A 72,089-nucleotide genomic window follows, 5' to 3' on the forward strand; every position below is an offset into this window, starting at 1 on the left:
CAGCTGGGACTTTTTTCCTTTGACTAGAGTCCACTCAGTGGTCTACTTGAACACAAAGGGTCTACTGGAAATATCACCCCTTCCTTACATGATCATCTCTATTTCTCTTCAAGTTGTTGATGTCTGTCCAGTGCTATTCTATTCTCCACAAACTCTGTCTGTCAGATACATCTTTCTTTTAGTTGTCCCTTAGGCACACAAATTAGGGATGAGTGTTAAATTTATCAAACCCAAATAAGAATTTGGTTTGACAACGACTCTACTTTATCTTTTTGGTCATTTCTGCCTTAATACTCTTACCACTTTTCCTTCCTTCCTTCCTTTCTTTTTCTTTTTTTGTATTTTTTTTTTCATTTTGTATTGTTTATTTTTTAAGTTTCTATATTTTTTACATCATTTTTCATTTTTGCACAATGTATGCATTTTCATCTTGGTTATAGTCCCCACCCTTGGTTATAGTCCCACCACCCTTATTTTAATGCTACTCCCTTCACCTCTCTCCCCCTGGCCCCCATAGTACGTCTCTGGTTTATAGTTGCTTGTTGATTTTGATTTTTACTTTATTATAATTAATCTTTTTCCTGGTCCCTTAAGGTTTTCTAAATTCCTGCTAGGAGTGAGAGAACTGCTGTCTTCATCACATGGGAAAATTCTATGGCTGTGTTCCCTTTATTTATTTCCCTTTATTAATGATGTGGACTAGGAAACAGGACATCTAACCTAAAGTATATTTGAAACCATCCCGTCTAGTATTTACTCAGTGTAGTCAAGTATTAAATCACTTATCCCAACATCAAAGCTCTCTAACTTAGACAAGCTAATGTAGACACTATTCTTGAACAAGAACACTCTATTTTTGCCAGGCTGGGGTCTTGTAAATGATACATTTGACTTTTTGTTCTCCTTAGCTTCTGTATCATTACATATACTCGTTCTTCACCCATATTACTTTTCTCTCTTCCTGTATTGTTTCCTGTTCTTCTCCAGATATTTTCCATCATTAAAGCTAGGACAAATTCCACCATCTTAATTTTCTAATCAGTAACATCTAGTTCCACTTCTCATTGAATGATGAGATTACTGTTATGATCCCTATAATAGGCCATGCCTCTTTGCACCATCACTTCCAGCGATATGTTACATGGTACATCAAGGTCATGTGTTATAAACTAGCTGATGTATTTGGCATCATTTGTAGTTCAAGTCTTTTTACTTCTTTGTAATTTATATTGATCCTAAGTTTTAAAACAGCACACTTTCTATTTCTCTTCCTCTTGTATGTTGCAGTGGTTCAAATATTTAGAAAGCACTGACTCTTCTCTCTTAGTCTTGTAATCTATGACATGTATTGAAGAATCTCTATCAGATTTTTCTTCTTGATAGGTGCCCTCCTTCTAATCTGCCTCTCATAATTGAACACAATATTTTAGATGTCATCTTACTGGTATGGAACCCAATGGGATTATGATTTGTAATGTTTTGGATATTTATTTCTCTTCATGTAGTCTACTTGTATGGAACTTTTAGTAATGATTTGACAATCTGGCTCACTCATTTAGCAATAAATTATATATATGTAATATATGCTTACTTATTATATTACATATTTTAAATATAATTACATTTAGATTCACTACTAGTTTATAGAAATGGAATCAAATATAGTCTATTACAGAGGTGTTTTTCCTTTGGAAAATATATGGTATTTTGTTCTTAACAGAAGCCAAATTATCCAAAATCTATGTTTGCACAATGGAATTTTTAAACCTAACTTCAAATATTTGTCCTTTTAAATTTCATCTTGTTGATTTCAGCCCAGTGTTCCCGTATGTCAAGGTGATTTTGAGTCCTGATTTGTCATCTGAGATATTAGCTAGCTATCCTTTCTACCTCTGAGCATTCCGTATTTTTGATAAATAAATTTCAATGCATTATTGCAGAACAGAGAATCATAAAATATTAGAACTGAAATAATCTAAGCCATGGATAAAATAGCTGATCAGAAAAAGGATAAAAGCCTGTCACAATGCACTCGAGATGTCTTGTCATTTGGTTCAGTGCACAGAGCCTTGGCATCTTCCTTTCCTTCCTAATGTACCTAAAAAATGCAGTTAATGTACCTATGACTCACTCTTACATGTTTCCAAAGGAAAAACATGTTCTCTTTCAGTTCCCTCACCATGTTCTTCATTCTTTCCCAGTACCGTCTCTCTCTGTATTTAAAATTAAAAAAAATTTTTTTTGAGGCATAATTCATATTCAGTAAAGTTCACCCACGTTAGATCTAAACTTTGATGAGTTTTTTTTAAGGATTTATTTATTTATACATACAAGAGCTGGGGTACAGGCAAGAGGTGTGGGGGGTGAGAGGATTCACCAGAGACAGAGTGGGGAACAGAACAGGCTGACTGACTGAAATACACTGCTGAGGGGAGCAGCGGGTGAGTCAGGAGAGGTCTGCTGCGCCGTGTGGGTAGCTCCCCGGCCAGCCTGGGATCGAACTCATGCCGCAGTGGCTGCGGATTGCTTCATAGCACTGTGCTTAACCCCTTGCGCCAGCAGGGAGACCCACTTTGATGAGTTTTGACAATGGTAAACATCCATGTAATGATTACTGCAGTAACTATGCAGGATATTTTCTTCCCTCCAAAGTTCCCTAATGTTCCTTTGCATTCAAGACCTCTCTGCCTCCTAATCTTTATGTTTCTACAGAGAACTCTTTGCTTTCTAGAATTTTATATAAGTGGAGTAATGCACTGTGTACTCCCGTGTGTCTGAATGATTTTGATATATGTGCATGGTGTTGCTGTATCAGTGATTCATTCTTTTTTTTTAAATTAATGAATTGTGTTCTATTGTATATACAAAAAAATTGCTTATTCATTCCTCTGTTCTATGGATGTCTTCACATAAATTACTTTCCTTTATTAATGATGTGAAGAAGGAAACAAAAGACTTCACTTAAAATGTATTTGAAACTATTGCCTTCTTGTTTTTAACCCATGACCATTGGTGTTTCCAATTCTATGCTATTATGAATAAAGCTGCTATGAAAATTGCTTCCCAGGTCTATCCATGGATGCATATTTCCATTTCTCCAGGTACATATCTTGGAGTAGAATCACTATGTCATATGTTTAATTTCATAAGAAACTGTCAGAGTGTTTTTCAAAGTGATTGTACCATTTTACATTCCTACAACAGTTGTTCCACATCCTGACCAATGTCTTATTTTCCTTTTAGTCATTCTGTAAAAGCAGGTAGTAACTTCTTGTGGTTTATATTAGCATTCTCCTGATGTCAAATGACAGTGAGTGTGTTTTGAATGTTTTTCTATTTGTATCTTTTGTGAATGTTGAAATCTCTTTTCAGGCACAGTATTTCAAACCCTCTCTTGATTCCATTTTTCTCTCTATTCTTACTTTTCTTTAGAATGGGGCCCATCTACTTGAAACCATCCTCACTGACCATGAGAATAGTCTCCCTTGTTTCCCTGGCAATTACTACAAGCCTCGGTGCCACTGGATGAATATGTTTACTTTGGAGGGAGAAGAAATGCTCAAATTATGTGCAAAATGTATATTCACTAATCTGTCTTTGTGGCTTAATCTCTCATATAAAACAAAATAAGTGATGTTGTAAGAAGTGATTGGAAATTTTTGTCTCCTAAATATTGGTGCTTTGAATTGAAGTCAATAAAGTGGCATTAAGAAAAAGGAATCTCTCCTGTGGTTCTAGGGTTGATTTTGTTGAACCTGTGAATAAATTGCAGTGCTCAGTGGAGATGGTTTGTGCACATCTCTTCATGAATTTTTCTTTTATTTCCTAACAACTGTAATTCATCTTGACAGTCAGTCATATTCAACATTTTCTTTGATCAGATTAGAAAGTTTCTTTCTTAGAGTTTTGTTTTGCCAACTATCTCAACTACTTGGAGTCACTTGAGAAATATTTTTCTTGGGATTTGCAACATTAAAACATAGAAGGAAGGAATAGGGAGAAGAATGGATACCCAACTAAGAGTTTTCACATGGCTTCCCATAGTTACAAGTTTGTTGGATCATGGAATAGGGAGCTGTGCCTTGTGTCAATATTGCAATCACCCCACAATATCTAGGAGTTGTTGAGAGTATGTCTTTAGAATGTTCTAATCAATGACCTTCCTTCCTCCTAGATGATCCTTTGTCTTCAGGACTCCCTGGGGATCTGGGGTTCACAACAGAACTCCTGGTCAAGGATGACAGTTTCTTATTTAGTGGCAAGGAAACAAATACCCTCTTTCACTAGGTTTCAAATTCAGTAAGATATATAAGCTTAGCATTTCTTAGATAGCTTTCTTTAGAATGGTAGAGATCTGCTTGTTTCTTATTTTAAATATACACAAATTATACTCATTTATATTCCCTTCATTATGTTCCATAGGGTCAACACAAAATTGTCTGTGTATCTGAAATACCGCAGATTAGGGAGCTTATGAACAACAGAAATTTATTTATTAATTTGTTCTGGGAGTTGAAAGTATAAGATCAAGTCACCAACTTGGTAATCTTCTATGGAAAGCCTGCTTCCTGGCCCAGAAGGTGCCTTCTTATGTCTTCACAGCATGGAAGGGACAAGGGATTTCTTTGGGGCCTCTTTTATAAAGGAACTCATTCTATTCACGAGGGTTTCATCCTCGAGACTAATCACTTCCCACAGGTCTCACCTACTAATACCATCACCTTAGAGAGTTAGGATTTCAGCATATGAGTTTTGGGGAGACAAAAACATTTAAACTATAGGAGTTTCTAGGGTAGGGCCTCCCCAGTGGTGTAGCGGGTTGAGTGCAACGCTGTGAAGCTGTCTGCAGCCTCTGCAGCACAGATTCGATTGCCAGCCGGCCAGGGAGCTACCGACATGGCGCAGCAGACCTCTCCTGCTTCGCCCGCTGCTCCCCTCAGCAGTGTATTTCGGTCAATCTGCCTGTTCTGCTCCCCGATCTGTCTCTGGTGAATCCTTTCACCCTCCCGTGCCTCTGGCCTGTACCCCAGCTCTTGAATAAAAATAAATAAATCTTAAAAAAAAGACTAAAAAAATAAACAAACAATAAACTATAGGAGCACCTTTCCTTCCTTTTATGAGTTATTCTCACTTTTTACATTGGATGCATAGTTCACTATTTTTATATTAAATTTCTTTTTAAGTATTAGTTTGAAGAAAATTTTCCATTTAAGGAAGTTATGCTAATACATTTTTAATAAGGAGTATTTTTATTATTCACTTTTAAGTGTTTTCTTGTTCCATTGTACTTTCTTCCTGGAAGGTTTTTTTTTTTTAATTTAATCGATCTAATTATTTTTCTATTTATTTATTTATTTATTTATTTATTTATGAAAGCACTGGGTACAGTCAGAAGCGTGGGAGGGTGAGAGAATTCACCAGAGAGAGAGAGCGGGAAGCAGAGCAGGCAGACTGACTGAAATATACTGCTGAGGGGAGCAGCTGGCGGCAGGGGAGATCTGTTGTGCTATGTGGGACCCTCACCAGCTGCCGGGGATCGAACCAGTGCTACAGAGGCTTTGGGCAGCTTCACAGCCCAGCGCTCAACCACTGCGCCACTGCAGAGGCCCTTATTTTTTTTTCTATTTTTAACTAACTGCATTGTATATAAAAATATAGTATATGTTTTCCCCAATTCTTTTGTTTGTTGTTGTTGTTGGTGTGTATGTGTGTGTGTGTGTGTGTGTGTGTGTGTGTGCGCGTGCGTGCATGAGCCACTTGTTTCATATTTTAGGCAATTTCCATAAATACCATTTATGTTGTGGAAGAATGCAATCTAGAATGCTGTGATTCTAGATCAATCCATTGATTAAACATGTTAATCAAGCTTCTGTGGTTTAACTTTATCTCAACTGTTTTTTGTTTTTTTTCTCTTATGCAGTTGATCTGCTACTCACTGAGATGCATGCATCATGGTGGTGGATTTATCCATTTCCTTCCATACCTTTTTCAACATTTGTTTGTGGATTTGGAAACTATACTTGGTGCAAGTAATCCTTTTGGTGAATTGAATTCTTTGTCTTTATTAATGCTTTTTGCCTTAAATTTTATTTATCTGAAAGCAATGATAGCTTCATTTCAGGTGGCATTTGCCTGTGTATAATTTCTCATTCTTTCATTCTCAACCTTTCTGTTTTTATGATTTGTGTATATCTCATAAGCAAGATATGGGCATTCAAAAAATCAAATCTTTTTCTTTCAATGAATAAATTTTAATTTATTAAATTACTTGGATAACTAATTTTATTTACCATCTTACTTTTGTTCTCTATTTGCAGTACATTTTGTTTCCTTTACCACTTCTTTAATTTGAGATTACATGTTGTATTTTCTTATTTTCTTTTTACTGACTTGGAAACTCTATGTTCTATTTTTAGGTTATTAATAGTTATTCTTGAAAATTTTCTTAAATCAATCAACATCTTGATCCTTTGTATAAAATAAATAGCTTAGAAGATTTTGACTCAACTAATCCATTCCCCAAATATCATTATATTATCTGGTAAGTTAATATGATTTTATTTTGACAAATCTTAAAAATTATAGTATATTCTTACCTTGTTCATATCCATATTGACATAGTTATCCATATGTTTACAGTTATTTTTTACTTATTGTCATTTTCATATTAGAACTTCTTCTGGGATCATTTTATTTCTTCCCAAAGTACATCTTTTGTAGATTTTCCTGTGAGGAAGCTACGTTGGTAAAATGCCTCAGGACCATATTTTTTAAACTTAAAAAATTTTCATTTTGCCTTCACTTTGGAAGGACAGCTTCTGGCTGTGCAACTTTCAGGTTAACAGTATTTTTCTGTCAGCTTGTTGAATATATCACTTAACTTTGTTTCTAGTTTCCATTAATGCTGTTGCAAAAGCAACTGTCAGAATAATTGTAGCTTTTTTTTTGTAGGTGATCTTTCTTTTCTTTCAGATCTTTCTTTTCTTAGATCTTCTTTGTCTTTGGTGTTTTCTATTTTGATAAAAATGTGTCTAGCAAGGACTTCTTTTAATTAACTATCTGGTATTTATTTACCACCCTGATGATTCATCTTTCATCCATTTTCAATATTCTCAACCACGAACTCTTCAAATATTGCTTTTCCCCCAGATTGTAATAGCCTACTGCAAGTTCCACCACAAATATAATTTTACCATTGATTCTGTTTTGTACCCTTGCTTTCATATTTTTCATTTCTTTGGCACTTCATTGCATTGCAGCTAATTTCACAGATTTATATCCTAATTCACCGATTCTGTCTTCAGAAATGTTTACCTGATTTATATCTCAGACATTGCTGAGATATAATTTTAACAGTTGGATTTTTTTTTATTTTTACAAGTTCTATTTTATTTATCAAGGCACCTTCATCAAAAAAATCTACAGAGATGCTTGCTGAAGCATTAATGCAATGGTAATATAATGGGAAGACAAGATGCCACCAACAGACAGCTGGTTGCAGACACCATATGTCCAAGCAATGGGCAACTCTGCATCTTTATAAAAGAATGTTTAAAAGCTCTCTGGGGCCTCCCCTGGTGGTGCAGGCAGTTGAGCACTGCCCTGTGAAGCTGTCCACAACCTCTGCAGCACCGGTTCGATCCCGGCCGGCTGGCTAGGGTCCCACATGGCCCGGCAGACCTCTCCTGTCACGTCCCTGCTTGCCTCAGCACTGTATTTCATCAGTCTGCCTGTTCTGTTCCCCGCTCTGTCTCTGGTGAATCCTCTCACCCTCCCACGCATCTGTCTATACCCCGGATCTTGTATGTATAAATAAATAAATAAATAAATAATAAATATTAAAAAAAAAAGCTCTCTGTATTGTCTATATAGTATAGTAATGCTCATCAAGTGAATGTTTATTTAAAATGATGGAGTTGAGTGAGTATAATATATTCAAGGTTTTATATTGCTTCATTTGAGAAAACCTCAAAACTTAATGTCTTATAAGCAGTTCTTTTTTTAAGATTTATTTATTCATACAAGAACAGGGGTACAGGCCAGATGTGCTGGGGCTGAGAGGATTCACCAGAGACAGAGTGGGGAACAGAACAGGCAGATTGACTGAATACACTGCTGAGGGGAGCAGTGGGTGAGTCAAGAGAGGTCTGCTGCGCCATGTGGGTAGCTCCCTGGATGGCTGGGGATCGAACTTGTGTTGCTGTGGCTGTGAATAGCTTCATAGGCTACGTCTTAACCCCTTGTGCCACCAGGGAGGCCCTAAACAATTATTTCTTATGTTTGTATGGGTTGACTAAGTGGATATTACTCCCTTGTCTGAAGCACCCATAGTCCCGCAACTTAGTCCACTGTGCTCCCTCTTCCCCTCCGATGTCTCAGATAGTGAAAGGTACCTTTAAGGAGGCATTTTAGCTAGTGAATGAAGAAAAAAAAATGGTAAAATTGAAGTACTACTATTTTTGCAACTACTAACATGAGTAAACTAGACAGCAATTATGACTTGTTAGCACAATAAAAGAGAGACAAACAGATGTTATTTGTCTCCATGGAAGCAAGCAATACCAATCATCAAACATTACAGACCCCAAAACAAAATGTGAATCCTATCAAGTCTTTAGATCTAGCTAGGAATTTACAGTATATGCAGGAGAAAGAGGAGCATGTCAAATGACACCACAGAGAGGCAATCAAAAAATTCAGTTTGTAATAAGCTCTGTATGGTAACTGACCCTGCAGTGGCTTTAACAAATAGATTACATAGGGAGGCATCAAGAGATGAAGGGACAATCTATTGATTAGAGATGACTTAAGGGACATAAACAATGCAGTGTATGGATCTCATTTGGGTTCTACTGCAGTCATTGTAAAATAGCATCATGAGACAATTAAAGGAAATGGGAATTAGCTTAAGTGTGATCATGTTATTGGGGTTATACATTATTTTTGAGAATGATTTCTTTATTTATGCATACAAGAACTGGGGTGCAGGCCAAAAATGCAGGGATTGAGAGGATTCACCAGAGACAGAGTCGGGAGCAGAACAGGTGGATCTACTGAAATATATTGCAGAAGGGAGCAGTGGCTAGAGTGGAGAGTTCTGCTATGCCATGTGGGTCAGCTACCTGGCTGGGGATCGAACTCATGTTGCAGTGGCTGGTGATAGCTTCATAGTGCTGAGACTTAACCCCTTCACCATGAGGGAGGCCCCTGGCTATATATTCTTAAAGAATACACAGAAACGTTTCCAGATTTTAAAAAATGCTATCTAGAATTTACTTAAAAATAATCCATTAGGGGTAGTGGAGATATGGGAGGGACTATGGAGGCTCTGAGCTGAGTACCACTGAATATTGCTGTGGAGAAATAAAGATTTATTAATTAGTCTCTACTTTTGCATATGTTTACAGATTTTGTTGTTTTTAAATAAGGATGCTGAGCAGGAAATAATAATTTCCCATGATGAGAGCAGGCTGTGAATAAAACCAATATAGACCAAAAAGAAAAAAAAGTAAAAACCTGATGAATTGTTATGTTTTATCTCTCTATTACTGACTCATAATATGGATAGGTATTTCCTTTCTGTATACACAGTAAATGTATTTTTTTGTATTTGTTTATATACTTTGCATTTGTATGTATGTATATTTTTTCTATGCTGAGGCAGACTAGAAAATCAGATAGTTCAGATAGATTCTTCTTGTTATTTATTTCATAATCATTCAATATGTACCGTTCAGCCATGCTGTGCTGTCCAGCCTAGAGCTGAATAGAGAAAATCCTAACAAAATGCAAGGTCTCCAGTGGTGTTCAAGTACATCCTTGGGAAAACACCAGAGGTCAAAAATAAAATGCAAAAGGCATTCCAGGCATATAGCATTTTTTTTCTTTCTCTCCCTCCAGTAATCCTGAAAGTCAGTTAAAATCATGACTGATTTTTTTTTTAATCTTTCATAGTCATAATAACTCTCAAGGATCCCTTTATATTGATGCTTATTGAATTTGACTTGTTTAGGGGACAGAAAAAAATTAGAAGATAATATTTGAGGACTCAAAGCTAATAGTGGCCACAGAAAGATTCATGGATACCTCTTTAAGAACAGACAGTTTCACCCTTTGGGGCTTTTAGGAAATTTGAAGCTAAAAAAGCAAATACAGTGGGGCCTCCCCTGGTGGGTTGAGCGCTGGGCTGTGAGGCTGCCTGCAGCCTCTGCAGTGCCAGTTCGATCCCCGGCCGCCAGCGAGGATCCCACAAAAAAAAAAAAAAAAAAAAAAGTAAATACAGTGTGTGTATGTGTGTGGGTGGGACTGTTGTGGGGAGAGGAAGTGATCCTTTCTCTATTCCTAACCAGCAAAAGGACTGAGGCAAAGTTGTCAGACTCTTCTGCTCTGCAGTACACATCACTTTGAATTGCTTCCTTTTTACAACATTTTCTCCCTTTCAAAGCTACCCTCAGTTTGAATAGAAAATGCACCTGTAACAGGTTGAGCGGGGAATTTTTCTTGCTGTGATTTTTCCTGGGTTCTATGTTCATTGAAGAATATGTGTGAAGATGGGCTCTGGAGGCCCTGTTAAAAGAAAGAGTTGAAGTCTGGGTGACATGCCTGCTGTCTTGAAATCACCTTTCAGCAGCACTGTGCATGCGAGGCCAGTCCCCCGAGATGTTGTTTTACTCCCGGACACTTTTGCCTCCTCCCAATTAGATGGAACCCCACTCTCTATCCCTATTTCCCCTTAGCTAGTCTTTCCTTTCCCCACCAACACAGAAGTCGCAGTTCGGTTATCGAGTTTGCTAGTTTATACTTATTTCGCTTTGTCATTTCATCCATTTTGTTCCTTTCTATTACTCATAATATAAAATCGTCCAATGTGTGTCTTTATCTTTCTGGTGAACTTGTCTTTATTTCCACTCTAATTTTATTATTTCCTTTTTCCCACTAATGTTTTTGATTTTGTTCTTCATTTTCAGGTTGCTTTAGGTATAATATTAGGTGGTTTAATTGGGATTTTTCTTGCTTCATAATGGAATCCTGTATTGCAATTAACTTTCTGTTTTATACCATTTTTTTTGTTCATCCCATAAATCCTTTTTTTAGTTTTTAATTTTTTTGCATCGTTGTTCATTTTTAAATAATATTTGCTTCTCCCCTTCAAGTGTAGCCCCCACACAGTTTCCTTCCCTAACGCACCTGTGCACCATCACCTCAGTCCCTTGTGCTCCTCCCTCCCTCCCTCTGATCCCTCTCCTGCCTCCTCCCCTGCAGGATGTCTCTGGTTTATAATTGTCTGTTTTTGCTTTGTTGTGTTTTGTACTGTTATTTTTTTTTTACACTGGTGTCTTATTTGGTTCCCCTATATTCCTGCTATAAGTGAAACCATCCGATATTTTTCGTTTTCCTTCTGGCTTATTTCACTGAGCATAACTCCTTCTAGCTTCATCCATGTTGCTGTGAACGGCATGAGTTTATCTTTTTTGATTGCTGAATACTATTCCATTGTGTATATAGGCCACATCTTCTTGAGCCAGTCATCTGTTTTGGGGCATTTGGGTTGTTTCCAGGTTTTACCTACTGTAAATAGTGCTACAATAAACATAGGGGTGCAAGTGTTCTTTTGAATAAATGTTTTTGTGTCCTTTGGGTAGATCTCTAGGAGTGGAATTGCTGGGTCATATGGTAACTCCATTTTTAGTAGACTGAGGAACCTCCAGATGGCTTTCCATAGTGGTTGGACCAATTTACACTCCCACCAGCAATGCAGAAGAGTTTCTTTTTCACCACATTCTCACCAACATTTGTTGTTGCTAGTTTTTTTGATATGTGCCAATCTTATTGGCGTAAGGTGGTATCTCAATGTGGTTTTGATTTGCATTTCCCTGATGATAAGGGACGTTGAGCATTTATTCATATGCCATTTGCATTTCCTCTTTGGAGAAATGTCTTTTAATTTCTTCTGCCCATTTCTTGACTGGATTGTTTACTTTGTTTTTGTTGAATCATGTGAGTGCTTTGTATATCTTTGTGATTAGTCCCTTATCAGTTGTATGGAGTGCAAAATTTTTTTTCCCAATCAGTGGGGTAGTCTCTCTGTTTTGGTTAATGTCTCTTTTGCTGCACAGAAGCTTTTCAGTTTGGTGTAATCCCAGGTGTTTATCTTTGCCTTGACTTCCTTTGCTTTGGGTGATGAGTCTTTAAAGATGTTACTGAGATGTATGCTTTGTAGTGTTCTACCTATATTTTCTTCTATATATTTTATGGTTTCAGGTCTTATGTCTAGGTCTTTTATACATTTTGAGTTGATTTTTGTGCATGGTGAGAGGCAGTGGTCTAATTTCATTTTTTTTTTTTTTTTGCATGTTGTGGTCCAGTTTTCCCAGTACCATTTATTGAACAAACTGCCCATGTTCCATTGCATATTCTTTGCTCCTTTGTCAAAGATTAGTTGTCCATATAAGTGTGGCTTTATTTCTGGGCTCTCATTCTGTTCCCTTGGTCTGTGTGTCTGTTTTTGTTCCAATACCAAACTATTTTAATTATTATGGCTTTATAGTATAGCTTGGAGTTTGGAAGTGTGATACCTCCTTTCTCCTTTGTTTTCATAAGTAGGGCTTTGGCTATTTGTGTTTTTTTTTGTGGTTCCATATAAATTTTATCAGTATTTGTTCTATTTCTTTGAAGAATGTTGTTGAGATTTTTATTGGAATAGCGTTGAATCTCTATATTGCTTTTGGTAGGATGGCCATTTTAATAATGTTAATTCTTCCAATCCATGAGCAAGGGATGTCTTTTCATTTCTTTGTGTCTTCTATTTCTTTTAACAGTTATATATATATATATATATTTTATAGTTTTCTTTGTGTAGGTTCTTCACCTCTTTTGTTAGGTTTATTCTCAAGTATTTGATTTTTTTTTGGTTTCAATTATAAAAGGTAATCCCATAAATTCTGAAAACTGTGTCCTCATTCATCTCCAGATATTTACCAAATTCTGCTTAAATTTCCTGGTTATTGAGTAGCACAAAGTTTAATCTCTATGTGTTTGAGATTTTCCCCAATTTTCTCTTTTAGCTGTTTATGTCTAGTTTTATATTGTTATGATCAGAAAGAATGTTTGGTGTGATATAAATCTTCCTAAGTATATTGGTAATGGACTTGTGTCTTGGCATACAGTCTATTCTTGAGAATGTCCAGGTGTCCTTGGAAAAATTTATATGTTGCTTTTTGGGGCTGAACTGTTCTAAGTCCATTAAGCCTATCTAATCTAGCTCATCATATTGGCTATTGTTTCCTTATTTATTCTCTCTGTTGTTCATCTGTACATATCAGTGAGTGGAGTGTTAAAATTCACTGCTATTATTGTGCTGTTGATAGCTCTTTAATTTTATTCATAATTGCTTTACATATCTTGATGCTTCATCATTTCTTTCCTATGTGTTTATTAAGTTTCATATCTTCTTGTTGTATTAGATCCTTAATCATCATATAATGTTCATTGTGTCTCTTACTACCTTTCTAGAACTAGAAATGTTTTACATGATATAATAGTTGTTCTTATCTTCTTTAAATTACCATTTGCTTATAGAACTGTCTCCTATCTTTAAGTCTAGTTATATGGATTTTTAAGACATTTGAGCAGATCATTTTTTATGGGATCAAGCTAGACTCTACATTAACAGATCATTTCTGGATGCTCAGAGATAATAATTCTCCATTCTCAGGACCTCACATTGGTTGCCTGCCCACATCAGGACAAAGGAGGCCAGAAGCCAGGCAACAGGACATATGACTGTCTATTTGAAATTTTCAGGCTGTGTGAGATTTAGATGAGAAAGCAAACTAGCCAGGACAGGATGGGCCACATCTAATTAAGGAAAAATTGGATAAAATATTTCATTCATTTGATTTTATATCACAACACTTTGCCTAGATTCAGTGCATTGGATTTCGCTCCTCTAAATACTTCCTTGCTCATTTTTTAGCCTCTTTTTCAAGCTTAAATATATTTGACATTTCTTCTTGGAGATATAATTTTGTATATTTAAGCAAATTCAACCCCAGGGAGTTGATCATTAATAAAAAGAAAATGTTTGAGCAATAAAATATAGTAAAATATGGGCTAATCAAGTTCCAGCACATATATTCATTGAATCATGAAAGGGAAGGCTTGAAAAAATTCAAACACACAGCTTCTCTAGGAAAATCATCCTTGTTGGTCCTAGAAAGAAGTGCATTTATAGTCCAACAACCTTGATAAACTTCAATCAACTAAATACATGTCATTAAATCAAATCTTAGATACTAGAAAGAATCCTGAATTATCACAGGTTTGTGGTCTTTGGAGAATCCCAGTCATACTATAATTTTAAAGTTGAGTCTAGTTCATATTAAAAAGACAATTATTTCAGGATAATGTGTGCTTAACCTACAAAACAAGCATAGTTGTGAAAATCATTCTATACATTTTATGTGCTTAGTTTTTGCTGAACATGGAGGAAGTCTGAGACTATGAAAATCAATGCATTTGCTGTCTCGCTCTCAAGCTATTATTCTCTTTGAGGAAAGCAAACTAAAATGCACCAAGAAATAAGTAACAGAAATCAAGTTATCACAAAGCTTTGTGGAGACCATCTGCTATTGCAGATCTTTCGTACAGACTGTCTATTCTTCAGTAAGATGCAAAATTGAGCTCCATCAATTATGCCTCTCAAATTCCTGGCTTTGCAAAGCACAGGTCACCTTGGCTTACCCGTTCATTATGGTAAAGATAATGGAGCTTGACAGAACAATTGTTTATAATAATGAAATTTTGAAGTTAACTGAAAAGTCCAAAAAATATGATATTAATAAAAATTATGGAACATCTATCCAGAAGAATATTATGTAGCTCTTAAGATGATTTTGTAGCTCTCCATTTATTGATATAAAAATGAAAGTTAAGATAGCAAGTAAAATAAGCAAGAGACAGGATTTTTGTGACATTATAGGAATAAGATTTTTCCCTCCACATTGTGGATGTAAGAAATGCCACATTTAATCATTGCACTGTGGTGTATATTGAGGTGGCTGGTAGTCTTGGTAGTCTGAGCTTACCCCTGGGTAGTTTGCACAGACTCTTTGCTGAGCCTGGCTGAGGATTTCTGTGAGGCCTTTGCAGCTCTGCTCCTTGCATGTCCTGCTTCCCCCTCCAGGAGGATCCCATCACAAGAAGCCTGAGTGACCTCCTCTTCCCAATGAAGGGAAATTTCTCTCCTTAGGAGATAGACAGTGAAGAACCATACCTGAGCCTATGAAGCTCAATTTCTAGTTTTTCTAGAAAAGTGAAAGGAAGGGAAAGGAAAGGAAAGAAATGAAAAAAAGGAACAAAAAAGTGAAACAATTCCCTTACTTTCTGATCTCTTTGTAGTGGTGAAATATATTTTAAAATATCCAAAATAAATTTTAAAATATCCTTCCACACTGTATCAGGGGTTATCAGACGTCTAGGAGGAAATCTGTTTCCAAACTCATTCAATTTGTTGGGAGAATTTAATTCTATTTGGATGGATGTTCGTAGGACTGGGGTCCCTTGATTGTGTGGTTCTGGGTTATTCTCAACCTTGAAAGGTCAGCTGGAGTTGCCCCTGAATATCTCTGACTTATCTTTTCTGCCTCCTCTCTCCTTTAACTCTAGCTAGAAAGTTTTCTCTGTTCTGAAGGGGTCAAGAAATTGAATGGGGCTCACCTGGACAATACAGGATACTTTCCCTAACTTAAGGTCCATAGGCTCTATCACATCTGCAAAATCCCTTCTGAGACCTGCCTAGACAGAGTATGATTGAATAACCAGGAGACAAACTCTTGGAGGAACATCTTAAGAATTCTGCCAGCCATAGTTGCTTTCTTGCTCAAGACTTGAGGGTAGGCGTATTCACACTCTTCTTTAAAGGTTAATATGGCATTGATAACCTTCAATGTTTATGCCTGAACATTGCACAAGTTTCAGACTGGGAGATCATTCCCCTGTGATCTACACCTTGAACATTTCATTTGCAGATATTTCAAAATGGATTTTTAAAAAGTCTCACAAGAATGTCTATTTTCATCCTTACTAGTAAAATGGAGCACAAATATACTCTTCCTAAATAGTATACTATTTCACTGAGGGTTAACCTGTAGAGGACTATAGAATTAATTCCAAGGTCACAGGTCCTTGATATTACACAAGTGACCTGGTTATTACACAAGTCTTATATTTACATAGTCTGCTTTCCAGTTCAAACTACAACTGAACTGTTATGTTTGCGTTCTATATGTTTGTCTTAATATAAACTGTGTTCATCACCACTAGTCTGGCTGGGAAATACAGATTTACTATGAGTTTGGATGTTATGAACATAGATTAAGTTCAAAGAGATAAACTCCCAGAACTAGATAAAGATTAAGTCCTCTGACTCTCCCCATGGATTTAAGAAAAAAGAAATCGCCACTTTCTTCTTCTCCTTCTTTCGATGAAGCAATTTAATTTGACTTCATATATTTTATCCTGACCTGCCATCGGCTCCTTCCAAAAGAGTATTAATATTTTTAAAGGATATATACATTCCCACAAATTAGCTAAAAAGTGGACCCAATTTTGCCATTAGAAATTATCAATGCATTTCTCAACAAGTTGCTTCCTTCTTTAGGAAAAAGAAAACACAGCAACTAAAAGGCAGCATTGGTAATAAACCAGAAGATAGATGGATTATAGGTAGGTAGGTAGGTAGATAGCAAGATAATGTGCAGGAAGAAAGCAGAATCTATGTCTCTGGGCAATATCTTTTGATAAGAAAACCTGAATGAATTATGAAATGGAGACAAAAGTCAATATTATTAAGGTAGGCATAGATTTTGGGGAAATTAATGAATAGGGCTTTCAACCTCTGTTATTGCATAGACTAAGTTGTCCTTCTATAGGGACTTTACGAGAGTTGTAGGATGTGACTCTGGTTCCCAAGGAATTTGCAGAGCTCACTTTTTACCTACTGGTCAGAGCCTTACTAGGTGGGGTCTTGATGCCAACATCAGAAATGCCACTGGCCCAACACATCACATTGTTTTTGGCCTGAGGAGGTGTATTAGTCAGGGCTCCCTACAGAAACAGAAGCAGTAGGAGTAGTATATATAGACAAGGTTTATTTTAAGTAACTTAGGTGACTTGGAGGCTGGTATGTTCAAAATCAGCCTAGTGGGATGTCATGCTGGATATCCAGGATAGCTGATGCTGCAGTTCCAGCCTAAAGGGGGTTGGCTGGCAGACTCCCCTCTTGCTCAGCCAGAGGTCAAGTCTTTTGCTATTCAGGCCTTCAACTGATTATATATGGCCCACCTACATTATGCAGAATAATTTGCTTTATTTAAAGTTCACAGATTTAAATAGTAATTTTATCTAAAAATGTCCTTGCAGAAACATCCAGAACAATGTTAGACTAGATATGTAGGCACTGTAACCTAGCCAAGCCGATACATGGAATGCATCACACAAGAAATTCTAAATTTGCTTTTTTAGACTGTGCTCTGAATTCTTGCCCATTTACAAAATTTAGACTTATATGACTATGAAAATAATGGGAGTGCTCCTTGAGTTTCTAGACCTAAATTACTTAACCTAATAGTAGCAAGTTTATGCAAGTTATTTCAGGTCCATTATAAATATTCCTACCTACCATCCCCAACCACCTACTGTGTGCCATGGATGGGACTGAGAGGTTTATACAACAAACCTACAACAAACCTATCATATTATCCCAATTCCATAGGTGAGTAGCTTTGAACATAATTGATTGACTTGCACGAGAAACAGTTATGTAGCAGACATATAACTTAAAAATCTTCTTTCTTGAAATCTTACACTTTCACACCACATCACTATGCCTTCCACATGCCATCAAGTTTACCTGGAAAGTCTCCTATTATCTATTGAGGCAATCTATAAGTTGGCTCTTAACATTCACAGCTACAAAGTGGGCAGCAACATCATCTATTTTTATTATAACTTAAATTTGATTAATATGGTTAATGGAAATTGAAATGTTTAAAGAAAATGTTTCAAGATCCTTATTATTATGCAACGGTCTTTAATTGTTAGCTGAAAATAGGATGTATTTTAGCATTCTCAGATGGTCCTTATCTAATTAATATGAATAACATCACTGCCAACATTTCTTGAATAATTGTGTATATTCTACATAAATGCTGCAGCAAAGAAGCTGTCAGAACAGCAAAATGATTTCCTCTTGTGTCGGCAGAAGCACATCTAATTCAAACCTTGGTATAGGCTGGTTGGGCTACTGTCTTGTTGAAATTCTATTAAAGCCAAAGCTCTATATCTGCCCCTCTGCATGCATTGTCAAGGACCATGTGACAGTTCCCAAGGAAAAGAATCTGAGTAGTTCTATAATTTATTTGTTCATTTCATCCATTTATGAAAGGAAACAAGAGCACCAGCCATTTGGGAAAGGATTTACATAATTTAATTAAATGTGATCACTGCCTTTCTTTCTCAATGTGCTGATGCAGCTGATAATATCCCAAATGATTTTTGAGTCACTGTCTCCTACCTATCTTGAAGCCCCAGGGACACATCAGGGGAGGGGTGGTGTTAGCTGGATGTGAAAAGTGAGCCTGTGCTCTACCTCGAATGTTCATTGATGTTACCAGTCAGTTTCAGTAAGTGCAATAGACACTATTGGTTACCCACCCTATTGATTTTTCTCCATCCTGACTCCTTCAGTCTTGATTGTCCATTGTAACTCAGAAATAAAACCTGGTTTACTAAAGTGAATCATATTAATCTCATTTCCTTTTTTCACTGATAGGTATAGGGAGGAGACCATGAGAAAGTCTGCCTTCTGAAATGTGAAAGCCCACTCAGGCATCTGGGATGAAGGATTTCTTGTTCTTTTTCTTTTTTTTTTTTAAGATTTATTTTACTGATTTATGCAAAGAAGAACTGGGGCATAGGCCAGAGATGTGGGGGTGGGTGATGAGAGGATTTGCTGGAAACAGAGCGGGGAGCAGAACAGGTGGATTTACTGAAATACACTGCTGAGGGGAGCAGCAGGTGAGACAGGAGAGGTCTGCTGCACCATGTGGGTAGCTCCCTGGCTGGGGATCGAACTCATTCTGCAGTGGCTGTGGGCTGCTTCATAGTGCTGAGACTTAACCCCTTGCACCACCAGGGAGGCCCTTAATTTCTTATTCTTGATAAGAATGTACAGGAATAAATGTGTTCTTCTTTTCCTTACTAAATCTTGTGTCTCAATGGGTATAATGCTTGAAGCAGTGCTGGTCACCGAGTGGCCGGGGTGGAAGTGACCCTGAGTAATTGACACACTATGGATGTTATGAGTGAAAAAAGATCTTGAGTTCTTGATATACAAATGAACCACTTGAATTAATCAGTCCAGGGTTATACCCTCTATCTCATTAGTTGAGATAAAAAATATTTCCTAATTCCTTACTTGTTGCATTAGGATTTGTTAGAGGGAAGGTTGTCATACTTTTGGCTGAACACTTGATTATTGACATACTTGTCCCTTTTGAATTCCTCTTAGTGACTGGGTCCTTTCTTTGAAGGATGTGTGGCTTACTTTCTTGTTTTTTCTACCAGTGACCTTACCCTTGAATATTGGTGAGTCACGCACAGCCTCTGATTTCGGAGGAAGCGTGTGTTGTGGAGGCTGTGCTGTGTGAAAGGCGGCTCGTGCCACACTGTGGAGCATTCCCCGTGAGAGCTGTGGTGTGTGGAGAATACTGCAGTGTAGTTGTGATGAACCACTACCAATTCCTCTCTAAACATGTGCACACATATGGGCGTGTGTGCACACACACACACACGCACACACAGAGACACGAGTGTATGAGCTGACAGGAAGGATAAAATATCCTGAAAGAAAACTAAATGCTTTGCTTACTTGGAGCATATGGCTGAAGATGCTCTCAGTCCTACATGTGCTGGAGGGAGGAGTGGTCAGGAGGAGTGTACAAAATCACCCCAGAATATCACTGCTGTTGTAGTTGAAGACTAGGAAGCAAGACATGGGTTCAGGTTTACGAGCCAAATGGAGCAATTAATACCCAACTCCAGAATCAGACATCTTGCTCCCTTTGCCCCAGGGATGAACAATTGTTGTTGATAGCTTCGCTCCCAAGATCAGAAAAAATATTGAGCTGAATATATTCTATAGACCAAATTGTGTCTCCCCAAATTCATATATTGAAGCCCTGACCTCAAATGTAATAGTGTTTGGAGAGGTGGCTCTTGGGAAGTAATTAGGTTTACATAAGTTATAAGTGGGAGACCCCAGCGAGAACAGATAGAAGAATTTGTTTCTCCTCTCTCTCTCCCTCCGTCCCTCCCCCCTACTCTCCCCCACCCATTTCCCTCTGCCAGACATACTGACATGACCCCATCTAGAGAAATAACTGTCTCTTGCTTACACCAGCCACTTCATGGTTCCCTTACAGTAGCTTGAGTAGAGTAATAGAAGTATCCAGTTAGTCTTCCTACACTTACCAACCATATGAGGACCTTCCTAATGAGTGCACAGGTGGGTGATGCCCAAGGGTTAAATTATTTTGACCTCCCTATATAAGAAGGAAGCTTCAGGAGTGGAAAGATGCACCATCAATTGAAACTACTTCTCTGGGTAGTTGTGAGTCTCTTAGGAAGCAAACACAGCAGTTAGTGGGTAGGAGAGGGGGGCAATGCTCTCTCCCCCTGTCCCCCCTAGGCCAGCAATTCTGCAGCAGGGTTTTCTCTTGGATGTTTGTTTTCTTTCTGACCTGGAGGAAATGGTGAGTTGGTAGACAAGGGGTGGGGCTTTTTGTCTGATGTGCTCCTGCAAGGAAAGCTTGGAGATTGAGGAAGGACCCAGTGCAGGTACAAGAGATGAGGTTTTAGGTGTAGATGGACTAATGTTGCCTTGTGGGGTGGCAGCATTGGGAGCAGCACAGGGCGGAGACTTTGGGTAAATCAAAGTCCAAGTAGAGAGAGAGAGACCCAGAGGGGTTTGTACCTCAGGAAGGTGCAGCGCCTATTCCCAGGGCAGTCTCACATGTAATGGGGATCAGGTTCAGGGAAGGTGGGCAAGTATATGGAGGAATGTGTGGAGGGATGTGCATGGTGGGGATGTGGACTGGAGATGCATAATGGTTGCATGTGGACTGGGGATGCATAATGGTTGCATGTGGACTGGGGATGCATAAATGTCTGGCACAAGTGAGGGGAGAATGAATAGGGGCTGTTGCATGGAGAGCTCCATTGTTGCTGCTGATCAAAACATCCTATCTCTAGTCCCTGTTTACACTTAACTTTCTGTCAAGAATATCTAGCTGGTTGTGCTAATCTGGTCATAATGTCTGTCTACTGTTTTCAGCAGATACTGTTTTTCCAGTATGTTCCTCATACCAAGACTTTTGTCCTGGTGAGAGGCTCCCTGCCTGACTCTATATTTTAGCTTGACCAGCATGAATTCTGGGTGCCTAGACAATATCCTGAGAACAAGGGGGCTGGGGAATCCACAGACTAATGCTTTGATTTTGTATTTGGAGAACTGAGACTCAAGATGTGAGTAATAGTGGGGGGACCTGGAAGATTTGTGGCTGAGGTGGGCTCTGTCAGGGGCCACTTTAACTTTCCCCCAACAGGCTCAGTCTTCTGTGATTATATTTTAGACTCTTTGAAACTGCCAAGCACAGGAATAAAATTTACTAAGCATAAAATATATTTGGTTCCTTCCACTCTCATGAGTTTATTGCTAAGTGTCTCTTAGTCCTTAATTAATGAATTAATGTGAACTTTTTTTTGGTCAACAGATTTACGTGTGAAAGTGTTTATATCTTTGGTGTAAAACTTGCCTGGATTTCTTTCTTTTTTTTTTCTTCAGACTGGGGCTCTTCCACTACAATTATTATTGGTACCCCATTTTCATTTGAATTGGATGTTCAATTACATGATCACCCTATTACCATGTTAAAGAGTTTAGACTTCATGCCAACACCTGTGGGAGAAGAGTCTGCACCAGAGCTAATAGGTTTTCTAAACTTTTCACCAACATGGGAATGTGAGATGAGTAGTTACATCTGCATGTGTCACGAGCAACGGATGGGGTAAGCCTAGAAAAAAGAGACTCCAGTGGGCTTAAGATGCACTGAAAGATTAATCTAGTGATGGAACGAGACAGGTCTGAAATGAGGCCTCTGGCTGCTTGTCTCTTGTCTCTTGTTGGTTTGTTTATTTTTTAAATTTCACTGCTGACAAGTGTAAAACTGTTTGGATATTCCCACGAATTGAGATTAAATTGGATTCACTAGCTAATACAGTGTTATTATTAGGGACTGAATCATTCACTCTGAAACCATTATCTGATATATTTCAGAAATAAACATTTAGTAGATGTGCCACTTTTCCTGTTGTGTTTTTTTTTTTTTTTCCTGGATGGAATACAAGCATTAAGAGGTTGTGTGGGATATGAGTTCGAGGGTAGGGTCATCCCTTGGCACCTAGCAGACAAGAGAGAACATCTGGAGGGACAGGCTTTGATGGAAAGAGTCTCAGGTACACACGTTATCAGTTTTCTGAAATAAGACTACTCGGTGTGCAAGTTGGACATGTGTCTATTTATGGAGGAGCAATTAACTAGATCAGATTTCATTTTCTGTCCTAGTTATTCTTAATCTGGGGATGTATCAGCATTAGTCAGGGAGTCTTTTAAAAAATATACACACTGGGGCCTCTCTGGTGGCGCAAGGGGTTAAGTTGCAGCACTATGAAGCTATCTGCAACCTCTGCAGCACAAGTTTGATTCCTGGCCAGAGAGCTACTCACATGGTGCAGCAGACCTCTCCTGACTCACCAGCTGCTCCCCTCAACAGTGTATTTCAGTAGATCTGCCTGTTCTGCTCCCCACTCTGTCTCTGGTGAATCCTCTCATACCTGCTCCTCTGGCCTACACCCCAGTTCTTCTATGCAAAAAAAAAAAATTAAAAAAACAAACAAAAAACCCTCCAAACTTTTACACTTTCACTTTTGACATATCGCCTTACGTAACTTTCTTTTACCTCCTTGTTTATTTCTTCATTTATAGTGTTTGATAATATAGTTCCAACCTTTTAGGATGATTCAAAAATTAAATAGGTTAATATACATAAAGCCCTGGAAACAGTGCCCAGCAAATGGTAGACATTTAAATGTTAGCTGCCGTGGGGTTATTTGCTTTGTTGGATCTCCTACTCATCTTGAATACCAGTTTGCATAACACTTCCTTTAAGTAGACCATCCTGTATTCATTACATAAATTGTGTCTTTCCTTGATCATTTATAGTGTTAATTCATGTTCCCATTTATAGCATTAGTGGTTCTTTTCTCTATCCATCTATGTGCCAGCAGTTTTTGTTGTTATTCTTTGATGAAATTAGGAGGGATTCTTTGAAGATGATAGACACTTACCCACAGTGCTGAAAACTGTGGGTTGAACGATAACTTTGTTGAATAAGCACTTGTAGACCTTAGCTAACTATTGGTCATGGAGTCTCAAAACATAAGAATGATGGTTATGAAATAAGAGAAAATATGATGCCTGAAACAAGGAAGCCAGTGCCACATACAAGAGAAGATTCTTGTCTTTGTTTTTCTCAGCCCACATGTTGGCCATTCACAAAGTTCATTATTTAGTCTCAAAAAAAAAAAAATTCTCACAAGGGAAAGTCTTACACAACCAAAGAGACAAAGAATCAGGAATAATTCATTTTTTGGTGTAGGAAATTAAGATAATTCAAAAAAATTTTGGGATAAGTTATCTTTTGAATCAAAGAATACACACAGCAAAATGAACAGGTCAAAGTGTTCAGCTTGATGAAATTTTACAACGTGAACACATCCATGAAACCAACACTTGGACCAAGATAGAAACATTTCTCTGACTTCAGAAGTACCTTGCCAGTCATTTTCCCCCAAAAGTAACTTCTGATTTTATTTTTTTAAAGATTTATTTATTTATGCATACAAGAACTGGGGTGTAGGCCAAAGGTGTAAAGGGTGAGAGCATTCATCAGAGACAGAGTGGGCAACAGAACAGGCAGATCGACTGAAATACATTGCTGAGAGGAGTAGAGGGTGAGCCAGGAGAGGTCTGCCGCGCCATGTGGGTATTTCCCTGGCCAGGGATTGAACTTGTGTTGCAGTGGCTGCAACTTGTGTTGCAGTGGCAGCCTCATAGGCTGCACCTCAACTTCCTTCACCACCAGGGAGGTCCTCTGATTTTATTCTTATGACCATTTTCCCTTCTTTTTGAATTGTATAAATGAACTTATACCACACATACTTTTATGTCTGGTGTCTTTGGCTCAGTATTTTGTGGGAAAGATTTGGTCATCTTTTTGAGTGAAGCAACAGCTCATATTTCCATTGTGGTAAGGTTTCCATTATTAGAAGATACATCATTTATTTATCCATTCTACTGTTTATGGGTATTTGGGTCATTTCCAGATTTTGACATTTAAAAATAATGGTCCTGTTGACATTATAACCAGTGCAGTGGTGAAATTGTTTGGGCTCAGTGTGGCAGGTGGACCCTGGGTTGCCCATGATCTCTGCCTCCTGGTATCCAGGCCTTTGTGTGATGGCCCCCATCTCCACAGTGAGGACAAGAGCTGTTACTTGCTTTTAACCAATGTAATATGGAAAAGGTTATGGGATGGCACAGTTTTGATTGGGGTATATTATGTGCAAACATGATGAGAGGCAACTGTTGTGATTATGTCACTCTACATAAGATTGGCATTAACAGATTGGAACAAGGGGGTCTACTTATTGGCTTGATGAAGTGAGCAGTGATTGGAAAAGTTGGCCTGGGAAGGCGCTGTGGATGGCCTTTACTACTTTTTGATGGGAAAAAAAGATGAAACAGAGACTTTTGCAGCACTACATAGTTTATGTGGTCATGCAGATCATTAGGCTATGAATTGAACTATGATTCAGGAGATCTGGTTCTGATTCTCACTTCCATTAACTCATTATGTGCTAAAAGCAAATAAAGGTCTCTGTTTTCTCATCTGTAATGTGAAATTGTACTGCATGCAAACACCTTTCCCTCTTTTGATTATGATTTTACGATTCCATGATTCTCATCCAAATTGCTCTTCTGAGCAAGAGAAGGAAAAATGTGAAGAAAAATTTAAATGCCATCATATATGTCTCACATTGTATATGTCTCACATCATAGATGTCCATGAAATTATCAAATCTCATGGTTGTGTGACTGTAACTAGAGTGTACAAAACCATTACCCATTAATAAAATATGCTACTGTGTGGCACGGTGAGACAATCGCAGTTAGTTTAATAGAGTTCATTAGACTTTTCTGCACTTTGGAAAATGTTTATCCTTAATAGCAGTGAGTGAACTTGGCAAAGAAAGTCCTGATTCATTATTCACTTGATGCCAGCCCTTGTTAGGTCTCTTCAGAATTCTGTAATTCAAAATATGAGTTTCAATTTCAATAGAATCTGCATTTACATTCCAACCAAGGAGACTAGGAACGATATTTAACCTCTCTTTACCTCAATTTTCTCAATTTTCCCTATGTCCCTAATAGTAACTCTTGGGTGAGTGTGAGGATTCATTGCAATGATCTATATAAAGCTCTTCATATAGAGTCAGTTACCTATAAAACCTTACTAACTGGGCCTCCCTAGTGGTGGTTGAGTGCTGGTGGTTGAGTGCTGTACTGTGAAGCTGTCCACAGCCTTTTGCAGCACGCATTCGATCCAGGCCGGCTGGGGAGAAACCCACATGGCGCAGCACACCTCTCCTGTCTCGCCCGCTGCTCCCCTCAGCAGTGTATTTCAGTCAATCTGCCTGTCCTGCTCCCCGCTCTGTCTCTGCTGACTCCTCTCACCCTCTTGCACATCTGGCCTGTACCCCGGTTCTTATATAAATAAATCTTAAAAAAAACACCTTAATAACTATTAAACTGTCATCATTTTGCTTCCTCAAAGACAGGGTAGTATGCAAGTGATGTTTGAAAAGATACCTAACTGATTTTGTCTGCCCATCTAACCTTTTCAATTTTAAATCCTCTTGATGTTTTTTTTCAAAGATTTATTTATGCATACAACAGCTGGGGGGCAGGCTAGAGACGTTGGGGTGAGAGGATTCACCAGAGACAGAACAGGGAGCAGAACAGGCAGAATGATGAAATACACTGCTGAGGGGAGCAGCGGGCGAGACAGGAGAGGTCTGCTGTGCCATGTGGGTTGCTCCCTGGCCAGCCGGGAAATGAACACGTGTGGCAGTGGCTGCGGATAGCTTCACAGTGCTGCACCTTAACCCCTTGTGCCACCAGGGAGGCCCCCTTCTTTGATGGTTTTTATGTAAAAAAAATTGTAGAATGAGTTTGAAATGGTTATCACTATCTGGAGAAACAGAAGTCTTCTTCATGATAGTCAATTATGCTCTATTTACATTTATTTTGGTTATGGACTGGTCTATAACTGAATACCCAAAATAATGACCTACAGCAAACAACAAATTTTACCCCATTGTTTCTGTTGAGCAGGATTCAGGGCACAGATTTTTCTAGATGACTTTGAACTTTATATTATTGAGGTTACATTGGCTTATAACACTGTATATGATTTAGGAGAATAGTCCACACCTCCTCAGGTGTATGTTACCACAACACACGTAAATTTTAGAAAGGGTGTAAATGCTAGACCCCTACTTCCCAAGATTGAGGGGAGTAGGGCAGCATCTTGCCTCACCTGGGCAATTCAAGATCACAACAGCTCCCTATTGATCCAGAAAACAGAATTGTCTCTGAAAACTAAAAGACCTGATTAAAATTCCTGTCTCTATGATTACTTACAACATCTGCTTTGTGCCCTGGGGTCTTCCTTTATCCTTAATCTGTCTAGAGTTTCAAAGATTTCTTTCTGCACCTGGTATCAGATGAATCTGTGACTCTCATCAGAGAAGATGTTTGAGTTAATTTATTCCTCAGAAAAGCAAAGACACCTATGCTCCTCAGAGGTAACTAACACTGAAAAAGCAGCACAGAAGTTCCTGTTCTTTTGTTCTGTTTGTATAAGGCAAATAGCATGGGGAGTTTAAAATGTAGGCACACTTAATTCACATTAGTCAAAGTGTGCTTAATTATAAAGAACTGACATGCAGACAAATCAGGCCATTTAGCAAAAGTTTAACAAAGCCTTGTGCTTTGTTATGCTTTGGGCACCCGAAAGAGAGGTTGAGAACAAACCGGTCTTTCTGGGAGGATATCATCATCTAGGTTTGCAATTACAAGAATAGTCTGGGTAGGAAAACACTGTGGGAATCTTGAAATCTATGGGCCCACTTTCCAGAAAAATGTGCATATTCTCAAGCATGCAAAATTGATTATATTTTAGAGGTCTCACAGAGCCATATTTGTCTATACACAGACTTCCTACTAAGAAACTGCAGGGATGGAAAATGAAAATCTACAAAATTAGGACACATTTGCTGGAAGAGGTGTGTATTGGAGGAGGGTTTTTGTAACTTTGCCAAGAGAGCTCAAGTGCTCTTAGGTGAGGACAATACTGTGGAGTAATGGGACTGTTTCTGTTGTAATGGTCTCAGGCCTTTCTGTATGAAGCAATAACCCAAGAGACTTGTTAAATTGGTATTGGGCCCCAGTACCAATGTTGATGTGGTAGATCTTAGGTGGGGCCCAAGAATTTAACTTCAAAAGAGTGCACAGGAGTTACCAAGCCAGGGGGCCCGGGGCCAAGCTTGGAAACACACCCTGGAGCAGCTGAGCTCAGAGTCAGGGTCTCCCTCCCATGTGAATGGGTAGGGGGTATGTACCCTCATACCTTCTCTCATGCAGACCTTCTGGAGTTTATCTATATTCCTCAGGGAATATGTCTCCAAAAAGTCCAGTGCAATTGGAAACCAACAAAGGAACAGATAACACCAGACATTTATTAGCTGCCTGCCTGTGCCAGGCAGAAACTCCTGAATCTACTACATGGTCCATGAGGTGGGGGGGCTGTCAGCCCATCTCTTTTTTTTTTTTAAGATTTATATTTATTTATTTATTTATACAAGCACTGGGTACAGTCAGAAGTGTGGGAGGGTGAGAGAATTCACCAGAGCGGGGATCAGAACAGGCAGACTGATGAAACACTCTGCTGAGGGGGGCAGCGGGTGCGGCAGGAGAGGTCTATGCGCCATGTGGGACCCTTGCCGGTGGCCGGGGATTGAACCGGCGCTGCAGAGGCTGCAAGCAGCTTCGCAGCCCAGCGCTCAACCTCTGCACCACTGGGGAGGCCCTGTCAGCCCATCTCTTGACAGTGAAAGTGAGCCTCACTCAATGTCAGGCATTTTTTTGGTTGTAAAGGTTGATATTGACTAAAGAAACTCAGATTCATATCAGGGTTGCTAGACTTCTCCAAAACCACTTTCGGGGGGGGGGCCTGTTTTTCCTGTTAGTGAAATGCACTACCCAGTTCATTGCCTTTCCTTCAGCCTACATACATCTCACCACTCGGTCTTCATTCTGTGTCTTTATCATCTCTGACCCTTTGTCAGTGTTGTTGAAGTTGCAAAAGCAAATGAACACGGTCAATTGAGGTCCAAACTTAGACGTTATTATGTTACTTAACTGAAGTAACCATGTTGGGTTATCTAATGACCAGTTGTGGTTTGAAACATGTTTATGAGCTCACTGAAGCAGTGTACAACTGCTAAGTGAAGATATAAATTATCCTTATAATCAGGAGCTCTTTTGCAATTCCCTAACTTAATGACTGCATTTACTAAAATTCCAGCATCACCAATCTAACAGCATTTAGTAAAACCTTACAAGTCTGGTGCCACTCAGTAAACACCAAATTCAGAACGTCCAGAATAGAGCACATTTTAATAACACTAGCTTGCAAAACCAGATTCCTGTTGGGGTAGTTCAAATTAAAAACCATTATGGCCATGATGAAACCCATCAGTGGAAGTGGAAGAATCTGGGGCAGGATCTCAATATGGAGGGTGCTGGGCTGCCTTATGCACTCTGGGGTCTGAGAGTGTTGCCAGCAATGCTTGCTGGACATATGCCGGTGAAAGAGTTCAGGCTTCCTTGTATTAACATAGAGCTTCCAGAATGAGAGAAGGGAGTTTCACAGAGAAGCCCACCCAAAAAATATACAGGCAGTGTTACAATAACATTTAACCATGTTAGGGTTCTTCAGAGAGAGAACCAATAGGATGTACACATGTGTGTATCTGAAGATCTCTCTATATCTATCTATCTATCTATCTATCTATCTATCTATCTATCTATCTATCTATCTATCTATCTGTCTGTCTGTCTATCTGTCTATCTATCTGTCTATCTATCTATCAATTGGTTGATAGATCAATCTATCATCTATCATATACATTTACATATATTATAAAGCTGTATTATTTATATATATACATATATCTCCTAAAAGAAGTATGTGTTTACAAGGAACTGGTGCTTGTGGTTACAGAAGTTGGCAAGTCCCCAGATCTGCAGGGTGAGTTGGCAAGCTGGAGACCCAGGAGAGCTCATGGTGTCATTCTTGTCTGAAAGCTGGAAGACTTGGGATCCAGGGAGAGTTGATGTTTTAGATCATGTCTAAAGCCAGGAAAAAGCTGATGTCCCAGCCTAAAAGCAGTCAGGTAGGGAAGCGTCTTTCTTTATGGGGAAGTATCGGTCTTTTTGTACCTTTGACGTCTTGAACTGATTGGGTAACACCAAGCCACATTAGGGAGGGTAATTTGCTTTACTCCACCAATCAGTATGAATATTAATCTCATCCAGGAACATCCTCCATAAAACATCCAGACTGATGTTTGAAGACGTATGTGGATGTCCTAGGTTTCAATCAAGTTGACACATAAAACTGACCATGACACCAGTGCTCCGAAAGTGAAAAGGGAACCCCTTAGAGATACAGGAACTAGACACGGGGTGAGGAGGGGCACAGCAGGGGGATGAGGAAGGAGGTGGAGGTCCGCTTCTTCTCTGGACAGTTCTCTGAATAAGTGACACATAAATGCACACACCAGGACCTGCTGAAATGCCCCCTTTGCTAGTGGACAGTGTCACGACCTTACCAAAGGGCTTACTAGCAACAGACTCTAGAATTAAACAGAATTACCTGCTCATACCCAGAAAGGCTTCCACCAAGTAGAAGCAGTGAAATAACTCAGGACACATTCTCCTAAGTGGGAGGTAGGAGGGACGGAATATGCTAAGATTTTCCAAGTTTCTCCTTAGGTTTGGAAATCTGAATGTCAGGTTTCATGTACCTTCCCAGGAGTGAGGAACAGGGCCAAGGGTGGGGTTAGGGAAAACTGCTCCTCATATATACGAAGAGTGGGGGGGGAAGTGTTCCATGCCAGGGCACCCCTGGCTCTGCCCATGATGTCACGTTTTACTGTAGTTGTTTTCATGTGTTTCAATAATTACGATATTAATCATTATATATATTTCCCTTTTAAGGAGATCTCAGTTTTAAAAACATATTCAAATCAAAACTTCTCTCTCTCTCTCTCTCTCTCTCTCTCTCTCTCTCTCTCTCTCTCACACACACACACACACACACACACACACACATACTCAACACAAAACCAACTGGATTTACATTTGGCATGATGCTTATGGCAGAATACATACTTCTTATAAGAAAATGGGCCTTTTAGGGGAGGGGGCTGGAGCTGGATGGACTGCTTTCAAACTATTCCTTGAAGAGCCAGGAGAACAGAACTCAAAGTGTGATCTCACAGCTAAAGCACACACCTTTGAACAGTACTTGTTGAGAATTATCAGTCTAGAAGCTCAGGGTTTGGTGAAGACATTGGGAAGGATGGAAAAGATACTGACGGGAATGAATAAATATGGTATCAAAACTAAGCAAGCAAAACCTGGAAGGGGTGTTCTCTATCTCTGCTTGTTTGGGGTAACTTTTGACACCCTCCAAGTCCCAGACTTTCTTCTGCAGAACTTCTCTACCTCCTCAACCCTCAAGGCCCTGTAGCAAACACCTAGTGACCAATTACAATGGTAACTGTTTCCCTTTACACATTGCTCAATACTGTTTCAAATCCTTCTCCCTGGTGAGTTTGTGAAAATCCTGGCAGGGAATAAAATCAGCACAGCTGCCTGTTAGCTTCAGTAGGACAAGAATAGTTCCTAATTAAACTCTCATGTGTGTGATTTAAAACTCCATTTAATCAAATTATTCACCAACTTAAGGTGGTTGTTGATTACAGGGAAAGTATACCCTGAATCTTTCTAAGTTATAACCCCTTTCACGGCCTCATCAACCTTCCCAAAAGGAATACAACACGTGCCTTCTTAAGGAAAGCTGAAAATCTTTCAACGTTTGACTCCTTCCTCCTTGAGGCACTTTGGCTGAGTTCCAGGGTAGACTGTCATTCTTGTTTGCTTTACTTCCAACCTGAGTTCAGGGCTGGCAATAGCTGCCAAGTCATTTGAGGACATATTTTAAGGCCACAGCCTCCAGGCTGCTAGGAAGCCAGTTGTAGTGAGAAGGTGGGTAGGTCAGTACCCGTGATGAGGCTTCTATTAGTCTGGTTGACAGTGGGGCCTTTGGGGTCCATGGTTTTTCCAGATTTTCCTATCTCAGGAAAAATTTTCCTGCTCCCACTAAGCCCCTGATCAGCAATAGAAAGACCACTTATGAGTCTTCTTCTATCCCTTCTCTTTCTTGGAATCTTCAGGAGACTCCTCTTCCTAGGGCTTCCCCATCCTGGTTACCATTGAAGTGTTGTCAGGAAGAAGAAATGGTGTTAGCTGTCCAGAGAGAGTTGTTTAGGAAGGGGCAGCTGTGAACCCGATCCACTCAGGTTCAGCTTGGCTGGCTACCAGGACATTCTTTATACTCAGAAAACAATGCAGTTTGTCTTTGAAGTTGGACTCCGTGAAAGTGGCAATACAACATAGGTAAGACTATTCATTGGTTATTTGCCAAGATGACATAATTTGACTAAGAAATTAATATAAGGAGGCAATGCAGCAAAAAGCAAAAAGTTACTGTAAGGAGGCAATGTGGCAAAAAGCATAAGTCTTAGAGTGTTTGAGTAACTTGAAGCCAGATAGCTAATAACTGACAGTGTTAGGGTTTAAACTGAGATTTGTCTTAATTTATACCCTTAACCTTTGATCTGTGCCACAGTTATTTTCCATGAGTCTCTGCAGAAACCAGTCTGGAATGTAAATTTCACATGGCTGTTTTAGTTTCAAGATACCAGTTGGCTATATGATAAGTTTCTTCAGCTGAAGAAGTGATGGAAAATGCTACAAAAAGTATTGCTCCAACGTGCTAGCTCTCCTCTTAAGACATGTGCTAAGGTGACAGAGGTCTGATTGCTTCTATATGATTCCTGGCTCACTGATGTAAGCCACAACTCTGCACTGCAATGCAGTGTCTGCTAACTATTATGGCATCCTGAGAACTAATCTAACTGTAATCCAACAAAATGCTCTTATCCCAGATGAGGTGTCTCCTAGCAGGAATGCCCTGCCATGACCCCACCCCTTAATTTAATCCAGTTAACCAGTAATGTCTCATTCAGGAGGCTCCGTGTGAGCAGCAAAGCCAACCAACCACTTGCATTCCATTTAGTTCTAATCTGATCCTCAGCAGAGGCTGAAGTTCATCAGGAGATCGAGGACTGGTAGCTAGAGGCTCCTATAGGTGGAAGCATGAGGAACCTATATATTCCTCATTCCCAGTTGCTATCTGAGTGATAGCTCAATAAAGATTCTTGGAGTGCTGAGGAGATTTCTACTAGCTTCCAACACAGACATGTTTCCATTCAAGCTGGTATTCATAGTGGGAATCACATTGCTCTAAGACTTTTTTTTTTTTTTTAAAGATTTATTTATTTATTCATACAAACACTGGGTACAGTCAGAAGCGCAGCGCGGGAGGGTGAGAGAATTCACCAGAGTCAGAGCAGGATGCAGAACAGGCAGAAGGACCGAAGTACACTGCTGAGGGGAGCAGCGGGCGGCAGGAGAGGTCTGCGCGCCATGTGGGACCATCCTCCGGTGGCCAGGGAGCAGCCGGGGATCGAACCGGCGCTGCAGAGGCTGCGGGCAGCTTCGCAACCCCGCGCTCAACCGCTGCGCCACCGGGGAAGCCCAAGACTTTTTTTTTTATGATTAATATACTCTAAGATTTTTTTTAAAAAAGATTCATCTATTTTTATGCATACAAGAACTGGGGTGCAGGCCAAAGGTATGGGGTGTGAAAGGATTCACCAGAGACAGAGTGGGGAGCAGAACAGGCAGATCTACTGAAATACACTGCTGAGAGGAGCAGTGGGTAAAACAGGAGAGGTCTGCTGTGGCATGTGGGTCAGCTCCCTGATGGGGATTGAACTCATGCTGCAGTGGCTGCTGATAGCTTGATAGCACTTTGCTTTCAACTCCTGAGCCACTTGGGAGGCCCTGCTCTAAGACTTTTCATGGATTATTGGGTAGCCAAGACTCAAAATCTACTCCTGAACACATGTCCTTACTGACTTCAGTGGGTAAGCTACATGAAGCTCCCTTGTCATTTCTCAACTGTTAAGTAATTTTCTAACCAGTGCTCTTTAAACATCTCCTTGCCTGGTGGATGGTTGAGCAGAAGATGTCACTTCTACCTTTATGTCACCAAGTCTCAAAAGATACCCTTCTGGTACATTCATACTCTGCTGAGAAAGATTTTGATCCTTCATGGTTATCTAGCATTAACATTCTAAATGTCCAAGCCCCATCTAAGTTTCAACTGTACATTATTTTTTTTAAGATTTATTTATTTATACAAGAACTGGGGTACAAGCCAGAGATGTGGGAGGGTGAGAGGATTCACCAGAGACAGAGTGGGGAACAGAACAGGCAGACGGACCAAAGATAATGCTGAGAGGAGCAGCGGGTGAGACAGGAGAGGTCTGCAGCACCATGTGGGTAGCTCCCTGGCTGGCCAGGAACCGAATCCCTGCTGCAGAGGCTGCAGACAACTTCAGCACTGCACTAAACCCACTGTGCCACCAGGGAGGTCATCAACTGTACATTATTCCCTGGATCTGAAGGCTACAGAAACATCAGCTGAGCCAAAGTCTTCAAACAAGCTTTGCTCTTTCAGTAGCTCAACCCATGTGTGAAGGTTGCAGTTGGCACATCTTTAGGTTTCGATCTGAATGACACTGGGCACTAGATGACTTTAAGTATAAATTACAATGACTAAATAGAGGCAAATTCAGTAAAAACACAAAGGTTTTAGAAAGACAGCAGCAGCCCTTTGCTACATAGAACAAAGTTTTCCCAAGTGCTAAGACAGTCAGGGAAAGAATAAAGCTATAACTTGTGGGCATACACTCAGCTGTTCATCTGCATCAAGGAACTAAGCACTTTACAATTTTAATATGAGGTAGGGCTCCCCTTTTTTTGGTAAGTGAGGTAATTAGAAACTACTACTACTAATAAAGACATCTGGCAAATTAGGTTTTCAACCAACGCCATGTGTCTTAGTCCATATTTATTCCTAATTAAAGAATCTAGGAGAGTCCTCAATCTTGGCTGCATGAAGTCACCTGGGAAGCTTTTAAAAATTTTTATACCCAAGAACAATTAAACATGAATGCCAGGATATAGAACTAAGAAATTAGTTGGAAGCGTCCCAGTTATTTCTACTATATATCTAAGACTGAGAAACCCTGGTCTAGAATAAACACTATTAGCAAGTAGTGTAAGGAAACTCTAAGGAAATATTTACTTCTGTCCATGAAGTCTCACCTTATTTACTAATACTAAGTTTTGAAACAACAATCAAAGCTACTTCGTATACCTTCTCAATACATAGATTTGTTGTTATAGTACAGGTGACATGATCAGAAGTTTGTTTCCTTAGTGTTCAAAGTTTGAGTTAGTAATCCCTCCTCAGATATTGTTACTTAGGTGTAAATAATAACTCATCAACTCAGTGAAAGATTAATGTTTGCTTCAATGATTGCAGAGCCATGAATAACTTTTCTTGGAAAGTTCTCTTTATCTGCTCTAGCTTATTTGGGGCTACAAACTTAAATTTCTAGTTTAAAATTAGATGCTCTCTTCCTCCTCTTTAGGTCCTGGGCTTGGCCACCTGTTGTATTATGTTGGCCATGAAGACAACACATCTGAAGTTTTAGCTAAGTTCAGAGGAACTCTGGGCTTTAAGTCACACACAGACCACAGCACTCCGTAACTCTGGCTATCATTAAATTTCAGCATAAGTACAACCACATTTATTCCAATATGGTGGTCTTTTTTTCTCTTAGGAAAGAGAGAAACTACTTTCCAACTAAATTTCTATTCTCTGCCCTTATCCCAGTTTTTCCTTTGCTTTTACCATGAGCCAATCCTTTGATATAAATCTAGTCTATTTTCTCCTGTAAGCGGTTATAACATGGATCTTGTCATCGATGCTATGTAAGACTTTTCTTAAAAGAAAAATTGTCAAATGACAAATATTTTCAGGTATCATTTTTGTTATTGTACTTTCCTGTCACTTTTGAACTTTCTTTTTTATTTAAATCAGGAAAAAAGACTTTTCATGCTAAACAAAATACAGAAAAGTTAGCTTTCAAGTTATACAGCATGTTAAAAAATACATATATGTACCACATCTTCTTGATCCAGTCATCTGCTTTTGGACATTTGGGTTGTTTCCATAGCTTAGCTATTGTAAATAGTGCTGCTATAAACATAGGGGTGCAGGTGCCCTTTTGAATTAATGTTTCTTTGTCCTTTGGGTAAATACCTATATGTGGAATTGCTGGATCATATGGAAGCTCCATCTTTAGCAGGTTGAGGAATCTCCACACAGCTCTCCATAGTGGTTGGACCAGTTTGCACTCCCACCAGCAGTGCAGGAGAGTTCCTTTTTCTCCACATCCTCACCAACATTTGCTGTAGCTAGTTCTTTTTTACTATGTGCCATTCTCACTGGTGTAAGATGGTATCTCATTGCCATTTTGATTTGCATTTCCCTGATTACAAGTGATGGTGAACATTTTTTCATATGCCTGTTGGCCATTTTCATTTCCTCTTTGGAGAAGTTTCTTTTTCGCTCTTCTGCCCATTTTTTGACTGCATTATTTTCTTTGTTCTTGTTGAGTATCATCAGCTCTTTGCAGATTTTTGTGATCAGTCCTTTATCATTAGTGTTGTGTGCAAAAATGTTCTCCCAGTCGGTGGGGTTTCTCTTTGTTTTTGTTATTGTCTCTTTTGCTGTGCAGAAGCTCTTTAATTTGATGTAGTCCCACAATGGAATATTACTCAGCAATCAAAAAAGATAAACACATGCAGTTTGCAGCAACATGGATGGAGCTAGAAGGGATCATGCTCAGCGAAATAAGCCAGAAAGAAAAAGAAAAATACCGGATGGTCTCACTCATAGCAGGAATTTAGAAAACCTAAATAAGGGACCAGGAAAAAGACTAATTAATACAAAGTAAAAATCAAGATCAACAAGCAACTATAAACCAGAGACACACTACAGGGGGTGGGGGGAAGGGAGGGGCAGGGAAAGGAAGGACTAGATTCAAAATAAGGGGGGGTACAATTGTAAGGGGAATATAACCAAAATGAAAATGAATACATTAAAGATGAAAAAGATATAAGAATTATATAAAATAAAATATTAAAAAATAAAAAAAATACATGTATTTTTCAAAAGGGGGTTAGATCCACCATGTTTCTCATTCTACAGATCTCTGAGTGGTTTTGCTGGTTGGTAATATTAGCAAGCTTGGAACTCTACGCGGCTTCCCTGAATGCCCTTACTCACACATTCTTCCATATTTTTGTTTGTGAATTCTAGTGACCAACAAAAGAGTTCTTAGAACAGGCTTTTTTTTTTCCCCCATTCCAAAGCTACATTTCTATTGGCATCCTACCTAATACTTCATTCTGAGGACTGACAGTAAAACTAGTCCCCAGAATAACAGGTCTTCCACAGAGAGGTCTGACTTGCTTGGGTGGGGAGCCAGCTCGGGTCTCAGGTTGCTGGCAGACGGGCAGTGGTTACCCATGGCTGCCTGTCTACCAGAGGTGGGCCATTTTGATGACTGTCTCTTGACCACCATTTACCCTGGCTGCTTCCTATGGATGGGTGAATTTTTGTCTGGGATTTGTCTTTGGATTCTAGTAGTATGGTTGGGTTCCAAGATGGTGTCTACCCATGTTGTTGACAGCTAGGTGGTGATAGGTTGCTGAGATGGTGCCTGCCTGGTGTTTTTGCCTCAGGGTTATCACTCATGTTCTTGGCCTCCCACGCCACACTGCAAGGATGGCATCTGGGGTTCCTTCTTCTACGGGTGTTATTCTGACCAGTATTACTGTTGTAGGTCCCAGGATAGCTAAATCCATTTGTGGGACTATTAAGGACTTGCTCTTAGTCTCTACTTTTGCCTTCGTTTTTCTGTTCTCACTTCCCTTGTCCCTGAATGGAGGGTTTCTAGGGACTGGTCTGTGTTCTGCTGGTCTGGATCATAGAACTGAAGTGGTATATGTTAAGCTCAGTCTTGCCCCATTGCTTCTTGGGGAAAAGGTTCATACCTTAGAGATCTCTTCCTCATTGTGCTTCTTGCCCCTACATTGCAATTTCTTCCCTGAAAAAGTAACTGTCTCTCTATCTATCTGGGTGTTGCCTTTTTATCCTTTGTTGTGGAAGCGCTACTTGTCTGGGTTTAAGGTCTGCTTCTGTGTAATTTAGTCCATATTTAGGTGTAGATTGTTGTGATTGTGGGAGGAGGTAAGCACAAGTTCTCCTTGTTCCGCCATTTTGGCACCACCTACCTCTTAAATTTTCTTCATTGTCTTTTAAAATCCTTGGTTTGATAAAGGAAAATTAAGCTCAGTAACATGTAAGTAGTTACTTAAGTGCTAACTTTAGCTAACTATCCTTTAGGCATTATTATTGGGAGGTAAGAAAATAGGTTTCCTTAACAATGGCTGTTTTGAATGTGATGGTGATGAATGTCTTGGTTTATGCTCTACTGGAGAATGAGGTAGCACAGTCTCTCCCTTCCTGTGGCACAGCCAAGAAATCACATTAGAATTCTCTGAAAAACAGGACAGCTGGACCTGGGCTGCTTGATAATGTTGTAAAGAAAATTCAGGAAAGACAAGTTCAAAAGCCACTTTTAGATGATAGGACTCTGGGTTATCTAACTTGCGTTTACCATTTCTAGATTTTGACAATTCAATGACTCTTAGAAAACAAAACTCATTAAAAATTAAAAAAATTGAAATATAAATATGTAATTTAATTTTAGTTTCAGGTGTACAACATGATGATTCAATATTTGTATACTTTATAATACGATCATCATAAGAAATTTATCATCTTTTTTATTAACTTTCTAATTTGCAATACTGTATTATTTATTATAGTCCTCATATTGTATGTTTCATTTGTCTTCTTCATTTCCATGCTCAGGAATTGGATTGGACGACCACTTCTTGGCCTATGAGATAGAAGAACCAAGTAACAAGTGGCTCCTTATCCCTTCCCTTTCTTTGGAAAATACATTCGTCCAATTAGTCCCATAGTGGGAACTGTTTCAAGGATGTAGCCTTGAAAATATAAGGTGTGGCTGAGATCATCTAGGCTGTAGACATGACTGAAACCCTATAAGGCCTCTATATAAATTTTTAAGATTCTGGCAGGCAGGTGCACAGATCTCCTTGTCTTGAAGCTATCTAAGACAAGCCTTGTGAGTAAGTCTCCTTGCTTTTTAATCCTGCCACCAACCAATCTGAAATGGCCTGCCTCTTTCTTGGTCCTCTCTTTCACCAAGATTCAGATTTCACCCAGCAAAGTCCTGAGTATGTGAGCCAACAATAAGCAGGTAGGAAATATAGCAATTCATCGACTCTGACAACTTTCAGTGTGACGCTGAGTTTTTAGCAGTAGGAAATAGTGTAGGGAAAGATTCAAGTAGTTGTAAGTACTTTGGGATGATTATTCAGCTCTTATCATCTCTTCAGAAGGGCAGTGAAACAGCTACTGTTCATTATGGTAGTCCAGGCCACCGGGGTTATGATGGCTGCTCTGAAGGTTGAACGCAAGGGATGCATGAATAAGTGCTAATTGAAAGAGAGTGACTGCTTTTAGCAGTAAGAGTGATGCATCAACAAAAATGAAATGACATAATTGCTAACCTTGCACTTTTGGGACAATTGAGGCCCATTAAGTGACTTAGAAAACCTATTTAAAAAGATAATGCGGGCCTCCCTGGTGGCGCAGCAGTTGAGCGCCGGGTTGCGAAGCTGCCCGAAGCCTCCACGGCGCCGGTTCAATCCTCGGCTGCTCCCCGGCCACCAGAGAGGGTCCCACATGGTGCACAGACCTCTCCTGCTGCCCGCTGCTCCCCTCAGCAGTGTGCTTCACTGGTCTGCCTGTTCTGTTCTCAGCTCTAGCTCTGGTGAATTCTCTCACCCTCCCGCGCTTCTGACTGTATCCAGTGCTTGTATAAATAAATAAATAAATCTTTAAAAAAAAAAGATAATGCCATTATCTAGGTGAACAAGACATGAGAGGTTGAGTAGAAGAAATTTCTGCATACAGTGCAGGTTTCGTTCTATATTTCCAACATTTTACTTTTGAATGACTGACAGGACTAGGAAAGGGAAGGTATGTGCTTTCAATGAGTTTAATTTGATGGTTTGACCTTTGGTACAAATGAAAACGTTTTTATTTTTCTAACCATCATATTTAAACATCCTCTGGATCTCATTTCGATATCCCTGATGATATCTTATTATATATTTCATGGTTTCTTAATTATTTTGGCTATTAGAATAGTTTCATTTTGCTCATTAAATCTCTCTTTTTTAGGTATTAAAATCCAATCCTATATGATTTAAAAGTGAATCTCATTTTCAGATAACACTTTCTACTTATCTCTTATGATGCACAGAGATGTATGGGCAGAGGCCATATAGTCTGTTTTATTATATTTTCTGATCTTTTACTTTTCCTCCCACTTCCCAGCCCCACAGTCTGTGAGATAATCAGGGTTTGAGAAAGAAGATGGATAACAGATAAAGGTGTTAGTATATGTTACCCGGCTGATGTTTCATGTAGTTTTCTGCATATTATGTACTGCATATTATGTGGTTGTCTTCTGAGTACATTTTTAGAGGTTTTGCTGCCAATTATTTTCAAATATACTTCCTCTGAGCAGTTTTATGACATGGAAAATTTGCTTTCTAATTGACTGCAATGTCCGCCTCACTCAAGTCCTGCCCAAGCAAAGCAAAGTTGGACCAAAGCAAGAGATGGTTTTGGCCTGTTGTGTCACCTTATACTCACCATTGCCTACAAACACCTTCACAAGGTGTGTTTAATTTGTCCTAAAACTGACAATGCATTTTGTTGCTCCAAATAGCTGAAAGGCATATTCAGTGTCCTCCCTTCTTGCCATTAGGCCGCTCCAGAATGTTCCTCCTTCCAGAACACTCCAGGCCAGAAATAGGAATAGTCTATATAGTATTTGTCCCCAAGTTTCAGTATCTGATCTCTCACTGTATGGACATAAGGCTATGAATTTCTGAAGCTCAGTAAGCAGCCAATTGGGGATTGAGGTCATAGTTCCTATATATATATATATATATATATATATATATATATATATATATATATATATATATATATGTAACAAGGATCACAAACAAGGTCTTTGTTTTCATTGAGGTTATATTCTTGGAGAGTGGGAAGAAACTGTAGGAAAGAAACAAACACATTCAAAAATAACAAATTCATAGCTATATAAACTGTGCAGAGTTAAAAAGGGGGTTCTTAGGAGGTTAGATGATTAATGTGTGGGGGTGGGAAAGCTACAAAAGAGAGAACAAAACTGTCTGTGCCCATAATCACATGATGTGTTGACACTTTGGGGACAGTTAGTCTTATACCAATTATGATTTGGGTCAGCAAAATACTGTGAGACAAATTGAACGTGCCACTTGTCAGTGTAAATAAAGTTTTATTGAGACACAGACTCATTTGTTAACATGTTGTATGTGTCTATTTTTATACAAAAGCTAGAGAGATGAGTAGATGAGATGGAGACTGTCTGGTCTGAAAGGTCCTTCAGAGAAAAAGTTTGTGGACTCCCTGTTTTAAGAATAAGATGTCCCCTGGTGTGAGGATGCAGTAAATATCTGAATCACCTTTTTAGCTGGAGATTATTTGTATTCTCTAGTTAATTACAGAGTCATAATTATTCCTGCTTTATGATCAGTCCATCACAGTCATTGGATTCCTATGTGCAGTTGCTTCATACTGATTAGCATCACTTATGAAACCTGTTTATTGAATACATGTCTAGCATCCATGGGGATTCTGATGGGTGTATGTGGTTTGGTTCACTTTAAGGTGGATTATTTATTTTGAGATGACCCAGACTCTATCATAAATATAAGGGTGCTCTCGCAGGAGGGTTTAGTTTCTCAACTATGGAATATGAGTACAATGTTGTTTGTGCCCCCAAAATGTCTTCAGAGATGCTTAAGAACATTTCCTTGCCTATTTTCTTCTTGGCTCCTATGAAATATTTTTAAATGTTTTGCCTTTCTAATTTGTGTCCTTTATAAAATGTTTGTCAAATATTGATTCCTTTCCACAATGGGGCTTGAATGCAGCTGATGGTTGCTTTGTCTCACAACTTTGATTCATGCAGCTCTTGTTGTTGCCAAAGTCCTTCTTTGTGTACGAGCTTCATCCACTGACCTTGCTCTGTGCGGGGAATAGGGTTTGTTTAATGGTTGCAGCTGGAGTTCACAATCCTCTTCCTGATTTTATAAGTTGTGCCACTCTAGAGCTTTTCATCTATGGTCTCAATGCCTTCTCCCAGTGTTCTAATTGAGGTAACACAACAGCCTTGCTGGAGAAGATATAATTATGCTCATTCTTTTGTGCAGAAGCAAACAAGGAGGTAAAGGAATTTGTCCAAGTTCATGTAGGGAATTTTCAGTTATCGCCAAACTGAAGCATATGGTGCTACTTTTTTCTTTTATCAAATATGCAAATATGATCAGTCTTTTTTGTGTGTGTGTTCAAAGTTGTCTATCTTGTTCTCTGATTCCTTCCAACCTCCTCTTATTTTAATGGTTTTCCTGTTTGTATTCATCAATTCACCCTGTGGCTTTCTAGATCTTTCTCTTGACATGATCCCGAGTTCTGTTGTCTATACCAATATGTTTTATGATTTCTGTACTTTATTAAACTCTTTCTCTAGGGGTCCCTAGATGCCTTCAAATAGATGTAGGTGTCCATTTCCCATCATGCTACAAACCTGAGCACTGAGGACCCTGTCTTTGCTGTGAGTCTTTAGAATGATCAGACTCATTCAATGTAGCATTTATTTCTCTGGTCTTTTTCTTTGTCATTGTTCTTTTTTGTCTTGTAAGAGCATTATTTTTGACTTTTGTGTTCTCTGAAAGCATAGTTTTTATGTGTTCTTACCTCATTCTCTTTCTTCTTGCTTCTGATTCATCCCACAATGTTCTTTTTTCTTGAGCTGAGTATCTCCAAATAGTCTAGAACACTCCGTGTCTCTAAGTTTTCTCTACATTGAATCCTCTATCTCAAGTACTCAGAGCAAAAAAGAAAGTTTGTACTTCACAATTGTGTTTATCACAACATATTATTCCACTTTCCTGTATGGTATAGTCATTTTGGGGGGCTTTATATGAACAGTAGATATTTTTTTCCGGTGAGTTTTGTTAGTCTTATACTTTGCTAACTTATGTTTACATTTGAGAAACACTGCCAGCATGGAATGATGGTGCCATTTGTATATATCCTGTAAGTGGGAAAAATACAAGATAATATTTCTATCTTCCAATTAATATGATCTTTCATTTAAAAAAATTATACCATAAGATATTTATACCATTAAATTGAGCCTTGGGTTTATTTTTTAATATTTCATTTTTTTCTAGTTTCCTTTCTCAAATCTCTTAATATTCTTTCTATCTTACTTGTAATAGTAATCTTTAAAAGATGTGAATCTGAATCTGTCATCTTGAAATGCTCATTCTTCTGTTTATTGCCTAAATGTAGTATTTCATACTCTATAGTGATCAATACAAACTTTTCATCATCTGATGTTTATTGTTCTATCTTTCTCTGTTTGAAATGCCCACCCATCTGCCCCTTGCCTATCCTCCCTACTTTTTAATGTCAGAAGGAGCACTTACTTATCTGCCAGTATTCAGTGCAAGCATCATAGCCTCTATTGCTTCTTTTATGCTCACCTTCTCTGCCATAAGAATTGACTATCTTTCACTTTTTGCTAAAGAAATGTGAATCCCAGATTTATGATCAGCCTCTTTACTCATGAATTGGGAATTGTGTATTATTTAATTTGGCAAATTTAGAACCAGATCTTGGACTTCAGATACAGGCATAGAAAAATTTCAGACTCCAATTGAGTATTTAAAATGAATGAAATCATCCAGAGTTAATCTCCATAATGAATTTTAGTGGTGTGTGGGATCTAGACAGATAAGTTGCAAGCCTGACCTGTTGGTTTATTGTTTTTGATCTAGCAAAATATCTTGAGCTAGAATGTTAAGTGATTATAGGTATGCCATAAAATAATATGATACCTAAACAATAAGTTTGCTCATTCTAGTCCCTGATTCTTATTTATTCAGAGCAAGAACATTGACACTACTCATAGCAATAACTTTATTCAACTGATGCTACATTGCTGCAGTGTTCTATTTGGGTCCTTATCCTGAAGAAACAACAAATGTGAGGCAAGTCTTGTTTTCTATCTTGACTATATTTAATGTTTCACAACATTATACAAAGTAGTGGCCCGATATAAATATTACTTTTTAAATGTTGAAAAGATTTCAGTTTTCCCCAATGATATGTTCATCATGTAGTGATTTTAACTCATTTAGAAAACATGAAAAAATAAATAGAAAATAAATTACCCATGAACTATTTCCTGTCCCCCAAAACACAGGGTATTACCTTTTACATGTGTGTATATATATATACATGTAAATATATATATACAAACATTTAATTGAGTTTTTATGAGTGTTTAAATTCTTTTTTAAAAAATTCATAACATATACATGTATTTTGACTAGTTTCTTAATTCAGACTCAAAGATATTGAAACTAGAAGGAAATAATATGATAATCTCATTCCAAATACCTCATTTCATTAATTAAACAGAGACTTTACAAAAGCCACATACCTAATAAAGTATGGAACCAGAGCATGGATTCTGATGTCCAGATATAAAACTACATTCTCAATGAAATTGGGACACATTCATAAAGCCCAGTCATTGTTTGCATTATTCATTTCCTGTTATATTAACTTTCATGGTAGTATAGCATGAGTAAAGAAATAACTGTGTTGTACATAAATAGAAGTTTAATATTTTGTCTCCCATATACTTTGTTTTATTAGACTCAGTTATAACATGCCTTCATAAAATCTAGCAAGATGTCTAGGATAATGTAAAAGCAGAATATATTATACTTGAGAGAAAAGTTCTATACATTTATCATTTCAGCAAATTGCTCAGCATATTGAGGATAAAGTGAGAAAAAGAATACTCAATTATAGTGGTATATATTTTCAAAGAAAATGCAAAAGACTTGCTAGGGTAAGAAATTGACCATCTCAGAATACTGTCAACATTAGTCAACATTATTCACTGTATTTCCTTGCTTTGAGAGTGCTGACAGTAGTCACATCTTATCTTTAGATCAAGGATTGACAAGGTTATAATGCAAGATGTGGAACAGACACAGACAAAGTCTGCCCACAACTCAGAGTTCCTGACATTCTTCTGCAAATTAGAAATCTAAATCTACACATTTGAGTCTCTACTTAGACATACTGCAATGTGAGCCTTTTATTTCCACTCAAAAACTTTAAAAGTAATGGCTACAATTTACTTGCCATGTTCTTTATCTTGATTCTTCCCTTCCCCATCATTTATGCTTAGGTGTGTATATATAGAAGCTTTTCTCTTCCCAGTCACCCATCTGCTTCTTGCTGAGCTCAAACTAGGTAACAACCGCCTATCTGTGATCAAATGCTATACCCCTAGTCACATATCATGACAAGAAGCACATCAGGCAGGAGGAGGAAGAGGTGGCTAATTTTAAAGAATGGAAGCTGTGATTTGGACACAAATAGGTTGGTAATAATCCCTGAAAGTACCTGCCATTTAGAATGAGGAAAGGAAAAAAGTCAAACAAGCAGAGTGGTTATGATAAAGTATAGTCTAATTTCAGACTCTCAGCATGACAAGGAGCTGAAAATATTTCCTTTTATGACTTCACAGCAAGAAGGTTGTCCAAGTATATATGCATGTCTCCAGGGAGGGACAACCTCTGTTGTTTTTAGCAACCAATTCTATAGTTGAAAGTTTGCTGTGGTCTCTGGCCTTATATGCCTGTAATCCTTTACCTTTAGGTCTAACAGGGCGAAGCTACTCAGTTTATGTGGCAGCTCTTTCCTTCTCTGTGTAGTATCATGTCCCTAGCCCTTCTCTAAGATAAACATATCTTTATTTCATACTTTCCTGATGGGGGAAGTGCTTAGACTCTCTAATAATTTAATTAATCCTAGAACCTTTCCAATATGGTAAGTTACCTTTATGGGATGACATCATAGGTGTGTCTTATCTTGATACACAGCTGTGAGTTTACTAAATAATTCACTTTTTAGTAGACATATTATATGATTGACTTTCATTGAGCTTCCTGATTACTAAAATATGTCACTCATGTTAGTTCCCAAATTTATTATTTTGACTTATATTGTAGAGAAGTAAATAATCTCATATAAATTTGAATTAATTTTCATTTTGATAGATTTTATCAATCATTTAATCTTATTAGAGATAGCTGATGATGACACTCAACAGTAGCCATATTGACCATCTGGTTTCTGGTGGCCATTTGGAGAGAGGAGATGATTTTCTCTGGTTTTCATCAGTGTTCCAAAAAAACAGAATGTTTAATAAAGGGCCATGATCGCTGAGGTTTTTAGGATCACCAAGTCTGTTGCTCACACATCTGAATGCAGAGCCCAAGAGATTTTTAAAAATCATATTTTGCTGTGGACATGTTAAAATGTTCATGAAAGCACAATTCAATATACTCTTTTTCAATTCATTAGAGTTAATGTATTATCAATACCTAGTCAATCTTATTAATGCTATATCCCTACTCTTTTTGCAAGATTATTTCATTGGTGTGCTGTATCATGTTCTTCCATTAGGAGGTATATGGTTGGTTACATCTTTCTGTAAGGAAAGTCATTAGCAGTCAGTCATAAATAGATTCATTAATCCATCATACAACCATCATATGGTTGTATGATGGTCAGATCCTGGTTTTGCCATTCATTTTCCATTTATTAGCTGGAACTTATATACACATTCCTTTTTCAACTGTTGGATTGCAATGATGAGCAGGTTGTATAAGGAAAATAGGGTAAACACTTTATGTGTCAGTTTTAAAATAGTGATTTAATTCTCTAGCCTCTCTCAAGGTGACTTGCAGGGTGTTTGTGTTGTGTTTAATATCATTATACCCCAATGTTTAAATATGTTTCAATCTATTGCAATTACTATCCTTACTGATGCTTAACTGTTACTAAGTTAACATTGGTTTACAACAGATCTGTGCAATTTTTTAACAATTAGGGTATCATTTATCTATGAATAATTTCCAGAAATGATTGTGAATTCCAGACCATAGATGAAATGTTAGATTCTCTGTGACTTAGCATTACTCAATTGGAAATGGTTGGCCAGCTGCCCTCTGCTTTTCTGTCACTCTTTCATTAAACAGGTGATATGGTAAACTCTGATTTTTAAACTTTCAGAAGGAATTGCTGATCAAAGAACTTTCAGTTAAATAGATGAGTTTATTGACCTGAACCAAAAGATCTAATGTTGACATGCTAGCTCTAAGCACCAACATTTTAAAGATTGTCTTGCCTACAAAGATTCTGATACCGCTTTCCTCTTCAATTGCACATGACTGTGAGGTTTAGAATCTGTTAAAATGTCCTAATTACCAGTAGATTAATTTATGACTACTTTTAGCACTATCTTTGGTACAGGATTATTTTATTTGGATACTGGTAATTTGGGAAATGCAATATAATAATTATAGTATACCTACATTTTTGGCTAGAAGCTGGTACTTATCATTGATTAATGCAGTTAATGAAACATTTCAAGGCTATAATATCCCTCAGGTTCATCAAGGAATTTTGAAATGGAAGTAAGATTTCAAATCTAGTGACAGTTTTTAAAAACTTTCAATTTCTTTGATGTATTTACATACGCATTTTCTAAGTCTCTTCTTTGCTGTTTTTTTCCCAGTTTTTCTTTCAGGTGAATAAATTTCTCTTTGCTCCCCTTCCTTGTACACAGTATCATAGATTTCATAGAGCTAGTTTCGCACTCCATGCCCTGTGTGAACAAAAATCAGGATTTACTTAGCTTAACAAAAGGCCTCAGCCCTTCTGAGATATGACAGAGTTAGATTTACAATCTCATTATTTTATCCTCTTCTAACTTTTTATTAAATTCATGACAAATAAAAGAGGATAGTCACTTAACTTGGAAACCATGGGTAATTGTCAACTCTTTTACTATAGGAAAACAAAATTTTGTATGTCACCTGGATAAATGTATAGGAAAAACTGCAATTAGTTGATTAGGTTAATCATTTATCAGCTTCAGCCAACAAGCTATTGTATATACTTAACTTGAAAACTAAACTTCAATTCCAAGGAGGTTCTTGGCAGAAATTAACTTTGTTCAGGTCATGCTTTTTCTTTATACTCTACACACCCTTTCTACGTCACTGGAAGTGCTATTTCTGCTCTTAGTTTGAAAATACAATTCCTGGTATAAAATAGGCCATGTGTAGGGGGAAATGAGTGGTTGGGAACCATACACAGTGACATAGTTTCTCCATAGAAACCTTATGTTGACTAGGGAGATATGAGAGAATGGTAGAGACTTGAATAAAGGGTATGCTGGAATAAAGGACCATACTATATATGGTCAAGAAGGACTACAATTATCTAAGTTTTTTTTTGAAATAAAAATTCTTAGTCTATTTAGATAACCATGTGACTTAAAGACAGATGAATGGTCTGGGGGTGGTGGTAAGGAGTTTTGCAGCTAATATAAGAAACAGTTACTTGAATATTTGGGGAAAATCATACCTTATGGAAAACAAGACTATGAAAATTAGAGTGCATCTTCTTTGTAATCCCATAAGTTATTGGAAGCTTAAATATACATTGGCAAGTTCTTAAGTTGGTAATTGATATTTTTGAATTTGATATTTTAAACAATAATATACAATTTACAAGTCCCTGAAGAACAAAAGTAAATCAAACCTAGACTGGAATGTTAGAGAGATAAAAAAGAAAAATCAAGGGAGTATAAAATATTTTAAGCATGAAATATAAGCAAGCATAAGTTATGACCATATATTTAAATGACTGAAGCTACTTTACTATAAAAGCGGTTTGGATTGCATTAAAATCAACAACACTATCTGATACTTTTAAGATATATAACATAATGAAAAAATGTAAAGGAAAGATCAAAGATTAAGTAGGAACAGCAGTGCCAATATTAATTAAATAATACAGCACTAAAAAATGAGACAGCATTATCATATATGTCAATAAAAATATAATGAGACATTAAATTTCTACTGTGTTAGTATCCAAAATATATGATACAAAGCTTATTAGTTATGTTTAGAGACAATATCAGGAATCTATTTGTGAAGGCTTTCTTTCCTGTTGTCTAGCAAGACCAACAAGATGTAACATTGATTTAGACACAATAAATAAACCCCAGAAAATACACATGTGTATCTTCTCACTGACTACAATTATGAAACTAATTGAGTTCCATGAGGATAGTTTTAATTGGATATGATCTTCAGTTTGGGAATGTATTCGAATTTAATTTAGAGGATTGGAAAATCTTGTAGATAAAAAATAAACTGGTGACATTCACATCTTTTAAAAAAATATAAACAAGTATTTTCTTGGTGCACCATTATTATAAAAGGTAAATTTGAGCATGGAGACATTAAATGCTATGTCCATGCAGCTGACATTAACATTTCTTTCAACTATCAGTGCTCTACTGAAGATATTTTTTTCTCCTGCTTATCTGATCCATGTTATAGAATATATTCTGCTTTTAACTGGCAAAAACTAAAGAGATGACTAAAAGTGACTGGGAAAGATTTATAATTTTGAGGAAAGATAATTTACTTTACAAAATGAGAATATTAGTAATCCTACCCTTTTTTTCTTCAGTTTACTTCTTCATTATGGCTAGTCATCTGTACTTTCATTTTAGTATACCCAAAATTCAACTTTGTTATATAACCGCAGTTAAGATTATTTTTTTTTTACTGTATTTGTCTACAGATTGATTCTAGAATTTCTTAAACATATATTGAGCAGTATTTACATTGCAGTGCCTGTGAAAATACTGTTTATGGTATCACCAAGAGTTGTACTAGTAGAACATTCAGTCTTTGTATTCACTATTCCTCCTATAATGTGATTTTTCATTCATGTTCAATTTTTCCATCACATTCTGATTCCCCCCCTTTCTATCCTGCATCTACTCCCATGTTTCATAGAGTCCACTTTACCCACAGACCCCCTCCCAGAGACCTTCAGCAATCCTGCCCCCCAGTGTAGATGTTGTTCTTAAAAACTTAAAGCAGTTCTCACCTTGACATTCTTTCTCTGCCTTTCTGGTTCCATTTCTTTATTTCACTTTTGTTAATTTTTAGATTACTCATTTATTTGGTAAACAATTTCTTAACTTCATAAGAAAGGGTGTGTGAATGAAAGAGTTAGGTGGAGTGTGGAATTGTTGGTGAAAGCCATTTTTTAGCTAAAGAATTTGGAAGGCATTCATTACTGCATCATTTTCTAGGATTCATTGTAATTGATGAAAATTGTGACATCAGTTTGATTGTTGTTCATTTTTGGATGTCTATTTTTATCCGCGAGGACATTTAAAAAATCTCTTGTGATGTTATGAAATATCACAATAATATTCCTAGAGTTAGATCTTCTTTTATTCATTTGGGGTGACCTTTGCAATCTGGAGACTCTGAGAAAATGTCATTTATCTTTTAATAATTTTCTTGGCATTATTTTTCTTTCTAGGCAGATATCCTCCAGGATTGTTTCTCCCCTCTTATCTTTTCCATTTGTGGTTTTGGTTTATATTATGGATGATTTCCTCAAAATTTGCTCCCAAAACTTCCACTTATTTTTCTTTACCAGTTTTGTTGTAAGTTTTCATGTATTTTCTCTTATTCTGATATATTTTTTTCATTGTTTCCTGATTGTAATGATCACCTTTTTAAAATTAGATCCCCCTTTCATCATCATTCTCTGACACTTTGATTTGCCTGTTTACCCTGGTCCCTTTTGACTTGCAGAGTTACCTTAAAAGAGTTTTATTCCTATTTAAGCCTGAGGGAAAGGAAGCCTATTTGGATGTCAGTGTGTTTGCCCCAGGTTTCTCAAGTCATTGACCATAGTTGGGGTGATGGGGATGAGACATAAATGCTTGCCACAGAGGGTTAAGTTCAAATTGCCAACTTGACATTAGCATCATTAACATCTTAACTCACTCTCACCATCACCGTGTTCTATTTGTTGTTTTCAATTTCAAGTTTCCCTGACGTTTTCTAAGAAGATCAACTTATTGTTCAGTCACGATGCCTCTGTACATTTCTTGGTTGATATTTTCTCTTCCTATGGTACCACTTATCACATTGCCATTATCATTTCATTCTCAACTGTTGCAATCTCTCCTTCAGAGAAAGCCCATGTACTGCTTGTTGAGGGACTATACATTTTTAAATGTTTACTCTAAATGTGGTATTCATTGTTAGGTTTGAGAGAAATTAACATGGGGAGAACTGAAGGCTGGTCATGATTCAGAAAATCACTTTGGTTTTACTTGACTTTATAGTGTTCATAGACATAAAATGTAACATAAGGGATGCTTTATTGAGTTGGCAGAGAAGAAAACACACATTTTAAAAATTTACACTTTGATAAATTTTAAAAATATTCATGCACTTGTAAAACCAATACTATAAAAGTAATGAACATAAGTCTCTTCGTGACCATTTGTTGTGCCTTCCTCCGATCTCCCTTCTTTATCTTACCATCTGCAGAAAACTACTGTTTGACTTTCTCTCCTTAGTTTGCATTATCCTTACTTTTATGCAAATGGAATCATACAGTACATAAACTTTTGTTTGACTTCCTCTCTTACTTTAGTTATTTTGAGATTCTTACATGCTGTTCAATGTATGGGAGGCTCATTGTTTTAATAATTAAGTAATATTGTGTTATACGAATAAACCATGATTATTTACTCATTCTCTTCTTGATGAACTTTGGGTTGTTTCAAGTTTTGGGATATTAAAATATTAAAAATAAAGCCTCTAGTGCTTGCTTTGGCAGCACATATACTAAAAAAAAAATAAAGCCTCTATACACATTAGTGACCATATCTTTGTATGGATATATGGGTTTATTTCTTTTGAGTAAATAGTGGAATGACAGGCTCACACAGTAGGTGTGAAATGTCCTCCCTTGACCTCTCACTCTAGTCTTATTTTGAGGGCCAACTACAATAGCTTGGAAATAGAGAGCTGGCACAATTCATTTCTTTATACTGTTAACAAAAAGTTAGAAAAAGTTATCATTTTAAGGCGCACCTCTTAAATTGCCATTTCTAATAGCAATAAAAAATACAGTAGTGTTAGGGACTGAATCTTTTTGGAAGGAATTAAGTTTAAATGGGGTTGTAGGATCAGAAGAGGCACCAGGGAGCTCTTTCTCTTTTCAGCATGAGGATTTATTGTTACTATTAAATAGGTAGATTTCTTTCAGAATTTATAAAGTAGCTATCTAGATTTCTTTCAGAATTTATAAAGTAGCTATCTATTTGTCCTCAGTAGGTATATGACACGTTCTTGAATAATGTAGTTTTGTTCAGTGTTATGTGGCTTTGTTATGTTGATGAGAAAAAAAATCCTCGCTGACTTGAACAAAATGATGTCATTCCAGGTCCTAGTTTGTTGATGTTGTTATATATCATTTTGCTTAGAGTTGCAGTTTCCAAGAGCCTATCAATGACTTTAAATGAGGACTTACTGTTTTGTCACTGGAATTCTTACACATTTATTCAGATTTTATGCTCTCTGTCAGCTCTTCCTCTTCATGATTTAGCCAATGACCAATTAGACTTTCTTTATTCTAATTCAGTTTTTGGTTCCCAGGATTTTCCATCTTCACGTGGGTGAGAAATGAAGAAAACATTGCTGTGAGATTTCTTGATTTTTTTGTTTTCTTAGGGAAATGTCTTCCAGTTTGTACAAATATCTTCCAACTGGAACACAAACTTAGATGTGTGTAGAGTTTTTGAATTACATCCCTTTGTTTCCAACACATTGAAGCTCAATATCCTGGTATCTAATGTTGCTTTGGATAGGAGTTAGAGGTCAGCTTTATTCATTCAATGTTCTTTCTGAAATAAATGCAGGCTTTGCAGGAAATTGTTTATTTTTGGATTCCCATGAATTTCTGTGAATGCTTTAGTGCTCATTGCTTGCAATCATTCTCCCTTTAAATCTGACTATTCAAATCTTGCATTTCGGGAAATTTCCCATATACTATATATTTGAAAAAAATATCTTCTATGTGTTCTAGTTTGGGTAGGAGAGGAAGAAGGAGAGCTTTATGCATAAATTGGATCCACTGCATTTTCTTTTTGGTGTTGTTTTTTGAAGACTGGTGGGTGAAAGTCTTATTTATTTCAGAAGCTGGATTTTGAATGCTTTACATTTAAAAAATATTTATTATTGGCTTTAGTGAGTCTTCATTTATGAGAAATAGTTGGCCAAAGGAAGAGGCAGCAACACATACCTATTAAGTTCCTTCTATATACCAGGCCAAACACGAGTTCAGGTATCAAAGAGATAAAGGACACAGTTATTGTCTTGAAGCAGTTTATGACACAGTAAAGTAATACAGTAGATATAAATCCAGTAAGAGTGATGATTAGGAACATAGAAGAGAGGCACGTGGCATGGTCAGGGGACCAAGGCTTAGATAAATCTTCTTGTGAAAGTTGATGTATCAGCTTGGTTCTAACACAGAGAAGGAGTCATCAAATTGAAGAATGACTTGGATGGCTCTTGCAAGCAAAAAACCTGAATCTTTAGATCCTTGAAACAAAGGAGAAACAGGCTGCTTTCAGTAAGAATATCAGAGCTTCTCGAAAGTACTCTGATCAATTCAGGGATCTCTAATGGGGGCTCTAATCTTTTATCTATTTCTAACACCATTTGGCTTTGGATCATCTCCGTCATGAGGGATATAGCTTTATATTTTGCACGTGCACATTTTATATAAAGAATTTTAATAAAAGCTGCAGTATTCTGAGATAATAACTACCTCATCACATGAGATAGTTCTGCACTGTTGCCTGTTAAAATGAATCATTGTGTGTAGCACTTATTTCATATCTGGGAGATTACTCTGTAGATCCACATTAAGTTAGGCTTATTGAGTTTGACTCTTATTATTAACATTATTATAGAACTAATAATGGATGTATGTTTCATTCACCAGGGGCAGGGAATTCTATTTTTAATACTCTAGCAATAACTCAAGAGATATTTTCAATAAAATATCCCATTTCTAGTCTCTAAAGAAAAAAGAAAATACTCATTCTGGCATAAAAATGTAAGTTTACTGAAGTGAATTTAAGTTGGTGGTAATGGGATATTTTATTGAGTCATGCCAAATAGATATTTGAAGAAAAGTCAGAGGAGAAAATAACTCAGGGGTGGGGCAGAAACTATTAATGAAGCACTCAGTTTAGAATAAAAAAATCTAATCTATCACCTAAGAAAACTCATTTCATACAGGAAATTTGTGTAGGTCTATTCTACACAATCTGGATATTGTGTAGAATCTATTTCTGGAATATAATTTAGAGAGAGGTAAGTGGAGCAGGCCTGGAAGACAACTGCCAATGGTCAGCAAACTGGAATGGATGATGATTCATTTTTTCCTATGTGGAAAATGTCCCTTTATTTTCAAGTTCAGCTGATCTGGCCTTTCGCTTTTAAAAATAGTGTGGTTTTTTGTTTTTTGTTTTTTTTTTACTGGAAGGTGTTACTTTCTTATAACTATAATTTTATAGTATTTGGATATTTTTGCACCCTTCTCTGCTTTGTCTTCCGAGTTATCCCATAATGTTCCTCTTCCTATTAAAAGAGAGTAAAAATAACAGGCATGAAAAAAATGTCACAAAGGTTAAAATGCTTTCCATTTCCATTTCATTTTTGTGTATTTTGCCAATCAATATAAACATGCCTTTGGCATATTATAAAATATTATATAATCTGGTTCTTGGGGATCGGAGTCAAGCCATCTTTGAATTATTGCTTTTTACTTTTACTTTCCTCTAACTTCTCAAGTCAATGAGTCAAAGTAGATTTTTTTATTTGTAAGTAACAATGATATTTCTTTACTATAGCCAAAGATTCAGAGTTTGGTGGGAGGGTGGGTAGTAGGAAATAGTAAAATGGAAAATTTAGCACTTTAGGCATATATTGATAAAATTAGGAGTTACCTCTTAGACTCCTTATTGGGAAGAAGTGTTTAATAAAATTATGGGGATAAAACTTCTCCATCCTTATCTCAGTTTAAGCATATCTCTAAGCACCTATGTTTTTTGTTTCTTCTTGTGTTAGCAAGATATGCTAATGCTTAGTGAAGAAAAAAATATGAAAAGATACTGATAGGTATTTAAGAGATAAAGAAGGGGACACTTATGAAAAAATTTGATAGGTTGTTCAATGAAATTGCAGGTCAAATAGAAACTCTATTAGACTTAAGTTATTGGGAAGATAGGCACTTGTAATGGTGTTGAATATTTTTCCTTTAACTTGTACCTTTTATATTTAAAAATGTGCCCATGAAAATTAAATATCTTTGCCTGATAAAGCACAATGAGACCAAAGGGGAAGGAAATAACTCTTTTTTTTATATGATATGGAAGAGAGCTGATGTTAGTTATCTGTATTCATTGGTGATATGAATCCATGTGGATGCATGGAGCTCTCTGTCTGAGAAGCAGGAGCATGTCCAGCTGGGGCATCATTCTGTCTGGGGATGCCCTGGTGTGCCTACTTCATTTCAGTGAGTGGAAATATGAACTGTGTATGTGAGAAGTGTGACTATCAAGTAATCAGACAGGTTGAATATGGAAAGGATGGTTGTAGAGTTCAGCTTTACTAATTTATATTGTATTGAAGAGATGCCCCTGAGTTACATTTTCTCTAAGTTTGAAACAGCACGGTCACCTAATGCATGTTTCATGTGTCAAAGAGCTTCTCCGGAAGTTTCTAAGAATATTGCAGAGAGGATTTTCTACCCTAGATAGTTGCTTGCTTTCTTCTTTTCTCTGAGACCCACCGAGAATATCACCAGTAGCAAGGCAGTGGGCCAGGCTGCTAAATTCCAGTAAGAAATTTTTCCTAGTTGGTGTTAGATTGACTCAAAAATTTCCCTCTCAAATTGCAAAGCAGCGTACAGCAGATAGACAAATTAGTGCCTTTAAGAAATGTAGTGGTAATGAAGCCTGTGCTGAAAGGAAAATAAGCTAATTCTAAAGAAATAATAAAAAGAGTGATGGGGCTAAGTTAGCCTCAGTTTACTATGGCAGAGCTTACCCTCTCTGATATCCATATTCAAAAAATGTAAAATGTCATTATTTTGCATACAGTGCCTATGTTGGCTTACATTTCAATTCTAAACATAGAGTTATAATGTAAATTAAAAAGCAATGGGAGTGCCATTTCACCTTAATTAAAACACATAAATAAAGTGGTATCTCTCATAAGCTCCTGCATAAAAACACAGGGTTATGTCTATTTCCTTTCATTCCTATTCTTGCTCAAGACTGACATTCACATTCTAAACTGCCTTTTGGGTTTCTAGCTAGTTCAAGTAAAAAAATTTTTTTAAATCCAGCTGAATGTTACTATTGACTATCCATAGCCATATTTTGGCAAGGAAATCAGAGTCTGGCAGCCTTTTTCACTAATTTCCTATAATGCAAGAGGGCTTAATGCCCCTATTATAGAACTGATTCTATTATCTTCTCCTTTCCAGACCTAATGGGGAACTCGACTTATTCATGTTAAAGAAAATGATTGAATATGAAAAGCTTCCGGACCCTGTTTCTTGCCAGGATTAAAACTGCTCTGTCCTTTATACTGACCAGAAAAGTCACCCCTTAATGAAGTTTATTGTTATTTTTCACCTGCCAGGGAGTTCAATATAAAGCACACAAAAGACCGTTTGTAGAAAAATATTTTAGATCTCCCTTTAAAAACCTTGTTTTTGTTTTATAATATGCAATGATAATAGTTAACATTTATTGCATGTATAAATATGAAACACTTGCCCAATTCTTGATAGAGATTGATTAAAGTAATTGTGACAAAATCCTAAGTGATAGGTACTGTTATTATCAACCTTTTATGGATGAAAAAAGTAAGACTCAAGTAGATAGCAGGGGAGGACTTTAAATACATGTTATCTGACCTCTTAACTATTATGCAAAACTATTTTTCTATTAAACTAAAACATAATAATGTGAATTAAACTAGTAAGCTGGTAATTAACTTGTTTATTAAAACTTTACTGTGAATATCATTTGCCACAAAATCATCATGGCAAAGTAGCCTGGATAGTAAACTGGGTAAAAATATAGTTGCTAAGCTACATTGCTTTTAAGCTAGTGAATAAGATAGGAAATTACGAAGATAGTTAAAATGTAGGTAGTGTAGGGCCTCCCTCGTGGCACAAGGGTTTAAGCATCGCATTATGAGTGATCTGCAGCCTCTGCAGCATGAGTTCAATCCCCACCCGGACAGGGAGAAACCCACATGGCACAGCAGACCTCTCCTGACTCGCCCACTGCTCCCCTCAGCAGTGTATTTCAGCAGATCTGCCTGTTCTGTTCCCCACTCTGTCTCTGGTGAATCCTCTCACCCCCAACATCTCTGGCCTGTACCCCAGCTCTAGGATGCATAAATAAGTAAATCTTAAAAAAATGTAGGTACGGTTTATTGTACAATAATACAAGTGTAGATTAAATAGCAGGTTGAAAGATTTACATTTTTTTTAATTTCTTTTTTTGAGTGTTTATGACTTCATTATTTTTGTAATTGTAGTAACACTGGTTTTCAAGACTGTATGAGATTCAGAGGTATAAGGTCACATTTTTTCAGATGTCTGCTATCATACCGCATTCACCTCCAAGGCCCCACAGTCTTCCCTTATAGTTAGTTGGGCCTCTTCCAGACCTAATCTTTACTCTCCCTGTCCTCCTATGATAACCTGAATTTTACAGTCAGATTTTAGGGTTTGTTAATGGTTTCGTTCTGTCTGACCATTTGCTTTGTTTCTCTATATTCCACATATAAGTGAAAGTTGTATTTGTCTCTTTCCTTTGGATTTATTTCACATAGCATAATTGCCTCCAGTTCCATCCATATCATTGCAAATTATAGGAATTTATCTTTTTTAATTGCTGCATAGTGTTCCATTGTGTATATAGATCACATCTACCAGATCTACTCATCTAATTTTGGGTGCTTAGGTTCTCCCCATAGCTAGACTATTGTAAATAGTGCTGCAATGAACACAGGAGTGCTTATTTCCCTTTGAATTAATTTCAGTTTACAGTCATACTTTGGAGAGATTGAGGTCTTGGTCCCAAACCAAAGTATTAAAGCAAATATTGCAATAAAATGAGTTATGTAATTTTTTTGGTTTTTAAGCATATGTGTAAGTTATGTTTACACTATACTATAGCCTATTAAGTTGTAATAGTATTATGTCTAAAAAATAAGGTTAATAACTTAATTAAAAATATTTTGCATTGAAAGTCTGTTGTTTAGTGTAGCTGTCTTCATTGATGAACTGAGCTAGATCTTCTAGATTACTTGCTATAGCATCTCTATCACCACTTGCTACCTTACCTTGTACTTTTGTTGTAGATATGACTATTTTCCTTAAAACTCATGATCTAATCTCTGCTACCTTCAAACTTTTCTAATGCAGGCTCCTCACCTCTCTGCCTTCCTAGAAGTGAAGAGAGTGAGGGCCTTGCTCTGGATTAGACTTTGACTTAAATGAATGTTATGATCTATGCAGAACACTTAAGGATTTCTCGACATCCATGATAAGGCTACTTTGCCTTCTTATCTGTGTGTTCACTGGAGTAGCACTTTTAATTTCCTACAAGAACTTTTACTTTGCATTCATGACATGACCAGTGGTTTAGGGTAAGAGGCCTAACTTTTTATCTATCTTTTCTTTCTCTATGTATAATTATTTCTAGCTTTTGATTTAAAGTGAGAAATCCAAGACTGTTCCTTTCACTTGAAAACTGAGATGATATTGTAGGCTTATAGATAGGCCCCAATTTCAGTATTATTGTCTCTCAGGGAACAGGGAGACCCAAGGAAAGGAAGAGGGATGGAGAACAGCTGGTGAGTGGAGAAGTCAGAACACACACATATAATGGTTGAATTCATTGTCTTCTGTGGCTGCAGATACTTAGGAGTGGAAAAGATACCTAGAAATGGAAATGCCAGGTCATATGATAGATCTTTTTTTAATATTTTGAGGAGTCTCTAGATTGTTTTCCATAGAGACTAGGCCAGTCTATATTCTCCTCAATTGTGTATGAGGATTCCTTTTTCTCCACACCCTTGCCAACATTTGTTTTATCTATTTTTTTGGTTTTTGGTGGGCTATTCTCACAGGAGTGAGGTGGTATCTCATTGTGGTTTTGATTTGCATTTTCCTGAAAGATAGTTGATGTTTAATAATTTTGATGTGCCTGTTGGCCATCTGTATGACTTTTTTGGAGAAGTGAGTATTTCATTCCTCTGCCTATGTCATTGATTGAATTCTTATTTTTTTTTTAAGATTTATTTATTTATGCATATAAGAGCAGGGGTTTAGGCCAGAGGTGCAGGGTGGGGTGTAAGAGGATTCACCAGAGACAGAGTAGGGAGCAGAACAGGCAGATCCACTGAAACGCACTGCTGAGGGGAGCAGCGGGCAAGTCAGAAGAGGTCTGTTGGGCCATGTGGGAAGCTTCCTGGCTGGGGATTGAACTGGCTCTGCTGTGGCTGCAGATAGCTTCATAGTGCTGAGACTTAGCCCCTTTTGCCCCCAGGGAGGCCCTCTTTGTGTTCTTTTTGTTGAGTTGTATGAGTTTTTTATAGATTTTGGATATTAGCCACTTGTTGGATATACAATTTATAAATCCTTTTCATTTTAACAATAGTTTCTAAGCTGTAGAGAAGCTTTCAGTTTGATATAGTCCCATTTGTTTATCTTTGCTTTTGTTTTCCTTGCTGTTGGAGCAAAGTTCCCAAAGACATCCCTGAAGCCAATATAGCAGAGTGTTTTGCCTATTTTCTTCTATGTGGTTTATGGTTTCTGCTCTTATATCAAAATCTTCAATCTATTATGAGTGAATTTTTGTATATGGTGTGACAGATTGTTCTAATTTCATTTTTCTGCCAGTTTTCCTAGCACCATTTGTGAAAGAGACTTCTCTTTCTCCACTGCATAGTCTTGGCTCCTTTGTTTTAGATTAACTGTCCATGAAAATGTGGGTATATTTCTGGGATCTCACTTCAGTTCCATTTTCTGTTTGTCTGTTTTTATCCCAATACCATACCATTTTGATTACTGTAAACTTGTAATATAGTTTGAAGTCTGAGAGCATGGTACCTCCATTCCTCTTTTTTTTTTTTCAAGATTGCTTTGCTATTCAGACAGATTACTTCAGATTACACCCCAGGTTCATCTTTCCTTCCATCTCCTGTTTGATGCACCATTAATCTCCTTAGTGTCAACCTTATTGAAGTCTGTACTGGTCTCTACTGTCCAAGGGATAATCAGTCCCACTCCTATCTGTAGAAGTGTCTTTTTGAAATTGTCCCTATAGCTCATTGCTCTGAAAGCCATAACCAGTGGGGACCAGGCTTTGCCATTACCTCTATAGCTAGACCTATTCCACTGCTCACTGGGCTCTCCCTCCTATGGACATTACTCCTAGTGTATTCTGTAATCATCTGTTTTTCCCCCCTCGTGAATGCTGCTTTGATCTGCTGCAATGTCACTGTGAGTATTTGGAGGAGGGCAAGCCTGATGTCTTCACTCTGCTTTCATCACCATATACTTTCCTTAAACATAATGTTTTTTTTAAATCCATGTCGTGACATGTATCACTATTCCATTACTTCCCAAGTGCTGATTAATATTTGATATTAATTAATAAATATTAATATTTAACTACATGTATATATTTCATTTACATATTTGTCATAAAATGGACATTGGGTTGATTATAATTTTTGGCTATTCTGAATAATGTTGGCATGAACATTTGTGTACACATATTTTGTGTGGAAGAAGGTTTTCAATTCTTTTAGGGATATACTTGGAAGTGATAACTCAATATTTAACATTTTGAAGAACTGCTAAAATATTTTTAAAAGCAACCGCACCATTTTAGACTCCTACAAGTGATATAAGAGGGTTTCATTTTCACCACATGGTGCCAACACTTGTTTTTGTATGTGTTTTTGATTATAGCCATCCTACCGGGTGTGAAGTGGCATCTCATTGAGTTGTTTTGTTTTTTATTAACAACTTTATTGAGATACAATTCACATATCTTATAATACTATTTAAATTGGACAATTTAACGACTTTAGTATATTCACAGATAAATGCGACCTTCCCTATAGTCATGGTTAAAACAATCACCTCAAAGAGAAACTCCACTCTTGTTGGCTATTACCTCTCCCTTAACCTCTTCATCCCTCCACAACCTAAGAAATGGGGAGTAGCAAAGGGGAAAGGTACATGGAGTGCAATATGGAAACAAAATAGTTTTTTCTTTGTTTTTTTTCTATCATGGGTCATATTTTAGCATACTCATATATATATATATATTTTTATTTATTGCATAGAAGAACTGGGGGATAGGCCATAGGTATGGACGTTGAGATAATTCACCAGAGACAGAGTGGGGGTAGAAATACACTGCTGAGGGGAGCTGTGGGTGAGACAGGTGAGGTCTGTAGCACCATAGGTGAGTCACCTCCCTGGTTGGGGATTGAACTCAGACTGTAGCAGTGATAGCACTGAGACTTAATTCCTAGGCCCCCAGAGAGGCCGAGCATACTCATAAGTTTTAGGAATGATGCAGAGGATATTAGGTGATGTAGGAGAGAAAGGCACACTTTCAGAAGCATGCCTATAGGTAGGAAGTGATGATAGAGCCCAGTGTAGAAGACTACGAATTTCTTGAATAAGATCATGAAGACTTTATTCACTGGGTTAAAGGGTGTGTAGTATCAGATGCAAGTTGGGAGATGTTGAAGGCATTATTTTCTGATTGTTTTTATAATTTCTGTGAAATAAAAAAGTAATTTCATTACTTCAAGGTTCATTTTAAGGAGTTAAGGGTTTGAGGACCAAAGGAGAAGTATAAAACAGTTACCCAGAATAGCAAAAAATTGAATGGTCTAGGGAAATATTGTGGAATTACTGGGAGGGCTCTTAGGCTCACTTGATATTGATGTTCTGAAATTTAAAGTGAGACAAGTCAAACTGGTTGTCTTTTCTGACTGACTTAGCAACTAGGAACAGGAAAAAATAGATGAAAAATTGTTTGAAACCAAGATTGGGGATTCTAGAGACATGCATAGTGAGGACTATGAGAGTTGCGAGTGAATGCAGGGTGTGATTATGGGCACAGAAAGGATTTGAATCTGGGAATGAAACGAGGATAATAGTTGATTGAAGGAGAGTGCCTTGAAGAGTGAACTGGAAATATGGGAAGAGCTGAGAGAAGCAAGTGATCTTGAAATTTGGATAATAGAAAGTATGTTGTAAATGGCCATGCCCAGATCTTACATACAGCCAAGGGAATTAGTGTGATGGGGCCTGGGGAAAACAAAGTTTTTCATGCACAGCTTCCATTTTCTCTCCCCTTCTGTCTTCCCTCATCCCCCACCTATCCATTTTGTGTAAACTAAAACAATGAGTTTGTACTCATTTGTTGCTCAGATCAGTTAGGAAAAGTTACTGTTTTTTCCTTCAGTTTTTAGCACAGTTTTTCCTCCCTCATAAGAACAAAGATCTGAGTCTGGGAAGGTAATTTACAGCATGGTAGACATCAAACCACATTCCAAAATGCTTCTATTATGCAACAGTGTGATTGTAAAATCAGAAACCAAAAATAGAGTTACAAATTCATCCTAAATTCTGGGTTAGAGGATGATAAATCAAAAGGCCTAGACTTTAAATAACTTCAAAGTTCTAGGTCTTGGGCCTCCCTGGTGGACAAGGGGTTAAGTCTCAGTGCTACAGTCTCACCCCTACAGCCTGAGTTCCATCCTCAGCCAGGGAGCTGACCCACATAGGGCACAGCAAACCTCTCCTCTCTCACTGGCAGCTCCCCTCAGCAATGCATTTCAGTAGATCCACCCGTCCTGCTCCCCACTCACCCACCACACCACTAGCCTACACCCCAGTTCTTTTACACAAAAATTTAAAAAAAAAAAGTCAAGTTCTAGACCTTGCTGTGGGTGCTTATGCTATAAGGGTGAATCAGACCTGGTCCTTAAGAAATTTGTAGCTGGCAGAGGGTACACACATTTTGTCAATTATTATAAAAATGCATTTATTTCTAAAGTTTTAATGAAAATTTTGGAGTGAAGTAATTTATAAAGATGCATTGTTACCCCTAGGGTTCAGAATAGGTTTTTTTTTTAAAGATTTATTTATTTATACAAGAACTGGGATACAGTCAGAAGCGTGGTAGGGTGAGATGATTCACCAGAGACAGAGTGGGGAACAGAACAGGCAGACTGATGGAAATACACTGCTGAGGGGAGCAGTGGGTGAGACAGGAGAGGTCTGTTGCACCATGCGGGTATCTCCTTGGCTGGCTGGATTGAACCCGCACTGCAGAGGCTGCGGACAACTTCACAGCGTTGCGCTCAACCACCTGCACCATCAGGGAGGCCCTAGAATAGGCTTCTGATTGAGCATTTTGCCCTAATATTTAATGTAGTTGGAGATATTTGTGACTTCACACAGAAGAGAAATACTATAGACATAGTTTATCTTAATTTGAGCAAGACTATTTACCACCTCTCTTGTGGATCCCTTTAGCTGTATGCCTATTAATAAAATGGTGATGTGTAATAAGCTATGTCAACATGGAGGGAAATTTCTAGTCAGGTTCACACAGTTGTCATTGTATGTTTCCTCATTTTTAGTAGCAACCTGGATAAAGACAGATGAGAAATGCTTATCTAATTTGCAGGTGATGAAAAACAGGAAGAGATAATGTGATATGTCAGAATCTGATTCAAAATGATAGACTGAAAAGATGGACTGAAACAAAATAAAATAAAATTATAAACAAAATAAAATAAAATTTGGCCAAAGTAAATGTAGCATCCTGAGTTTGTTTGGTGTACCTTCCCTCTGTCTGGCTTATAGAGGGGGTTCCCAGATATGGATATTTTAAAGGGTAACATTGAAGACTTTTCTGAAAGACATGGCACTGCTTCAAAATCCACCTCTTGCCAGATATTCTGACAAAGTAAGACCAGAGTTGGACCTAAAAATGGTTCAGAGAAGAAAAAAATGTACAACTTGATGAAATCCTTCAAACAGTGATTTAAAAACACCTCTTCAAACAGTAGAGATAATTTGGAAATTTGTGGGAGTACTTTTTTATTGTGTTCAGTGCTTTGGGGTTGGTGAGAGCATTACTGGTCCATGATGCTAAATGTTTTATAATGTAAAAACCAGGTCACACTGTCAAATAATTGTCCTATATTATTTATGAACTTCAAATGTCCTGTAGGATATTATTATAGGTAGCAATTGGTTATAATCATTTAATTTGAGTCCTCAATCTCAAAGTAGTTTTACAAGGTATTTATAATACGTTGAATTTTCCAGATATTTATTATGTATACAAGGGAACATATTAGTTTGTGTTCAGAATTTTACTAGGGGCTGTTTACAATTTCAGAAAATGACTATTCACTCCTGTATCAACCTGCATTTGAGATTGGTACATTAATAGAAATTTTATATTTAAGTCCAATTTTTTTCTTCATGTTATTTGCCATTTTAGTCTAGTGCATATATTTCCATAGATTGAATTACATATTTTATTATGTTACTTTAAAAATGGTTCATTTATACTGCACTTAGGATATCACATGAGTTTTTGAAACTTTTTGTAGGTAATTCATTTTCTATTCATGTGTTTTGAGGATAGTGAAGAGAGCAATACAACATATATTAAGAGGTATTGAGTCACATAGGGTTGAAATCATTGCTATTAATGTCTACTTCTGATATATAAAAAGATATGGTGTCCTCAAGAACTACTGATGTGTGATATGATAATAAGGAATATAGAATGCACATCATTTAAGGAAAGTATCAGATATCCGGTGTTGATGAGGATGTGAGAGGAAATTTATTGGCATACATTATGCACCAAGTAGTATGGTTGTACTGTCCTTAACTTAAATCATTATTTAAAATGTTCACAGTCCACTTAGGCAGATATCGTCTCCCCATTTAAAACCAAGGAAACAGAGCATTTAAGTTACTTGTTCCCCCCAAAAAGCTTTTGTGTTGTGGTTACAGGATTCTAACTCAATTCTGTTTGACTCTAAAGCCTCAGCTCTTATCCACTGGAGATTCAGAGCTGCCTCCAGTTTCTGAAAGAGCTGATTTTTCAAAAGGAACAGGTTTTACCTGGGTCATTCTAGACTCAACTCAGAACAGTGAAGAAAAGTCAAATGGGACATTGTAGCTCAACTTAAAGAACTTTCTCACTATTGGTTATCCTCAGAATAGACTGAAACTGAAGGGTCTGACTGAAAGGGTAACATCAAAGAATAAAATTCAATATTGATTAGCATGTGTCAGAATTATTGAAGAAAGATTTTCTGTCTATGAGTAAGGTATTTTGTCTAGAGGTTAATTACTTTTATTGCAAAGATTCAGTGACTCTTCTGCATTAGATATTAGTCCCTCTACATGGACATTCCTCCTACAAGTCCTGACCTGTTACCTCCTCTGTATTTTTGTCTCCACCTAATTCATATAACTCTCCAATATTTCTCTTATCCTTGACCACTACCTTCAGTTTTTCTGAGAACAAGGAGATAGGAAATATGTTTCACCAAATATGCCATCATGAGTTAGAATAAAGGATCAGAAGAATTTTTCTTACGTTGAGCTTTTGGTTTTTGGTTTTTTTTTTTTTTTAAAGATTTATTTATTTATGCATACAAGCACTGGGGTACAGGCCAGAGGTGTGTGTGGGGGGTGAGAGGATTCACCAGAGATAGAGTGGGGGAACAGAACAGGCAGATCGACTGAAATACACTGCTGAGGGGAGTAGTGGGTGAGACAGGGAAGGTCTGCTGTGCCATGTGGGAAGCTCCCTGGCCAGGGATTGAACTCATGCTGTGGTGGCTGCAGACAGCTTCATAGGTTGCTTCTTAACTCCTTGTGCCACCAGGGAGGCCCCACATTGAACTTTTTGTTTCTCTTCCCTGGGTCTTGAAATGTTTGAAGGTGATAGTCTTTTCTAATAAGACATTGTTCATTGGCCTGGTTCCTTTCTGGAAGAAATTTTAGTTGTTTTATATTTTTTATCGAGATAACATTGGATCATTGGAGTGTATATGATTCAGAGATAAAGGATCGCATCTCTTTGGATGTATGTTTCCACACCACACCCACCACCAGGATACCTGTAATTCTTTGCCACAAGCCCATTGGGTTCCCCTCCATACCCTGCTTTCCATCCTTCCTCTCTGGTAATCTCAATTCTGCAATCAGACTTCTAGGGTTTGTTAATGGTTTGGTTTTGTCCAACCCTTTGTTTTGTTTCTCTATTTTCCACACATAAGTGAAATAATCTGGTATTTGGTTTTCTCCTTATGAGTAATTTTGCTTAGCATTATCCCCTCCAGTTCCATCCATGTTGTCACAAATGACAAAAGTTTATCTTTTTATAACTGTGTAGTAGTCCACCCACATCTTCCAGAACCACTCAGATACTTTAGTTTTTAAAGCATTCATTTGTAGCATGGACACCAGAATAAAATTCAAGGAACTTACTTCCTCTGGCCAGCATCTTATTTCCTCTTTCAGGAAATCTAGTGAATTCAAGGGGTTAAAATGCTTGAGAAGAGATCAATTATATCAAATCAAGTATACTACATACTGAGGTATAATTAAAACTCTACTAATGATCATTCTAATGATAGATTATTAACTAATACAGCCAGAAAAATCTTGGGCAATTAAGACGATGTCACCCCCCCCACACAAGTGGATCAGAATATGAACTTAAAATGGTTAAAGCCTTTTCAATTCTAGGAGGGTGACCTAGAGCCATGCCCTGCAGCTAGTGATAAAAGCAAATAATAGAAAAAAAAATAGAAAGATATTTTGAACTAAAGAGTCAGTGATAGATTGCCACTGAGTTGTTGGACACTGGTCTAGAGATTTGACCTCAATGTTCTCAGACTTTCTATTTCACTGCCTTGACCCTTCTTGCCATTTCCTTGTTTGCCTATGCTTCCTGCCTGTTTCTACATAATAAAGTGGAAAGGGACATAAACTTCTTTTTAGTTAAACATAGATATAGGCCATGTAAGAGACTTTTTTGGGGCAAGTAAGGCATTCATGAGTAACCTAAAGGGTATCTCAGGTTCTTGGCAATATGGAAATTTGGAAAAACTATTTTGTAATTGTAGACCAAATTTTTAGGTTAAAAATCACCAGTGCCTTGAGTTTTTAACTTGTTACTTCCTCTAGAAATCAGTGGAACATGTTATAATATTCAGAGACAATGGCGGTTCTCTGACAGCAATAGCAAAGCAATTATATTTATATAACAATAGTAATTTTTTTAGGATTTAGGAGAATTATTTCAATATACGTGTTATAGTTGGAGAAAAGGAGCTACTTTTAGAGCCTGTTTAAATCTGTGAAAATCTATTATATTTCCATTTTTCATTTAATGGTCAGAAAAGCTTAAACGTTTGACAAATATATATTAATATAAGGTGACCTAAAAATGACATCCCTTAACAGCCTGCTGGCTTCTCTTTCCATGATTCCACATAATTATGAGATGTTGGAGAATAGGATTCACCATATTAGTCTGACTGTGCTTCGGATACCTAGCAAGATGTCTTTGGCTTGAAAGGACTCTGTTCTACATGTGTTGAATTGAATGGCCACTGTGGATTTTCCCCTGACCTAAACTTTTGTTCTCAGTAGGCCTCCCTTAACATTAATCTGCTCCTTGTCTTTTTATGCCCATAAACTTACTCCTATGGAAAGACTATTAAAATGCCAACTGAGAAATATGAGGACCTGGGAGGGATTCTTATGATTATCATAACATGGATTTATTAGTAATTTACCTAATTGAACAGAGTAAATACTGCATGATATGCAAGTCTCATTTGAAGAGGGAAGAAAGTGATTGTTTTTGACAGACTTCTGAGGCCACGGTGCAGACAACATGGGGGTGAACCATGTATGGAAACGGTTGGGATCCAGGTGGAGGAGTTATGTAATTTCGGCACAAAATAATGGGATGATGTTGAGAATTACTGACATATGTAAATGGTCCGAAGTGGATCTCAGCCCTGGGGAACTAAGTTGTAGGTTTGAAGCCTTGAGATGGGATAAAAACTGACTTGGACGATGGAAAAATTATTTCATCCACAGTGTTGCCCAGAGAGGACATTGGATTTTCAAAGCCAAATCTATAAAGCAAATGAAGAAAGCAACACAGAACAGGTATATGAAATGACACAAACCCCATTTGCTTCCATCCATAAATAACAGAGCAAGCTCTATCTGAGCTTCAACCTTCAGCCTTCTTGCAAATGATGTCATTATGCAGACCAAGCTTTGGCATGAAGACATAATTAGTATTCAGTCTGACAGAAAACCATTTCATTTAATTCCACTGGCTGAGACCCAACCCGCAGTGTATATATATGACAGCATACGAAACAGGCACTTTGGGTAAAAGCAGGCTTGGCATTAGTATGCTGAACAGTGACCTGGAGTGGGAGCAGGGACAGAGCAAGGTTGGAAGGAGCAAAGGAATAAAGGGAGTTGTCATTCCAGGTCAGAAACTCACTAAGTTTGTGTTTTAGATGCAAAGAATCGGGTTTATTTAATAAAGATTTTTATGTCCTGTTGGCCATGTCTGACAGACTTAAGAACATAGTCATGATTAACTTAACCTGAAAAAAAAATGATAGCAGTTCTCCCAGGAATTTACCTGGAATGAGTATCTGATTCCACATACTAAATATCTTTTGCAATATGAAGTGCAAGCTGTATGCTGTTTCTTTAGCAAGCTAATTATTTCTCTCTTATTCTGAGTATCTAAGAACTGACTATGAAAAGTACTTAATTGAATAACAGATTATAGTAATCAATGCTGACATTTAATGCTCCAGATCCATTCTATATCCTTCTGTTTGCTCTTTCACATCCTGGGAGAATGGCCTGTGGAGATTCCATCAGTCATCTTCCTTGTTCTGTGGCTTCTGGTTGAACAATAGGAGACACGAAGAAGACACCATCTAAAATCAGGGAGAGAGTTCCTGCAGGTCCCCACTGGGTAACCATGTCCTCTACTGAAAGTTACAACTCATCGGAGGTGATCTCCAGAGGAATTATGGTCTCCAATTCCTTGTCTTTTTCAAATTTAGGAGCAGTGCCCCAATCTCAGTAATCTTAGGGAACTGCATCATTGCATTCACTCCCCAAACCTTGCCCCTATCTATGAAGATGAACTTTTATTAAACTCATCTCAAATTATCTAATTTTGGTTTGCATCTTCCTGACAAATTACTGAAATGACAGCTTCTGACATTACATGGACTGAAGTAAGAATCATTTAGAGGGACAGAAAGAAAATATAAGCACAGAAGACCAGGAGAATTTTGCTTCACAGGAAAGGAAAGGAGTGGAATTAATTGGTGGGGTTGTGAAAGAAAGAAGTCTTAGATGTCTGAGATTGGTTGATAATTTATTGTCTGGAAATTTGTGTCCAAGAATATTTCTATTAATTCATCATCAGTAGAGTAGATGCTTTGATGATCATTACGTATGTGAGGACAAATTTAGGTGATTTATACTTAACTTTTTATTTATATCTATAGTTATGGATTTGATACTCATGATTGAAAAAATTTTTACTTGGTTGATATGAGCATTAAGTTTTCTATGATAACCTTATTATCATCAACTTTAAGCCCCATATTCCAGCATTACATCCTCGCCAACAGCTTGATGCAGGGTGATATGACCATGGTCATTCTGCTCTTAAATGGGATGGACTCCTGGTTCACTTATGTGACATCCTACTGACTCTTTCATTAATTTGCTTTTTATTTCCTTATATACAAACCTGAGCCTTTAATTCTGAAATCAAGTTGCTTATCATGTTTTCCTGCTTTGTTTGTTCATATTTATTCTCTCTTCTCTTTTCTTCTCTTATCATCTTTCTTCCTTCCCACACACCCAACCACAGACACACACATGTACACTCATGCACTCATATAAATAGTCTTGAAATGAGGAAGCATAGAGGGGAGAGAAGAGCCAAGATATGTGGATAGAAGACAGATTATTGTTGCAATATTAGGCTAAATGAAGCAGTTGCTGAAAGGCATTATAAAACATTCTACTCTTGTCTGCCCTGCTGAGAATGTCTGCCTCTTGTACTAGGTTCAACCTAGGTAAATACTAGAATGAGTCTTTTGATGATACCAGTGAACAGTACCAAAATATGTTGCAAATCAAGATGAATCTTTGGCACTTTCACTTAATATTAGCCACAGGGCTGCAAAGACTATGCATATTTACCTGACCTAACAGATTTCATAATATATTATTTCTCTCTCTCCTCTCTCTCTCTCTCTCTCTCTCTCTCTCTCTCTCTCTCTCTCTCTCTCTCTGTGTGTGTGTGTGTGTGTGTTTAGGAATTGTTGGGGAGAAGCACTGCAATTTTAAAAGGAACAGTCAACAGAGGCGTCATTTAGAAAGTGCGATTTGAACAAAGACCAGAGTTAGCTGGAAGGTCCCAGGAAGATAAGGGTATCTGGGCAAGGCATGGGTTTGGGACTAGCTAGGGAAAAAGGCCTGAGACAGTACATGTTCAGACAAGCAACAGCAACAATTGATAGAGTTAAAGTAAAGGATATTAGAGCATTAGAGAGAGACAACTTGTGTAGGTCATGGGATGACAAATCAAGAACCAAATAACAAGTGTTCTAACATGCTGGGTACATGCATTCTCTGCTGTATGTTCTCTTCTGCACCTCAGCCCCAACTTCTGCTCTTCTTTCTTTTTGTTGCTATTATTTGTCTTTCTCCTTCTCCATCTTCCTCTTCATTCTTCTTTTCCTCTTCTTCCTCGTCTTCTTCTTTCATTTCCATGTCTGCTTCCAAATGATCTTGGTGTCTGTGCTATCAAGAGTCTACTGTCTGGATTTGGCCTGTGGGCAATAGTTTGCCAACTCCTGGTATAGATTTCTTTGAGGGAGCCAGAAATCAATGATATCTTATATGATAGCTCTGCTATCATGAGAACAGAGTATAGAGGGCCAAGACAAAAGTAGGGAGACAGTTACTAAGTGATGCCAGTTATTGAGCCACTGAGGACTTTGGCATGGACCTGGGTGGTTGCCATAGTGGTGGTGAGTTAGATTCCAGATATCTTTTGAAATAACTGCTGACAGGGTTTTCAGTGGATTGAACATGGGGTAAGAAGGATACAGAGAAGACATGGATAACTCTATTTTTTTTTTTTTTTTTTGGCAAGAGAGTTATTTGAGACAGGGCATCCTGATGATAATTCAAGTCAGAGGATGAAAAATGACCATTGAATTTCGCAAGACAAGATCATTGCTAACTTTAAAGGTTGGGAGGGGTCGGAGGCAATCCTGATATAATCAGACTTTTGAAAGACATGCAATATCTTTAAAAAAAATCTTTTACAGTATCATGGAAATGAATTAGTAAATGAAAGAGTATTAAGAAAGAGGTTTTTATAGATTGTAGAAATTATAATAGGGTTGTATGCTTGTTGGAGTTTTGTCTAGCAAAGAGAAAAATGATATAGAAGGAAATGAGAGCTTCTGAAATGATGTCTTTGAGTAGGTAAGAGGATGGAATCTAAAGAACAGGTAGAATGGGGGCCCTAGTTAGGTTTTTTTTTTTTTTTTAAAGATTTATTTATTTATTTATTTATTTATTTATTTATTTATTTATTTATTTATACAAGCACTGGGTACAGTCAGAAGCATGGGAGGGTGAGAGAATTCACCAGAGCCAGAGCAAAGAGCAGAACAGGCAGACTGACGAAGTACACTGCCGAGGGGAGCAGCGGGCGGCAGGAGAGGTCTGCGCGCCATGTGGGACCCTCACCAGCAGCCGGGGATCGAACCAGCGCTGCAGAGGCTGTGGGCAGCTTCGCACCCCAGCACTCAACTACTGCGCCACCAGGGAGGCCCCCTAGTTAGGGTTTTAGATGCTTGAAATATAATAGGCAGAAAAACAAGGCATAGATATCATGGGTGAGTAGATTGTTTTTGGAAATTTTGCAAATCCTCTCTGATTTCTTCTGCTTTTTTGGTGAAAGGGAAGCATGTCATAGATGAACATAAATGTGGGGGAGGAGTTTTAGAAGAGGATAACTTGGGAAATATTTGTCAGGAA

The sequence above is a fragment of the Talpa occidentalis genome, unplaced genomic scaffold (assembly GCF_014898055.3).
Source record: "Talpa occidentalis isolate TD23 unplaced genomic scaffold, MPIMG_talOcc4v2.1, whole genome shotgun sequence".
NCBI classification, from domain to species: Eukaryota; Metazoa; Chordata; class Mammalia; order Eulipotyphla; family Talpidae; genus Talpa; species Talpa occidentalis.